Source organism: Epinephelus lanceolatus, chromosome 14, assembly GCF_041903045.1.
Source record: "Epinephelus lanceolatus isolate andai-2023 chromosome 14, ASM4190304v1, whole genome shotgun sequence".
Taxonomy (NCBI): Eukaryota; Metazoa; Chordata; class Actinopteri; order Perciformes; family Serranidae; genus Epinephelus; species Epinephelus lanceolatus.
The window spans coordinates 33,993,485-34,065,573 of NC_135747.1; the positions used below are offsets into that span (position 1 = coordinate 33,993,485).

Here is a 72,089-nt window from a genome sequence, read left to right on the forward strand (position 1 = left end):
TGTTATGTAATCAGCTCTCAGGGACAGACACGGGCCCAGTCCTAAACAAAACGTCCTCACACAGCAGCGGCAAAGCTCCAGGAAAGCGTGCGTCGCCACATATGTTGTATTCTTCAACACATATTGCATGTACAGAATTTTTTCCTTGCATTCCTGCCTCTCAGACGAGCAAGCATGCGCACGAGACGCTCAGCGTTGGCCTTATTTGGATATGGTAATGAGCGGCGCGGGGCGGCCAATGAGGAGCGAGCGTTCGCGCACGTGACGCTGAGAGACCGCTTGGGAGGCGGGGTCAAACGCGGAGCTTAGGTTAAAACCAGTGGACAAGACACAGCGCATTCAGTGTAGGGAGAAGCAGGGACACACTATGAGGGGGAACTTTGTTTCTATGAAACTTAGGAATATTTGCAAAATATTGTAAAAATTATCAAAATCCCTCGTGAATCAATAACCTGCCCCTAGGGTTTGAGGTTTTTAGGTTAGTTCGCCCGGAAAGGGCTTCTACACTCACTATTCTTACACTTTTTTTGAAAGAATGTGTGAGACAGACAGTTAGCCAGCTAGCTAGCTAGCTGAGAGGTGATACAGGCGGCAGGAGAACAAAAGATTTTTTTTGCGTTTTGGCCGGTTGTACTGACACCAAGTCCATGCAGAACGTGTCATTACCATCACAATGCCCGTTTTACTTTTTCTGATAGACACGTCCGCTTCAATGAACCAGCGCACCCATCTGGGCACTACCTATCTGGACATAGCAAAAGGCGCTGTTGAGACTTTTATGAAGGTACTGTAACCACGGGACACATTCATATTGGGAGATCCCGAGCGGGGATTGCGGTTCAGATCATCTTTGTACTGTTGCAAGCTCGCCTGTCACAGCCGATCTCTCGATAACCGTAAATAATTCTCTACTATTTCCACAGCTCAGAGGGAGAGATCCGGCGAGCCGAGGGGACCGGTATATGTTGGTAAATTTTGAAGACGTTCCGTTCGGGATAAAGGTAGAGTTTGTTTTCGGGTCATGTCCAGCTTTACATTGCGCAGATTTGACTGTCCCCCTCCATCGCTCCACCACGTTGTGATCACTACATCAATTGTGTAGAGGAAATCTTCAGGAGGAGCTTTCATACCCCTTTTAAAACATGGCCGACATTTTGTTTCAATGTGAGCAGCAAGGAACTCTGGGTGTTATTTATACAGCGAGGTGATATCTGGGGGAGAGGGAGGAGGAGGTGGAGGAGGAGGTGGTGGTGGTGGTGGTGGTGGAGGGTGACAGACTAGCTTACTTTACTTGTTTAGACCAAATTGCCACTTTAGTCACGGCACACATTGTAATGTGTGATGTGTGTGCCGGTCGCAGCAGCCTGGCACATCTCAGCTGCGGTGCTGTCACATTATTGGCTTGGGCACATAAAGAGGAAGCGACCTATGTATGTGTTTATCACTTTAAAGTCATAATAAAAAAGTTAACCCTTGACTCCTGCAGAAGTTGCCTGGTGCTCACAACAGTGGTGTAGTTATTTAACTTTGTGCTTGTTGCTAACCAAATATGTTTTGTTGTTGGTGTTTTCTTTCAAAGGCTGGATGGAAGGAGAGCCACGCCACCTTCATGACAGAGCTGAGGAACCTCCAAGCAACCGGGCTCACATCTATCGGCCAGTCCTTGAGGACCGCTTTTGATTTACTCAATCTCAATAGATTAGTGACTGGGATAGACAACTATGGACAGGTACGTAGCACTGGAGAGGCAGACAGGAAATCAGCTTGATAATACAAGTGTTATAATGACCTGGTGCAATGTGCCCCCCCTACAGACCTGACCCCTGCTCCCCTTCCCCTATCCCCAGTCTTACAAGCATCAACCACCTGCATACTGTGACCCCACACACTTTCAGTCATGTGCTCATGACACAAACATGACAGCAACAAAGTAAAAACAGGAACTTATTTTTGCACTGCAGTAACCGTTATTGATTACGACATTGATGTGGAGACTCGAGATTGCGCTGCAAACTGCCACTTTGAGAAATCATGGACAGCTTGGTGCTAATATTTTTAGATTTATAGAGATTAAAGTGTAGTCGTGCATGATGTAGTTAAAATCTGAGAATCTCCTACAACACATTTAAAATTCTAAGTTATTTTATAAGGTACACTTTGCTAAAACTAATGCTCTCTAGTACAACAGACCTGCTTTAAATCCCAACTTTATACAGGTTGTAATATTTTAATTTTTTTGGAGCTGCTTAGGGGAGGCGTTACTTAAAGGGGAACACCACCAAAATTGAGAACTCCACTATGTTATTTCCACACCCTGGGAAATATAAATCAATATTTGCTAACACATGCTACTCTCTAAAAAGCCAGAAACCAGAGAAGTTAGTCTCAAACTTGTGATGTCATAGGGTATAAAACGTCTGGAGCTGCTACATAGACGATTAATAGGAACCTGATGTCATGGCAGAGTGTTTTTCCTTTTTTATAGAGTGTCAGACAGGAGGACACTGAGTTTACAGTAACTTCCAGGTAGAAAACCCCTACGATATGTACTTAAAATAAGCCGGCACTGAGCAAACGCTGCCTCAGCTGATTCGTTTTCAGCCACTTAAAAAGAGGCTAGAGAGTCTTCACCCTGATGGAGACTCTCTAGTCGAAACGTGTTGGTCATCCATGTTTTAAAAAAGGATTTTTAACTACAGTCAGAGTGACTTGGATGCCTGCCTATATTATGGACTTTTACACTTAGTGAGCTGGCCAATTGTTATTTTTTATCTCTAAGTGACTCTGTGCCCCATCCTGATTTTTTACAACTAACTACACAGAGCCTTAACTCAGTGCTGCACTCCCTAGTTTTTCTTCATTAAAAAGAGGCCTACCTAAAAAAAAAAATCAGTATCAGTTTAAATAAACGCTGTATTTAGAATATTTTCACCACCTAACCTCGCTGTCACAGTGCTTTCAAATGGAGAACTGACGCTGTTATCTCAAAGCCAGCAGAGTACGGGTGCTGCTGGTCTACAGCTGCCTCGACTGGTTTAAGGTGTAAGGTGATGCAGAGGAAATAATCCAAATATAGTTCACACTTAAATTGATACTTTCTTTAGGTGGCTGAAATATGTTTTACTGCAGCCCTCCTCCACAGCAGTACATTTCTTTGCGTCTGTGTGGGTAGATTTGGTTCATCAGAGAGCTAATAAAGAAGCGTAGTACTTGAAATAAGCACAGCAGAAACATCAGATAGGTCGGACCCTCATGTTTGGTTATATATCTTTATATGTTATAGTTATGGCTGTAAATTTCAACTGTCTTTGAACAGAAAATTCTGCACACTGCTCTTGCTCAGCTTTACAATTTATTGGTGACACTAACGTTTCAGTCCTACGTTTCAGTTCAACGCCGAAACATTAATGTTACTAATAAATTGTAAAGCTGAGCAGTGTGTGGGATTTTCTGTTCAAAGACTTAAGTGATATTTTCCAATGCACCTGCATCTGAGACAGCTGGATGCGTGAATATCTTTTCAAACAAATAATAATAATTATAATAATACGCTGTATTTATAGGCGCCTTTAAGGACACTCAAGGTCACCTCACAGGCAAAGAAAGAGAAAATGACAGCAGATTAAAAAGTCAGTGAGGTAAGGAATAAAGAAACATAAAATAAATAATAAAGTAAAATAACAGAACAAAAAATTAATAATCAGCAAAACAAGTTTTCAGTGAATAAAATGCAGAGTAAATAGTGGATGTGTGTGGCTAGATGGACGGAGTCAAACTGAATAGGCTAGAAAGAGGTGAGTTTTGAGGCGGGATTTGAAAGTAGAGAGAGTTGATGTTGATGAGAGTTGAGGCGCAGGGTGGGGCAGCTGAAGGCTCAGGTGGTCAGGTGGGCTGGCAGGACAGTGAGGTTGATGCAAGAGGAAGACCTGAGAGTGCAGGTGGGGGTGTGCAAGAGTTGGGAGAGGGACAGAGGAGCTTGGTTGTGGATGGCCTTAAAGGTGCGGAGTAAGATCATAAAGTCAGTGCGGTATTTAACTGGGAGCCGATGCAAAGTGATTTCAGGAGTCAGTAAAGATCAGTCGAAAAACTGAGGGCGATGCAGCAGGGGCCGGGGAGTAGTGGCCATTAATCACAGCAGCGTTCACTTCCCGGAAGTCAAATGAAAATTACAACAGAAACACTGGTAAACCAATTTGTCAATTTCACGTATCTCCACAAATAAAATCAAAGTTCTGTTTGTCACATTCCCCTGGGTGCTCTCCGTCTGTGGATTAGCTCCAGCCTTTATACCTGATGACATCACAAATTTGAGTTTCAGCACTCTAGTTTTTGGTTTTGGGAGAGCTGTTCATGTTGACTAGTATTTTTAGAGTATCTAGACCATAGGGATAACATGCATGAAGTTTGAAAATGGGCGTATTTCCCCTTTAAGGGTCGGGTAGGAGCTGCTGTTACACTGTTATCCTGAGAGTCGTTCCTAATATTTAGTCCACCCTCACTGACACAGATGTTGTATTTGGAGCAACTCTCAGCGCCTCTCTGAAGCGTTCTCAACAAAAACCGAACATTACAGCCGTCATAAAGATGTGATTTACTGCTGGGTTGTTGTTGTTTTAGACTGCATAATGTTTTGCTTGGTAGCCCTAAAGAAAATAGGAACTGAGTGTAGTTCCCTGCTCGCCAGAGGACCTTTAAACTTTCCATGGAGTCCACTCTCAAGCTTTTTGGGAGGAGAAAATATTTTTATATTTTATTCTGTCATCTATATCTATCTATGTCATATATGTGAATTATTTGAAGGTATGCTATGCAGGAATTGTTGATTCCTGTTTGCAAATGGTATCTCCAGCGAAAGTGAAAGGCAACCCCAGACTCGCTCTTATTTCAAATGAGCTTTGTCAGTTTGGGGTTTCGCCTCGCTATATTTGCATTTTTTCAGCGCTGTGTTCACAATTTTTGTTGCCTCCTCTTGGATGCATGCTGCTCACCTTTTGGCACCTGGATGCTACCTTTTTATAAAGTGTGACCTCACCTGAGCACTGTGGGCACACACACAGAGGAACATCCTGAACATAGCACGAGAGTGGGTCATAGGTGATGAGTCTGTACGTTGTTTTTTAGTAACATCCTGCATAGCATACCTTTTTAAATATTTGATAAACAAGATCATGAATGTCAGGATATTCAAGAAAAGGCTTCACAAGAAGAAATGTGCTTTAAATTTGACGTCATTGATGTTGTTTTCCATTGTTTTGTACAACTCGGTTTTAATTTGTGAACTTGAAACAAGGCTCTCCTCCAGCTGAACCGCAGAGTTGGTCTGATTCACAGCTGGTAGCCTACGTTCACGTATAATTAATTGGGACTGAATATAGCAAAGAAATATTTCTTGAGCCCACAAAGTCTGGTACTAATTCAATATTACTGGCCCAGCTCCATAAATGCTGCCTAACGTTGACATCACCAGTTTAAATCTCTGTGGTCAAACTTCCAGTTTAGGGAGGCAGCTGCTGAAAGTAGAACTGCATGAGAGAGAGCAAGTATGAAGGATAGAAGCTGTGGTGGTGTTCACAGTTTGAGTGCTGCTCTAATGTCGATGACAAACTCCTTTGATCGTGCCACTTCCCGTGCACCATAACACACAATGACCACAGTGGATCCATCCTGATTTAGTCTCATTAGAAGGCAACAGGAGATGCATCACACCAGCCTGTGAGGTTTTCTTGTCTCCTGTCCAGTCTGTTGAAATGCAGTTTTCTGCCAGAGTAGTCATTATTAATGTAAGCTTAAAAGTCTAGTCCATACCCAGTGTGACTGCTAAGTGAGTCCACACACTGGATGTAGAACCTGGACGTCTGTTTACCACTCTGGAGGTAAGTCAGCAGGAGCAGTCGTAAACGCTTAGCAAGCATTTCCTGAGTAACAAACGACTGATCCGCAACATGCAGGGTAACACATATGACATACATAATGTATGTCAGGCACTCTCAGGGAGTTTGAATGTCAAATGCCAACCAGGCTGGCAGAAGCAATATGGACACAGACACATGTCTGTGACCGCAAACAGCACATGCTGAGGTCAAGGTTACTGTGTCCCGCTTCGCTGACCTCTAAAGACAGGTCGATTTAACAGTATTTATAATTTAATGATGTGTTCTCGACCGGCTTTTCACAACTGGAGGTCAGTTTCAGAAAGAATGGCACGCTGACCTCTTTGACATCATAGCCACTGTTGTAATGAGCAGTAAATATTTTATTTAGCTTATTGTGTCCTTTCAAAAGAAGTGGTGTAATGAACTTTTTAATGGGCTGCAACTGACAATTATTTCATAGATGATTAATCTGTTATTTAAAAAGAATAATTAAAAAATATTAAAATGTAGTTATTATTAAATAAATATATTTAAAAATATAAAATTATTTTATGCTTAATCCCTTATTTATTTATTTAGTTATTTATTTATTTATTTAAATTTAGTCATGATGATATTAAAAATAATGAGAAATGCCTATCACAGTTTCCTATAGCTGGAGCTGCAATGATTAATCAACCAGTTTTCAGCTATTAAATGAACCCCCAACTAATTTGATAACTGCTTATTAACTCTGAGTACATAAATTAAAAAAAAATCTCTGATTCCAGCTTCATAAATGTGAATTTTTTTTTTTTTTTTTTTTACTCCTATGACAAAACAAGACATTAGAGGACGTCATCTTGGGTGCTGGAAAACACTGATCAATATTTTTCACTATTTTCTGACATTTTATAGACAAAACAAGGATGATTAATTAAGAAAATAATCCACAATGAAAGTAATTGTCAGTTGTAACCCCACCCAACATGGCGTCTTCATATTTATAATAATAAAAGCATATTAAAAAGACGACGGATGAAAATAAGAAATAGGCCTAAAAATTAAAAACGTATCACTTAAAGTAAATACAATAAAAAGAATAAAAGCAATAAACACAGTAATACTAATAATAATGAGGATCAAGATGGATTAAAAGTTAATTAAAAAGACCACAAGACACAAAGACGGGCTTTAATAAGTGATTTAAAACCTTTAGATTTAGGCTTCGACTTTGGAACGGCCAGAAGAACCCCACCTGAGGATCCAACGTGCCATGTAGCTTGAGGCTGGACCCAGACGAGCTTTAAAAGTGATCAGTAAAATCTTTAAAAATCAATATTTAACACATAGGCAGCCAGTGCAGAGAAACCAGGATTGGGGTCATGCAATGTCGTCTGCTGCTGTAGTGCTTCTTGTGTCTGACCAACAGTGGAAAACTTGAAGATATTTACTTGACAGTCATCTAAAATTGAGAAAAGCAGCAATCAATTTTTAGTATACTGATTAATAGACTGTTTTGTTACTTGTTTTGTTTCCTTAAAGTGAAGCAGATTGCTTTAAAGGAAGTGGATCAAGTGCGTCTCTGCAGAGAGTTCATTTGTTTATGAGCAGATTATGTTGTTAACTGTTTCAAAGCGAGCGTCACATTCACACTAATAATGATACTCCTGCATGCACTTGTCTTTTTATCAGTGCCCATGTGGTTAAAGCAGCACATGGGGTGCAGATGTTTGTGATAAACCGAATTTCTTCTGAATTTATCTGAAGGGTCTGTGTTGTTTCAAGTTTACGAGCAGAGAGGCTGTAAGGCTGAATCTTCTCAGGTGCAGTCAGAACTCTGAGAGGTTTCATCAGCGCTCTGATGACTACACACACTCACACACACTCTTTGTCTTTATGTTTTTCTGTCTCAATTTACCTCAGCAGCTGCAAATCAAAGCCGAACCAAAGTGATGCAGTGGCTCGTGCTCTGTTGACTTTGTATTCGAAAGGGCCCTGCGTAATGACTCAATATCGTCCACTTTGCTTTCCAATTTAATTCATGAAGAGAAGTCAACTTTGATTTTTCATCTTAAGTGCTCGAGGTGTAAGACGTTCAGTGGGGACGAGAGTTAGAGAGGCAGTGCGGGGGGGAGACAAAGGGGGAGTGAGGCTGTGGGGGAGTTAATATTGCCCTGGAGTGCTTCTCGCTACTGTAACAAAGAGCCCTCCAGGTTGCCAGGCATCTGAGGTGATTCTCCCCAGGGAGATGAAGAGGAGTATGGAGGCAGGGAGGGAGGCAGCCAGCGGGTAATCCTGACACTGATCACAGTTTCATTAAGAGAGCAATGAAAGAGGGAGAGAAAGGGAGGACAGGAACGGAGGAGAGAGGAAGTAATATGATCGGAGATGTTTGGTCGGAAGTAAACACGTCAGCGCCGGTGATGAACGCAACTTTAATGGATCTCCATCAGTCTGGTGTTGTGTTGGCAAACCAGCTGGTCCTGCTGTTTTAAGATGGATGATCTGTCTATGGAGGCAGCTACAGATGATTTGGGCTCCGATTACTGATTATTTTCATTATTGATTAGTGTTTTGATTATTTTCTCATTTAATCATTTGTCTGCAACTTCTTTATTGAATTGAATTGAATTGAATTTATTATTATTTTATTTTATCCCATTTTATTTTATTTTATTTTATCCCATTTTGTTTTGTTTTATTTTGTCCCATTTTATTTTATTTTATTTTGTTTTGTTTTATTTTATTCCATTTTATTTTGTTTTGTTTTGTTTTGTTTTATTTTATTTTGTTTTATTTTATCCCATTTTATTTTATTTTGTTTTGTTTTATCCCATTTTATTTTATTTTATTTTGTTTTATTTTATCCCATTTTATTTTGTTTTGTTTTATTTTATCCCATTTTATTTTATTTTATTTTGTTTTGTTTTATTTTATCCCATTTTGTTTTGTTTTATTTTATCCCATTTTATTTTATTTTATTTTATTTTGTTTTGTTTTATTTTATCCCATTTTATTTTACCCCATTTTGTTTTATTTTATTTTGTTTTGTTTTATTTTATCCCATTTTATTTTATTTTATTTTATTTTATCCCATTTAGTTTTATTTTTATTATGTATTTTTCTATTAAAATAACAAAACAACATATAGCAACACACAGCACGGTACACATATACATATCTGGGAGTCATGTTACCATGGCTAAGCCTCTGTCTGGCAACCAGTTTAGACTTGCCATTAGTATGTTAATGATTCCCCCAAATAAGTACCATAACATATACACAATACATACACACTTCTCCACAAATGATGTTATACATAACACTCACAAACATACACATACACACAAACATAGATTAAATAGGAGCATGTACAGAGGAGGGTGAGAGGGCAAAAGAAACAACAGCATAAAGTTAAGAAAAATAAAATTATAATATTAAAAAGTTAATAATTATATTGATTGCAATAGTAATGAAAGAAAAATCCATATAAACATGTGATAAATAATTCTTCATCAGCATGATAATGTGGTCTTGAGTAGGCTGAATCTGAGCCATCGCGCACAGCGCCAGTGGTTAGGGGCGAAAATGGGTCCTGGATATATCCAGTGTACTATTACATAATTACATTTCCACTTCTGATTCTTATCAAAACAGCAGGTAATTATTTTTTCTGTTGTGTCAACAGATCAGTTTATTGGTCCACCTCAACCAGATATAGATAACCTATCGCTAAGAAACTTGGTCAGTTGGTTGTCTCTCGCTTAAAAATGTTTTCTCCGGATCTTGAACTATTAATTCACATTTTCATTCCCTGCTGTCTTGATTATTCAGGGAGTCTGCAGGTCCTTAAAAAGTCTTAAAATGCTTAAAATTCAATTTTATCAATAGGCCGTAAATGTAAGTAAGTCTTAAATTTTAATTTGGTAGGTCTTAATTACCACAGACATTTAATCTAATTTCATTTATCCATATTTTAATTTGTATATGTCAAAATGAGTCAAGCTCTTCTCATTTCTGATGTTACAGATCTTTAAACATACCACTGAACCCAATACTGCCTTTACTTTATATTTCCACATACCTGTTGGCACAATAGTGATTAACCTAACTCACTCTAATAACTGTATTCCTACATAAAGCCTTCCTCTGCCCAATACCACATGTATACTTTCTTCCTTTATACTTACCTGCAATGCTGGAATAGAAAAAGATGATTTGTCGAAAAATCAGTCTTAAATTGTCCGTGTTGTGAAAGAGGACAGTTACACCAAACAGTGCAGTAAGAAAAACATTGGTGCAGCTAAAAATAATTTTGTTGGATGTCATTTTAAAAGTTTCGTGTCCCCTTGCACGTACACAGGAAAGAGTATTTCGGGCTCTGCTTTGCATCTGCCTCAGTCAAGGTGCTCTAAATCGTTTACAGCTGCTTAAAAATGCAGCTGCCAGGCCGTTAACTAGAACTCACCATCAGTCACACATTACACCTGGTGTTGCATCCCTCTGTGGCCTTCCTGTAAAATTCAGAATAAACTACGTGATCCTGTTGACTACATATGAAGCACTGCATGACCTTGCCATCAGTTACATTTCTGATTCGTTCCTACTTCTCCTATCCTTAAATCTCGGCCTGCTGTCCATCACCTGCTCCAGCTGCAAAACAAAAGGTGATTGTGCATTCGCTGTTTCAGCCCCGACCCTCTGGAATCAAACTCCCTGATCGATCAGATTCACTGAATCTTTGGACAGTTTGAAGCAGCTTCTAAAAACCCGTCTTTATAAGCAAGCCTTTTTTTCTCAAGGTCTTTTTATTGGCATTTGAAGTCACACACGATGCAGTAAATCAAAAATACAGCTGACAAGTTTCTGCTCCAGCAGAGCCCCATCCCTGTTGTACTGTTTAGTAATCAAACTGAATCAACTGCATTAGTAATTACAAGTACAATGTGACAGAAATCGTATATGAGACACAAAAAATAAATAAATACATTAAATTTAAAAATGCAATGGACAAAAAAAAGTAGATAATAATGAGGCATAAGGAAAAACTAACAAAAAATAATTGAAAGCTACAAATAAATAAGTAAATTATATTTGAATTATTTAAATTAAATTATTTAAATTAAATATAGTAAATTATCTTATAGTAAATTATTTAAATTAAATTAATTAAATTATTTAAATTAAATATAGTAAATTATATTAAATATGGATAGTACAAAATGCAACATCAATGGTGTCCATTTTTTCTATACAGGTTAAAAATGGTTGCCATATTGCATGCAATTTCTGAGCACACCCTCTTATAGAATAACTAGTTTTCTTATGCCAAAGCTATCATATTTTTTGCTTAGCGACTAAGATGTATATCTTGTGTACCTACTCCAAATACTGCAGTAGTAGCAGACGGTTTCTCCGGCAACTTTCAAAAAAATGAAAGCGTTTTAAATATTGACTTCCAGAAACTATTTAGTTTTGGACAAAGCCAAAACATGTGTAAAGGTGGCTGGTGCTTGCCTGCATCAGTCACACATAGGGCTGGGCGATATGGACAAATATTCATATCTCAGTATTTTTAGGCTAGATGGCGATACACGATAAATATCTCAGTATTTTCTACGAAATGAGCCACATTTTTGTCACAAGCACTTTTTCCAAAAAACGACTGTGATCAAAATAAAATGCAAAGACAGGGTTTTTTTGCCCTGTTTGAAAATATGCAGCTGCACAACATGTAAATGAAACATTAAATAGAATAAATAGCAGGGCTGTACATTACATTTTTGCAGATAGTGCTGGAGCTACAGAGGTTTAAAGGTTTGCAGCACAGGACACAAAACTAACATGAGTATAAAGGTATCAAGTAGGTCTAAATCCACTGTAGTTTGAAACAATTAAAAAGCTTTGTGGGGGGAGTTAAGACGTAGTTTTCCATCTGTTGGCCTTTCAAATGAATCTAGTGCTGGAAAATGATTTAAATATTCTTATTTATTTAAGCTATTAATCATATTTATGCATAGAGCATCAACAGAGAGGCCGAGGCAGGGGAGGAACGAGAGAGACGTTTTGTCTGCGTTATATGTCGTGTATTTGAAGCGTCTGTGTTGTCGCTGCATTTTTAAAACAGATCTGTCACATGCATCCAGGCGCTGTCTCAATGTCACACATCAGACTACAACTACCAAAAAGATCGGCGATGGTCTATGATCCACCACACACACAAACTAGCAAACAAATACTCACCTGACACGATCAAACAGCTCTGCCTGTGTGCTACTGTGCTAATTTCATTCATCTCACAGACTGATTTAGCGTAGCACGTGCAACATATAAACTGATGTTGCACTGCAGACTAATGAACGGACAGATTGAACAGAGGAGCAGCTCTGTGTCTCTCTCTGTGTTGCTGGAGAACTTGAAAATGAGTAGGGCGGAGAGTGTGGGAGGGAGAGATGCCCACTGGTGTGGCTTTTCGGTAGAACAGCGTTAAGCAACTTGACCCTATATCGATGTAAACGGTGTTGTCTACATCTATATCTTGCTTGAAAATATATCAATATTTCAAACACAGACGTCGTATTGGCCAGCCGTAGTCACACATGGGATCGACACTAGGTTAGAGCTTAGCTAACTTTACTTCTGACCAGACACAGATCAGATCGTCCGTCTCCTGGACTACTGTGTGGACAAAGTGACCGTTTCAATTTTCGTTTTTATAAAAGTTCCCAACTGTACCTTTAACTCTACATGTGATAACACACTGACCTGTCTGACTGTAGTGGACGAGACTACAGGAGCAGAGCTGCCTGCTGCTCTGTATCATCAGTACGGACTGATGTGATGCTCCCAAAATCTAATTTAAATAGCTACATTTGGCTTTTTTTAGCCCCCTTATGACCGACACCTAATTGCATAGCAACAGTAAAAGCTCTGATGTGACACGGATGAAATCATCACTCGTCTGGCAACTAAGCCTCATCGCCGACTCATTCGCATGCTAAGAAAGTGCTCGGTATCATTTCGGGGTTGGGAGAAACAAAATTGCCAGGTTGTCATGGATACCTGGAGCACAGTGGATCTTGGTAGTATCCTGCTCTGTTTACTTTGGGCTGTTTGTGTAACCGGACAGATCCATCATTCAGCAGGAGCCACAGCCTACAGGTAGAGTCCAAACTGAGCGGCTCCACATCCATTAATAATCACAGCGCTGTCGGTACAGGATGGCCTTTGTGAAGCCTCTGTGCGGCTCCGCAGTGAGGTCCAGTCAGTGTGCTGACGGGTTTTTTTCGCTGACAGGACCGCGCTGAGGTTTTTACACTGTTAACTCGCCGAGTTATTCTGTGGCCTCTGTGGAGATCCCACAGGGCTGATGCATAGTGATAAATGCAGTGCTGCTCCAGTTTCATTTTATCAGTGTGTGGAGTGCTGGTGTCATGAAATATTGTGGGGTCTAGCAGAAAAGAGATCCTCAGGTAATGCACTGTGCTGTGGTGGAAGATAGAGCGAACATATACTGCAGATATACTCGTCTCATAGATGTAGTCGCTCTGCTAAAGACTGCACTCTTACTGTTCCCCTTGATGATTCCCCTGAGTTAACGCTCTGCCACTTAACGTAGATCCCCTCTAAGTTATCTATATAATGCCACATTATCTGAGCTCATTTATGCCTCAGTGCTATAAATACACACCTGCTAAATTACGATGTGAATTTGCTCCCGGCTTCTATAAATGCTTTTGTCTCCCCTTTTAGTTTAGTTTGAGAATTAATTGCGAATGTCCTTTTTTTTGTCTCTTTGCAGGGAAGGAACCCCTTTTTCCTCGAGCCCGCCATCATAATCGCCATCACCGACGGCAACAAGTTGACAAGCGGCGGTGGAGTCCAAGACGAGGTCAGCCAACATCAGAAGGGCTCTGTGCTCGGTTGGATGAAAACTCGGGAGCCTGTCTGATCACACGCCAACGTTTCACTTTAACACAAGCATCCATTACCTCATCAAACACCTTCCCTGTTTTCTGTCACTGTGGAGGCTACAGTTAACTCAGTGAACATACGTTGACACCACACAAATGACCTAAGTGGTTACATTGCAGCCTTTATTGATTTCACTCAGTACTGAAACAGTTTCAGAAATAGTTGTTCCCATCAGATACTTAGACACAAAACATGGGGAGATAGGGTTCAGGCTGAAAGTTACTCTTTAGATATCGTCACATTAGAAGAAAGATTGAAATGTAGGTCAATTTTTATTAAGTCACGTCATGATTAAAGTTACAAAAAAAGACATGAACATACAAACAAGCAGACACAGAAAGTAGTATTTATAAATAATTTAAAGCATAATGAAAAGCAGCTGTCAGTGTCGTTACTTTGAGTTACATATTTGCAAAGGAGTGGGAGGAAGTACAAACTTACTAAATCTCACCCCTTCTCCATGAGTCATCCAATAAAATAACACACACAGCTTCTTTATACATATATAAACCTATACCTAAGATTCTCTAAATATACCTTTTTTTTTTATTGCTTTTTAACTTTGTCACACAAACATAACCCATGTATATCTATATAATATTAATTCCCAAATATGTCTTACAGAAACCTATCTTCGTATGTAATATAAATTATCAATCATGCGTGACTTAAAAGTATAAACTAGTCAAAATGTATGGTATATATAATACCAGCTGTCTTTGCCTTACAAAAAAATACATATAAATATTGATATTACATATATATCTTCATCAACTTGTCCTGCTATCTTTTTATATACTTAAATAAGTAAACAAATGAATTATACAAAGTATAAATATGTTATTGTACCAATATATACTTGTGTGTACACCCACATATATTTTAATTGTTGATTAACGTGTTGATTATTGTCTCAATTAATTGTTTGATCTATAAAGTGACAGAAAATTGTGAAGAAAATACCCCTCATGACTTCCCAAAGCCAGAGGTGATGAATTCAAGTGGCTTGCTTTATGTGACCAACAGTCAAAAACCAAAAGGTCTTCAATATTATCTCATAAGAGACTACAAAATCCAGCAAAAAGTCACATTTGCGGTCTTTAAAATGTTGGTAAAAAGTGTCAAAAGTTCCTTCATCATTTTTTAGAGTCCATAGTGATGTTTTAATTTGATTGTTTTGTCAGACCAACAGTCCAAATCCAAACGATCTTCAATTCAATGTCATAAAAGACTAAGAAAACCAGCAAATATTCACATTTGAGGTCTTTAAAATGTTTAAAAATTATAATGAAACTTTTTGCACTCTTTTCTGAGACCAGTGTGATGTTTAAAATTGATTGTTTTTTTTCTGACCAAGAGTCCAAAAGCGAAAGTATCTTCAATTCAGTGTCATTAAAGACCAAGAAAACCAGCAAATATTCACATTTGAGGTCGTAAAAATGTTAGAAAGTAGTGCAAAAATTCCATCATAATTTGTAGAGTCCAGTGTGATGTTTGAAATCGATTGTTTTGTCTGACCAACGTTCCAAAAACCAAAAGATTTTTAATTTAACATCATAAAAGACAAAGAAAATCTGCAAAAATTCACATTTCAGTACCCTTTATGTTAGAAAATAGAGTAAAAAGTTCCATGAATTTTTTTTTTTAGTCCAGTGTGATGTTTAAAATTGATTGTTTTGTTTGACCAACAGTCCAAAAGCCAAAAAATTTGTAATTTAACGTCATAAAAGACTAAGAAAATTTGCAAAAATTCACATTTGAGGTCTTTACAATGTTAGAAAATAGTGTCAAAAGTTCCATCATAACTTTTTAGAGTCCAGCACTATGTGTTAAATCGATTGTTTTGTCTGACCAACAGTCCAAAAACCAAAGATATTCAATTTAACAGTAAGATTTAACAGAAAATCTGAAATTTACATTTGAGATGCTGGAACTGCCTGATGTGCTCCAATTAAATCATTTTAAACTCAAACTAATAACTAAAACTAATAACGACAGCAGAACTACAAATATCAGTAGTCTGTTGCCTTTGAAAAGCCGTGAACACGTTGATTCCTTTGTGGCTTGCTCGTCAGAGTAAATCTGCCTCCCAGTGACTCAGTAACTCGTTCTGCCTTCAATTATTAATTTATTTCTGGCTCTCCATCTGTAAGTTGCCATGTCTGTCATCCAGGTTGACTGTTAGTGCTGCTGCTCCCCGTGAGACGGAGAGGACTTTCAGTTTTGTAGCTTGGAGGTCAAACACATACAATTAAATCGTTGATTCTGCAGCGGCGGTCTAATTTATGGGCTCTGTGATAATTCCAGGTTTGTGCTTGTTCAGACTGGGCACAGAGTGACGTTTGGTGGGCAAGTTTTGACTTTAATTGCAGCTCTCCTGGCAGTTATTTAAAAGTCTGGGCTGCCTGAGGATTGTCTGAAAAGAGAGTTTCTAAGAAATCCTGTGTTTGAGGAGCAGAGATGGAGAGACGCTTGTTACTGTAAGAGGAGCTCAGTTTGTAGAAGGTGTCTGCTTGAACATTAGCATTAATTACGGTTGTTTAACTACCAACCTTAGATGTGCTCTTTTGTTCTTGGTGACAACCCAGACTAGTGGTGGGCAATATGAAGCACATTTTCTGTGACAGTCTGTAACACTGGATGTGGTACATTTACAGCAAGTTCAAGTTTAAAAAAAAAAAAAAAAAGGTCTGTAGATGAGAGCCACATGGGAATATGTGTTTTCGGATAATGCAGTGAATTAAATACCTGATAGATTTGTCATTAACACTCAATCCTCTGTTTCCTTCCTCCACCGTCCAGCTCCATCTGCCTCTGACCACCCCGCTGCCCGGCAGTGAGCTGACCAAGGAGCCCTTCCGCTGGGATCAGCGTCTGTTCGCTCTGGTGCTGCGCATCCCCGGCAACGCTTCGGTGGAGCCCGAGCCCCTGGGTGGCGTCCCGCCTGATGATTCTCCAATCACTCCCATGTGTGAGGTCACTGGAGGTAGGCGGACTGAGTGCAGGCTGGTGTTTGCTTAATGTATAGTGTGTAGTTAAAGGGGCAGTCCACCAATTTTACACACAAAAGAAAATTACTCATCATTAGAATAATATGATGTCTAACATCTGCAGCTGTGGAGGAGTTTTGTCAAGTCCAAGAAATATCTTTGGTTAGACCAGGGGTAGGCAACCTGTGGCTATTTAGACCCTCTCCAGTAAAGTAGCCACCGTGATTAGTACTTGCACTTACTTGTTGGCACAATAATGATTAACCTAACGCACTCTAATCACTAGAATGGGGCGTGAGATGGATCGGTGGTTTGGCAGGTGAAGAAGGAGCTGAGCCAGAAGGCAAAGCTTTCGATTTACTGGTCCATCTACGTCCCAACCCTCACCTATGGTCATGAGCTCTGGGTAGTGACCGAAAGAATGAGATGGCAGATACAAGCGACTGAAATGAGTTCCCTCCGTGGGGTGTCTGGGCTCAGCCTTAGAGATAGGGTGAGGAGCTCGGACATCCGGAGGGAGCTCAGAGTAGAGCCGCTGCTCCTTCGCGTCCAAAGGGGTCAGTTGAGGTGGTTCGGGGATCTGATCAGGATCCTCCTGGTCACCTTAGAGGTGTTCTGGGCACATCCCACTGGTAAGAGGCCTCAGGGCAGACCCAGAACACACTGGAGGGATTACATATCTCATCTAATATGGGAAAGCGTTGCTGGGCAGAGGGACGTCTGGAATACTTTGCTCAACCTGCTGTCTTTGCGACTCGGCTTCAGATAAGTGGTTGAAAAGCAATGGATAGATGGACTCTAATAACTATAGTCCTACATAAAACCTACCTCTGCCCAAAACCACATATATACTACTTACCTTTGTAAGGGACAAAAAAGTAAAGACTACACAGTCATTCTCCACCTCTTCTTCAGGAGTCAGACAGCTGGCTAACAAAGACATGACAGTTTTATTCTTTATTTATGTTCTTGATCATCTGCACACCAGAATATTTTAGTTACTTGTTATTGTTCACAGAGTAACAGCTGATTGTTTGTAAATGGCTGTTATTATGACCTTTATCTGAGAAAAACATTTCTACAGCAGAGCCCGTTGGAACAAGCCGGGACAAGCTCAAAGTATTTATAACATCAGATCAAAATAGCTATTTGTCGAATGCATTCTGCAGCGCAGCGGATGAATCATCTCTATCAATACAAAGAAAGAGGAGAATAATGGGTGTGTTTTCTTGTATTTTTTGTTTTGGAGAGGGAAAAGAACTTGGTGACAGTGAGGAAGCATGCCTTGGCAGCTGTTTCTCAGTCCAGTGGGGGACAGCCCCGAGCTCTGTCTCAGCACTGTCTTGCTCAACATTCAGAGTTACTTGTGTTTACAGGTTTGCCAGTGGGAGCCGAGTACAAACACAGTATGTGCTTGTTTTAACCACTGAGGCGGCCTGCTGGAGCTGTTGTGAAGCGGGTTAGCGCTTTGCTCAAGTGCACTTTAGGAGTCTTTGTTGATTAAAGGAAAACTTTGTCCCCCAAATGACCATTTGTACATCAGTTACTCAGCCTGTCCTACGCTGAATTCTTTAAGAAAACTTTTCTCGCATGCAAACAGTGAACAAAGAATCAAAAAAAAAAGAAAATTAGTGATGAATTAAAGTCATAGTGGTCCGCATTTAATGACAGCAAAACTGTATCAAAACATCAGCTTACAAACTCTTAACACAAACTCATGCAGTATAATCTGGATTTCATTTATCCAGTCAACCGACAGCGCTCTGATGGGGCGCTAAACTAAGGGGCCATACACATGCCGCGTTTTTTGCGCCCTCACATCAGTTGTTTTCACTGTAGACACGCAGCTGGCACGATCAAACACCAGAGCAACACTGCATGCACGCATTCCCGAGCCCATATTTTTCATGGCGCGATGGCTGCACCCTGAGATAACTGAGTCCAACTTTTGGAACGCAGCAGCGTGCAATGTTATGACGAAGAACAACCAATCACAGCCGACAGATATCTTTCCCTTCTTCCATAAATATCAGTCTGTGGTAAATATGGAGAAGAAGGCGTACACACTTATAAACAGTTCCTGGAAGAAGATCAGCTCTGCACTCAGGATTTCAGGTAAATAGGCTATGATACGGTGCTTGTTAAGGTTGCTTAGCAACCTCAGACGCAACCTGCCACAACACTCTTGAAAGCTGGCACAGAAAAGGCACAAGGGTTGCACACAATGCCTGACCTCGCGTTGTACAGGTGGTTGAAGATACCGCATTTGAAAATTTTATATTCTCTCTTTAAAGTAGTTTTACCTGACTGAACACAGGAGCTGCTGGTCTACCACTGCCTCAATCAGTTAGTTACTTTGTGTTATTGTGAGACTTTGGTGAATTTGAAGTCACCCTCTAAAACACCAAAGTCACACAATAACACAAACTAACAAACTGATCCGAGCAGACGTAGACCAGCAGCTCCTGTGTTCAGCGAGGTAAAATCACTCAGCGGAGTCTGACTTTGAAAGGAGCATAGATGAGTTTAATTTTCAGTTGGTTTCCCCGTCGGAAACTTCTGTCTGTTTGGGATGTACCGAGCATACAACTGGATAAATGAGACTTAGATCAGTGGCTCCCAACTAGTGGGTCGCAGGTTCATTCTGAATAGACCACAGTTAACTTGCAAACGTGTCAAGTTTGTAAAAACCACACTTTATTTAAAGCACAGTGAATTTCCGGCACAAAGCTTTTATTTTGAAGTGTAATTCTCTGCCGTAGAGTGAGTTACTAACGGACGCCTACTTGACAGAGACAACAAACTAGCTTGAGGACATGGCGACAGGCAAATATGATGCAAATATTTAACTGTGTAGACCTTGAGCTAATGACTAAGAAGAAATCTGGACCCCGTGGCTGGACCAGTTGGGAACCACTGACTTAGATTATACTGTGAGATAGGGCTGTCCCAAATGCTTTGAAGCCTCTACCATTATCATGGTAGTTGACATCTAAATCAATATGTAAATGCTTCTGGGGGGTTTTTGTTTTTCTTTTTTTACTATGTATGCATTACCCCAAAAATTTTAAATAGCCCATGAAATAAAGAATAGCAGCCTAATCCAACATTATTAAACACTGACATAGGCTATAGTTGTATTTATTTATGCTGTTGTTTCAAAGCTCCAAAAATGGTGTTCGGGACAGCTCTACTTGGTTTGTAACCAGGAAATACACACAGACACCAATGGTTTCAATTCATTAAGAATCTTCTCAACTTTGGATTCTCAGTTGACAGTGGAGGCATGCAAGTTTCTTTACAAACTCAGTGTAACATGGGGGAGGTGGTAATTTGGGTGGTATTCCTTTAAGACCCAAAAGCTCAGATTTTCCCACCTGGTCCAGGATTGGCACCGTCTTTGTCCCACTTACAGGCCTGTCACGATACTTCCAGGCCTATGACTTTGATCCGCTGCCTACCTACCAGTTTTAAAGAACATCCTCTTATAGACGTGGACTTTTATCCCTCCTGTCTCCAGTCCTCACACTGCCCGGCTGTGGAAGCAGCTGGCAGGAGGAACGCACTAGAACGATGCTGATGGCAGGTTATGATTAACACACACATAGAGAGATAGAGCCGAGCTCACCAAAGCCCTGTGTGGCAGTCGGTGGTGCTGAATGCAGAACATGACACAGCTCCATTGTCAGTGACAGTCTACAGTACATGCTGCCTGTCCATTACTGCTGATGGCAGACCTGACACAAAGCCGCGGCCTATTGAAACCAGGGAGTGAATGGGTGCATAACAAGGTCACTGGAGGTGAAGTTGGAGGCAGCAAATGGCCAGAAGGCTGAGTTAGACTAATCGGTTGTAGTTTCGCAAGACTTTCTGTCTGATTCATGGGCTTTACTCATGTGACCTTCACTGCCCTGTGACTGATGCTGTGACAAATAAACGAAGTAGATTCAGAGCTCTGGAGCTACGTTTCATGCAAATGTACCTCTTTGCATGCCGGTGACATCTAGTGAGTGTAAAGGACTGATACGGCCCCATGAAGATGAGCACAGTGTAAAGTGGAGAGCGCTTGTAATCGTACTGTATCTATAGTCTGATACTGTAGTGTTTGAGTTAATCTAAGCATGCTCTATATTTAAATATGTGCTTTTATCCAGCATTATTTAATAGATAGATAAACTTTATTTCGGTGTCACTCCATAACACACATTAAAAATACATGAGGGTACAGAGGGAATATGTTTATAAAATTACAATATTCAATATAATTTACCCCCCTCCCCCTTGACAAAATTAAAAGTGTTGGGGACCACTCAAAAAAGAGTTGTGAGACTACGGAAGGGTATTGCATTCACTTGACAAATAAAAAAATAATCTGTTTTATTGGGTATTTTTTTTCTGTTTTTCTGAGTAATTTTTTTTATTTTTCTGTTTTTCATGGTATTTTTTTCTGTTTTTCGGTGTAATTTTTTTTCTGTTTTTGATGATAATTTTTTCTGTTTTTCATGGTATTTTTTTCTGTTTTTGATGATAATTTTTTTCTGTTTTTCGTGGTAGTTTTTATTTTGTTTTTCGGGGTAATTTTTTCTGTTTTTCAGAGTATTTTTTCCTGAGTTAAGAGAGCAATAGAACAGTTTAATCCAGTTTTACTTTGCTTTGGGTTTGAGACACTGGGAGATACTCTTGTCTTTAAGTCATATAGATGGTGTTATCATTAGTTTGTCGATTTTACGCAGGCACCTTAAGACTTTGGGGTTGTTCAGACGAAAAGCCCATTCAGATCTGCTGGACATTGCAGTGTTTCTCCAGAATCAGTTGGACACATATGGCAAAATACATCCATGGATGCAGGCAGGGTCCAAAATTAACACTAGCCACTAGCCAAATACTAGTAAAATAAGCAAGTGGCCAGTAACCTTGCTTCATTCACCAGCCAAAAAAACAATGGTAATCTACTGAGTGGCTGGTAAAGTTTGAACATTCACTAGCCATTTGGCCAGTGAGTCAAAAAGTTAATTTTGGACACTGGATGCAGGTGTCACTTGCAGGTGCCAGGTGGGAGCTTCTCGCAAGATTTTGAAGTATCTTGTCTCCCTGTTCAGGAAAAAAAAACATCACGAAAAACAGAAAAAAATTACCACTAAATAGAGGGGAAAAAATACTCAGAAAAACAGAAATATTACTCAGAAAAACAGAAAATATTACTCAGAAAAACAGGGAAAAAATACTCAGAAAAAAACAGAAAATATTACTCAGAAAAACAGAAAATATTACTCAGAAAAACAGAAAAAATACCATGAAATACAGGGAAAAAATACTCAGAAAAACAGAAAATATTACTCAGAAAAACAGAAAATATTACTCAGAAAAACAGGGAAAAAAATACTCAGAAAAAAACAGAAAAAATTACTCAGAAAAACAGAAAATATTACTCAGAAAAACAGAAAAAAATACCATGAAATACAGGGAAAAAATACTCAGAAAAACAGAAAATATTACTCAGAAAAACAGAAAATATTACTCAGAAAAACAGAAAAAAAATACTCAGAAAAACAGAAAATATTACTCAGAAAAACAGGGTAAAAAATACTCAGAAAACCAGAAAATATTACTTAGAAAAACAGAAAAAAAAGTACCACAAAAAAACAGAAAAAAATTACCACAAAAAAAAAATTAACAGGAAAAAAAATTACCATGAAATACAGGGAAAAAATTACTCAGAAAAACAGAAAAAATTTCACCAAAAAACAGAAAAATAAATAAATAACTTTGAAAAACAGAAAGAATTACTCAGAAAAACAGGGCTTTTTTTTATTTGTCAAGTGAATGCAATACGCTGCCGTAGTGAGACACCAACTAAAACACCATGAAAAACATTATAAAAAAATGCTTTTATCCAGCATTATTTAATAGTTATTTTAACAGGTGGTTGATACATCCATGGTCAGGTTTGTGCTCTAAAGGTGGCACCTTTTTTTAAAATCTTGTGTTAAGCTTTCAGTCTCAAATCTTTTGTGTCCCCATACAAGAAAAGCGACATTGAAAACATTCTGGTAGTCATATATCTGAGTAATAGAGGTGGATATGTTCACTTATCTTTCTCTGATTTGATTCATTTTGATTCAGTTTTATTCTTCGTTCAAGACAGATGTCAAAGCACTTGTCAGATTTTATCCTTGAAACTTACATTTCTTTTTATTCCACGAGAAAGTAGCCGTCACATTTTTTTCCCCTTGCAAAAATAACCTTCTTCTCGACACTGTGATAATATAATTCCCACAATATTGACATTGTACACATCATGACGCCCTCACTGCACCAAGTAACCACAGTGGACACATACCATTTTATGCAAATGCACATGTATTTATTTAGTTAATGAAGTGATGCAGATGCAAAGATCAATCCGGAAATGTTTTACCCAGAACTGCAAAATGAAAAATGTCATCTAACTTTTTAAAGTTTTAATCCTTCGAATGTTAAAGATATAGTTCAGATCTTTTGAAGTGGGGTTGTATGAGGTACTTATTCATCGTCATATTAAGCCCCGTTTCCACCAAATACTTTCAGTATGGTACCTTTGGAACCAAAAGTAACCCTTCAGACATGGTACCTAGACTCTAGCGTTTCCACTGCAAACCGTACCCTTAAATGTGGGCGGGATTGTTGTCACTCACTGCTCCGTCCAGCACTCACTGTATTTCCTCATCCCTTAAAAACTTTTTACCCAGAACTGCAAAATGAAAATTAATCTGTCAACGTGCCGATCAACATTTACAGTAGGCAACACACTGACTATAGATAAGTACCTCATACAACTCCACTGTAAAAACTCCAAACTATCCTTTAATCTTAGAGTTTTAGTTAAATTTTGTTACTTACAGCTGCACTTATCAGCGCTGTCTATATTAACTATGAGTCAAAGTACATGTAGTTACTCTGACAACATGTTATGATAATGTAGTCGCTCATTCTAACAAATCCACAGATAATTATCATCCGTCTCCCAGTAGTTCCTCTCAGCTCCTTGGAGCCTTCCAGCCTCTCATAGCTCCGTATTTTGTTTTTTACGGCTCATTTACTGTGTGAACAGCCTTAACCCTGCTCCTACAGCAGCAGGTAGCTGTTTCCTGTTAACAAGCTCAGATAAAGCCACTGAACAGGAGTTCAGCACCAGACAGCAGACAAAGGTAGAGACTAGCTGGTAAAGAAAGGAGCGAGAGCCAGATATTGTTCTCAGGTGTTGGTGGAGCTGAAGAGGGAGACAAGATATGAGATTATAAATTAATGAAAATGTTTCTGTAGGTCTGATGGATGTGCTCTAATGACAGTGTTAACACTAGAACAAATTTTACTCTGATGACATGTAAAATATTAGTCTGCCAGCTTGTTTCAGTGCTCCCTATTGTCCCCAAAAATGATCCATGCAGCCTTAAAAGGTAACTTTGGTATTTTTAACCTGAACTTTATTTTCCCATGTTTTTGTGAAAACAGTGCAAAAGACACACACACACATCCCAGCGTCCAAAGGAGTGGGTGCTGGACCAAAGAAGCATCTGGCAAAGCAAAAAAAAAAAGTCTGCACACCAAGTAGCTCCTGTTTAGAAGGATTTTAATGCAGAGTGACGTTTGAGCCACACGGCTCTTCCTCAGATGTCTGATACGTGACAGAAAGTCGCCATCTTAAATACCCTCATGTGACATGCCACACCTGTAGCCCATATTCATAATAAAAATAAATCAAGAATATGTACCTGTGTACCCCAATATGGTACCAAAGCTACTTTTGAGCAATAAATAAGGGCATATACCAGCTTGTACACATTTTATATACATACGTCAAAAAACACATCTTGATATGTTACTGCTGTGACAGACTTTTTTTTTATTGTGTAATCAGAAAAAGCTTGGAAATCTTTATTGCCAAAGCCACCACATTCCATTTAAATAAACAGCAATTGTAGCGTGTATTAAGCCAACATGTTTTCACATCTAACTGGGTGAATTAAAGGTTTTATTTCAACCAAATGGGTAATTGTTGGAACAGTGGAAAGAAAAACAAAGACAGTTTTTATGAGTTTCATTACCTCCGCCAAGGAGGTTATGTTTTGGCTGGCGTTGGTCTGTTTGTCTGTTTGTTTGTCTGCAAAATAACTCAAAAAGTTATGGTTTTTGATGAAATTTTCAGGAAAGGTGGATAATGGGACAAGGAACACATGATAGAATTTTGGTGGTGATTGGTTGAAGCAAAGTGGATAAAATAATAAATAAAATCTATCATCTGTCAGCCTCAGCAGCAATTCCAATTTCTAAAGGCGGTGAAAATAGCGCCATCTGGTAGCCGGAAAGCACGTCTTGTCCTACTTGCTAAATATTGTTGTAATTCTAAAGTTGAAATTAATGTTCTGTGTTGGAAAAAAATAAAGTGAAAAATACAAAAAAACATATTATATTCTGTGTTGGTACAAAATAAAAACGAAATAAATACACCACAGTGTCTCCATGGTGAAGGCATATATAACCTAATAATTATAGTGATGCAAATAACCTAATTGTGATGCAGGCTGCAAAATCTGATGCAGAGGGGGAGGGAATATCACCTACTTGGCGGAGGTCTTTTACAATGATAAAAATACAGTTTCTTTAAATGGCGTCTAGTGGTTTTGGTGATGGTGATTTCGGTTACACAAAAAAAATCTTACTCGTAAGACACTTAACACTTAAGGCCAAAACACACCGTCACCGAACAGCACGCATCAAGAAATACAGCCTTATTATTTTCAATGTACAACCCCACACCAGCGACAGCTAGTGGCATGTTGGTGCTCCTGTATATCTTCACACCACTGTCCTATTTCCAGGCTCGCCGCCCCTGCAATAAATTTATTTACCCCCAGACTCGCTCTCTGCTTGTACATACCAGCTCTTGTAGCAGCTCTCTTTCTCTGCTCCTCTGGCAGCTCGATTTCTCTCCTCACCATAAAGCGATCTCTGTAACTGTCAGTGTCTTGTGTGTAACGAAGCCTGGATGAGAAGAGACTCGTCGTTAAGGTCGAGAAATATCTTGAGCTAAACGACCCACAATCCCGTTATTATACAGACCATGGCCAAAATGATATTGCCTGCTGAGTCATGGCTCTTAAGGTGATGTATCAACTTTTAAGGGTGTCCACGCATCGTTTTAAGCTAATGCAGAAGTGGAGGAAGTACAGATCTTTCAGTAAAAGTAGTAATACGTTTGTGTGGTCGTCTTTTGACGAGCTGCAGCGCAATGCGTCTGCTGTGTGCTAGGGGCCGCAGTTGAATCGAGTCAGTGGGGTCGATGTGTCCTTAGATTTAGGATAACAATCTGAGCCTGTCAGTGGCAAAAACAAGCACTTTAAATGGACGTAAATGGCCTCTTCTGTGGCTGCTCTCTCAATACTGGACCAGTTTCAAAACTGGTTGTTCCCATTAGTCACTTAGACACAAAAAAATGTGAAAACAGTCTCCAAATTTAAAATACCAGGTACCCCTTTAGACTGCCAAAAACAAAACCAGAAAATATTTTAAAGGATTCAGCTTTAATAAGTGGATTCAATACTTTATTCATATTCATTTAAAAACCATTGAACTGTTTAATGTCTTCACATTTTCAGGTCTTTTTATGATGCATGTCTCTGTGTTGCAGGACGTTCCTACAGCGTGTTCTCTCAGCGTATGTTGAATCAGTGTCTGGAGTCCCTGGTGCAGAAAATTCAGAGTGGAGTGGTGATAAACTTTGAGAAGACTGGACCTGACCCACCTCCTTTAGAGGGTAAGAGACACCTCTGTCTGTCTTAATGACATTTTATTCCCGGCTCTATTTCTGAAAAGACCTTTTTGACAACTGCTGCACTGCATCTGTTTGATTAGTGGAGAATCTCTTTTGCTCTCTCTCCCACTCAGTTTTTTTTAATCCTCTCTGAGCTTTTCTTTGCCGTGGCTGCTGGTGGATGTCACTGTTTAAACCCCCACCTTCATATTTAAACTGCCCACACACTGTTATGGTTCATCCAAATCACTCTGTTGTGTTTCGTACCTCACAAACACCTTCTTGTCTTTAACTGCTTACGGCTGTTTTCCCCGTGATGTCAGCTTCCTCTGTTAATGTGTGTGTCTGCTCAGATGCTCCAGCTGAGGCGGTGAAGTCCGGTCCACAGGCCTGGCATTGTTGTCACAAGCTGATCTACGTACGACCCAACCCTAAAACTGGTGTTCCCATTGGTCACTGGCCAATCCCTGAGGCCTTCTGGCCGGACCAGAACTCCCCCACACTGGTAAGGAACTTGTGGAGGAATTAACGACATGAAATCAACCTGGACCATTTATTCCCATGGTTTTTTTTCTAAGTAACTAATGAGAACAACAGATTTCTAAAGTTGTCCACTGTTGAGAAAGAGCACAGCAGTCAGCAGCAATGAAACAAGCTGCAATGTAACCATTCAGGACATTTGTGTTCTGTGAGTTTCAGGACCTGTTTTTGGGTCACAAGGGTCAAGCTGTGCCTTTAAAAACCATCCTTTCTTAGTCGTCTTCTCCAGTGCAGTAGTCATGAAGACGTGCACACAGAAAACAAAAGAGATTCAGACTGTTGTTTGGATTTTCACATTCTTCTGTTTGCATCTTGTGGCTGTACAGACAGTGAAAAAATGTGCAAAAGTGCAAATGTTGCAGTCCACGTTTGACTTTCCTCACTGCATGCATGATGAGTCACCCTGTATGTGGGTTATGCTACAGGTGTCATTACAAACATACCAAAACAACTCTATAGCACTGATGCATTCGCATACACAAGAATGTACAAGTGCACAAGCCGAAATTTGTAAGAATATTCATCAGTATGTGTATGAGAATGTGTCAGGGCTAGTTGTTAGGCTGTGTTTGTAATGACTTAACCTGCTGGCAATTGGCTTCATGTTTGTTCTGTCAAGCCCCAGTGACTGACTAGGTGCACCTGAAGAGTCACCCACATATAGGGTGACTCGTCATGCATGCCTCATCTTGCACGGAGGACAGTCAAACATGGACTGAAATGTTTGCACTACATGCACTTTTGCACATTTTTTTCACTGTCTGTAAAGTACTAAAGGTGCTTTCACATCTGCCCTGTTTGGTTCGGTTCAGTCGAACTCAAGTTTGTTTGCCCCCTATGTGCAGTTATTTGGGCAGGTGTGAACACGGCAATCACACTCAGGTGTGCACCTAAACAACCGGACCGAGACCTTCTTGAAGAGGTGGTCTCAGTCTGGTTACAAACGAACTCTGGTGTGGTTCGTTTGTGGTGAGAACGTGTTCTGACCTCGATCTGAACCAACTGCAGTCACATGACACATTGTTTGGGTTAAACATGAGCATGTTACAGTCCTGGAGGATTATTAATGTGCACCTCCTCCTGTACCGCCTTAATATGCACATTCAGCACATCCAATGCATCAACACATTGTTTTCTAGTTGGAGCCGCGCCTCGTTTTCAAACTGTATGGTTTGACTAAAATGAACAATGACAGCAATATAGTCCACGATGAGCAGTGCTAAAATCAACCTGCGTAGTTGTCCCTCCATTGTGACATTAGAAAGTGTCACATTTATCTTGCAAGTGTACTCTTCTTCAACGTTTGCTTTACTTCCTGGATTTTTCCCACATGGAAATTCTGACCAATCAAGAGCAACTTTCTCACACAAGGCATTTGATCTGGTCCTCTTGTAAATGCTGCTGTGAGAACATGAACCAACTCTAGGCAATTATACAACTTTGGAACAAAATTAGTGCCTGATTCAGACCAAAGGAGACGACTCTAGGTCCGAAAGCAACCCTCAGACACAAATCTTCTATACTTCTAATGTTTTTCAAAGAATGGACACAAGTGTTTTTGTTCCAAAGAAAGTCCATATATAATACAGATGAAACAGTGAGAAAGAGAAAGACATGAAAAGTATGTTTGTTTGTACAGACGCTCAACAAAAAGGTCACACAGTACCTGCAATAACAATGGAGCAAATAGAGAAGTAGAGAAGGTAATAAAACAGAATTACACGGCCCAAATATATTGCACAATATAACAAGGAAAAGTACAGCACAGGAAGCTGAGAGCAGAAGGAACTCAGTGTTTCCATTTCATCAGATTAAGAACAATACAGGATTTCAGTGCCAGTTACTGACAATTTTATATCTGATATATAATCAGGATATGTAATAGGCAATATATTTAATGTGTATATTTCATATTGTTAACAGACACAACAAGCACAACATGTACAGAACAGCTGGTATGTTGTAGTGAAGCTATGTTAAATATCAGCTGGAAGATATTGACAAATCCTGAGCTCAAATGGGAGATCAAATCATATAAACAGTATTTCGTGTCCATTATTATACCTACATGATGATTTTTACAGTGCAGAATGTTAATGTGATGTAGCGTGGACTCTTAACAGTATGTACCTCTCCCTCTGTGACCCACACAGCCCCCCCGCTCAGCCCACCCCCACGTTCGTTTCTCCTGTCTGGACGCTGAGCCCATGGTGATCGACAAGGTGCCCTTCGACAAATACGAGCTGGAGCCGTCGCCTCTCACACAGTACATTTTGGAGAGGAAGTCCCCACACACCTGCTGGCAGGTAAAGCACCATCGCAAACACAACAGTTATTGAGAAAGGACTTCAACATTAAAGCTGAAATCTATAATGTTTTTACACTTTGCATGTGGAGGTTCGATGATAATTTAATTCCATCACACAGCTGGATACTGATATTTGATGTTCCACGGTATTTGTGGTGACTTGATGGAGACTTTAGAGATTTTATCCCTGATTCAAATGAATATTCATCAAAGTAATACTTTGCCGATTTTCAGCCGACACAATATCATCATAACAGTGTAGGTAGTATGTTTCAATGAACTATAGTAAACGTCCCTCCATCTCACCAGTGCCTAGATCTCCCTGCACAGATCTGAGGTGGCTCTGGGGCTGTTGCTCAGACTATAGACTGTACTTCCACATTAAGACACAGAGTATAGAGACGGATTGAGAGAGACCCGACTCTCTGTGTCTCAAACTGAGACCAAACTTCGATCAAACTGTCAAACAAGGCAGCGCTGATCAAATATAAACCGAGATCCTGTCACTGTATTGCCTAATTCTCGCCCCAAATGTTCTTAGAAACATATTTTAGTGTACTGTTTAGCTGTATCAGGAGAGTTTGCAAACAGGAAGTGAGCTCCATACAGTCTCCTGTGTTCTAAAAACGGAGGCTGATCACATGTGAACCAAGATTTGGTATCTGAGTTACCTATTTCCTGCCTAAAATGTCTTCGAAAACATACTTAGCTTACGTAGGCTATGGCTAAATGCCCGACAAAAAATATGAAGAAGCAGCAGGTGTGACAGGTGAAGCTGAAGGTGAGGAGCGAGGCAGAGTCAATTTCAGCGAATAAAACCTGCTGTATCAGGCTCAGTTTTAAAGCTACAGTGAAGACACAGGTATCATATTAAACTAGACGACCTAAGGCATCCATCGGTATTAACCATGTACGGCTATCTTGTTGGAAAGGGGGACAAATAATGCTCCAAATTTACACTAAATTTTGGTCAGGGAAAAAGGAATATTGCCATAATGTAAATAAGTAAACAGGGCTCCGTCTGCGCAGTCTGTCTCAAGGTCAGGTGCTGGTCGGCCACAGGAACATCTCAGATGAAATCATAAACATAAACCACCGCACACTGAACTGAATTACTGTGATTTTTTGGGGGGCACAGGCTGGAGTCGAACCCGGGCCGCTGCGGCAACAGCCTTGTATCCACTAAGCCACCGACGCCCCAAATTACTGTGATTTTATTGAGAGCGAACAACGCATTTCGCCCTTGGCTTCTTCAGGTTCGCTCATGAGCACTCACAGGTGTGCTAAATATACCTGGGTCACGTGACGAATTATCACAGTTATTTCACTTTTTCTTTTTCAGTATTTTTTCTGTCATGTTCTTCAAAAACATTTTTCAAAAGATAATTCACATTTTATCCAAAAACACATGATAAATTTATGCAAATTACATACATAAAAAAAAAATCAAGAATAATATGTGGTTTAAGGTTGTTCACTCTCAATAAAATCACAATCAGTTCAGTGTGCGGTGGTTTGGTTTAGGATTTTACTTGGTGTACATAAATATTTCTGCACACTGAGGTCCCTTAACAGTCTTGGAGCTGCATAAATTGGGTTTGACTGGAAAACTGTGACTTGGCAACCAAATACTCTTACATTATTTCAGTTCTGCACACAATCTGACCAATATTTGATGAAAGTAGCCTCAAGTTTGAATTAATAAATGAAGAAAAATATTAGGTTTACTTGTTCACTCCTGATTTGATCTTACGATTCAATAACCTGCAGTAATTTCCTTTTTATCGAAGTTTGATTTTACTTTTCTGTAATCATTCACTGGAGGGCATTTTCTCAACCCAAGACACACATGTGACTGCCTCTGCTTTTCAGAATAAGAAAACAAGGTCTTAACAGTAGATACAAAGTACACATGGAAATATGGATTATATTTGCAAAAATGTATAGGGGCTCCCTCCCACCACTTTTGAGAATGTTGTCCCCCATCCCTATTTCCTGACGGCTGGCCTGTCATGTGGTACCAATTTCAAAAGTATTTGTGTCCTTCTGCTGCATAGACAGCCCAGATTTATGAGAACACCATTACATTCCAGCAGTCAGATACTTCTTTGCACCGTATAGAGGAAATAACTGAGTGTCTGTGATGTGGTGAATAATGAACGAGTGAGCAAAGGGCTGATTTCTGACACTGCGACTGTGATAAACCGTTCAATAAATGATGCAAACTAAATATCGTGGCACTCACTTTAATGTTAGTGTGCGACTATTTCAGGTTACGCTAACATGCTAATGTTAGCACTACAGCAGCTCAAAGGAGAGCTGGGTTTAAATACGAAGCTGAAGACAGATGAAAGAGGATAAAACATGATTTAGACATCATGATCTTTGCTCTGTTGCCTCCCTCAGGTCAACTTTACATTTTCTGGCCCCTCTAATAAAAACATATTTTCCATTTTTGATATATCCCACATTTTTGCGTCGACTGTAAACTCCGACTTGTTTTTGTCTGCCCTTTTCAAAAGCAGGCGGTTAAAAACTCAAGTGGAAACATTAACTTAACATCACAGTAATAAATGCAGAGCTATCATAAGCTGTGTCCTACTTAGCCAGAGGTTAGTTGAGGTGAAAACATTAGCTTAAAATTCACAGAGGGAGTGTTTAAAGTGCAGTCTTCTCTTTAAAGAGACCGTTTCAGCGTCGGGTGTATAAACACAGCTCAGGCTACACATCCTGTTGGTGCTCACATCCTAGTGAACCTGCGGCTTGTTGAGTCACTTAACAAACTTTCTGCACGTCATGTGTTTGTGTTTGCAGAATGACGACACACATTCATTGTTTTTTTTTTTTTTGTTTTTTTTTTTTTTTGTATCTGTCTGTTTTAGGTGTTTGTGTGTAACAGTGCCAAGTACAGTGACCTGGGCCAACCCTTCGGCTACTTAAAGGCCAGCACGGCTCTAAACTGTGTCAACCTGTTTGTGATGCCCTACAATTACCCAGTGCTTCTGCCACTTCTGGGTAAGACTGATGGATCTGTGTCATGTTTGGTAATCTCACCACATTTTTAGTGCCGCTGTTTTTGCTCCGGTGACATCGCTACTTCCTGGTAACCTGTCATTATTGTTCATTCAACGAGACGTCGAGCCTTAGCGCCTGTATTTGTTCTTGAGATTAGTGTCATGTCATGTTTTGTATGTGTGTGTGTGTGTGTGTGTGTGTGTGTGCGCGTGTGTATTTCCTCCACATTCCTCAGCACCTGTAAATGAACGTGAACATGTGTGCTATTAATAGTAAGAGGATCGTTATCGTTAAGTCATTAAATTCATTCTGATTTTGGACAGGATTTAGGAAATGGAATTAATCCCTGAAATAGCGCAACATAACCTTGAGGCTTTAATATAGAACATGTTGCATATGAACATCATTTTTTCAATCTGTACTTATTTGCTTTGATTGTTTTCTTGCAGACGACTTAATCAAAGTGCACAAGTTCAAGCCCACCATCAAATGGCGGCAGTCCTTTGAGAACTACCTGAAGACCATGCCTCCGTATTATATCGGGGTCAGTGAACTTTATCTCCTTTAGCTCTTTTATAAAATTTGATTGAGAGTCAAGGACCATGAAAGACGCTGCAGTGGTCTTATTGCTTCCTTTCTTTCCACAGTCCCTGAGGAAGGCTCTGAGAATCATGGGAGCACCGAACCTGCTGGCTGACAACATGGAGTACGGCCTGAGCTACAGCGTGGTCTCCTACCTGAAGAAGCTCAGCCAACAGGTGAGAAGTTGGGATGTTGTCGGCCGAGTGAATTGCATTATTTTTCTCCGACTCCAGCTGCTATGAGAGGCATCCTTTCATTTTATAGTTACAGTTTACTAATAAAACTCTCCACAGTATGAACAGTTGTTACATGAGCCTCAAAACCAGACACAACTCAGCCCTGAGCAGAGTGACCGTCCTCTATTGACCAATCAGACTGCAGTGTTCACAGCTCCACCTTTTAGTACCAGATCTGTGTGCTAGGTACCCCAACAGAGGGGGGACCAAACATGGGGACGGTACAGAACGGTTCCATTGGTACCATCCACAACTTTTCACAGTGGAAATGGAAAAAAGTACCATACGCTACTGCTCAGTGGAAATAGGGAGACAAGCTCATATCTGAAAGCACCCTGAATGTAACAGCTTTCAAAATGCACCCAGTCATTTTACTTATTTGCTCACATTTTCAGTCAAAAATCGAGTACGACCGCCTGATCGCCTTGATCGGTAAGAAGCAGCCACCAGAGGCTGGCATCAAGGTGCGTTGGCGAGGCGGAGGCATATCTCTGGCCCAGCGCAGGGACTTCATCCAGCAGCTGCAGAGTCTCTCAGGAGAGGCTCCGACTCTGCCCATGGAGCTCAACCCCAAAGAGTTCCAGGGCTTTCAGCTGGCACTGCTCAACAAGGTAATTTGTCTGAGGATAAACAGCTTTAATAAGCGAGAGTTATTCAGTCAACATTTTCTTTTACTCTTGTCTACTGAGCTACATTTACTGGGGCAGTGGTGATATTCAATGTTCAACTACACTGTGACCTCACTGTTACTCATTCACTTCCTGCTCACACTTTCCCTGCCCTCCTGGCTCTCCACACAACATCCTCCTGAGGTGTTTATTGAGATGTTTTATACAGTTTGTTTGGGTGCTTGAGGGCTTTGGCTTGTGAAAAATGGCCATCTCTCTCCAACTGTATCAGCTGTAAATCCACCCTGTTACAGCCAAAGTTCGACAGTATTTCACCAGAAAACGACTGTCTTTATTGACTTGAAGGAAGGCTGGCTTTAAAGTCGCATTCCTACCATTACAATCCCGTCTGTCTCGTGTCCTCATCAGGGCCTGAAGCCACAGAGCTTTAGGAATCCCTACGACATCCCCCGCAGCCACCTGCTGGACCAGCTCAGCCGAATGAGGAGGAACCTGCTCAACACCAGCGTCTGTACTCTCAGAGGGCAGGACTCAGGTAAGTCACCATGCAAGTGTGGTTCTCACACATTCCTGGAACCACACCTCAAACTGATGTCAGCATTTAAAAAATGTAACCGCTAAGTGAACTGAAGGTCATCAGAAAGAACAATATTCAGCTGGTGTTAAGTTCCAGTGAGGTGAAAACAGATGTTCTGCGGTTTTAATCCAGTGTCTCTACGCTAATTCTTCATGTATCTCTTGTTATATGCCAAATATATGTCAGATAAATCAGTGTAAGAGTATTAGATCATAGGGCTGCACAATTAATTGTATATTAATCACATGATTTTGGCTTCCCACATTTAAATGAACATGATTGACTGCAGTACCGACAATTAAAATACATGCTCTGCTCATAGAAATCTGCGCTGCATATCAAATCAAATGCTTCCTAAACTAACAGCCGATGCATGAAGGCCAAGAAGAGTCACGTTGCTAACATTACCTCACTGGATCCCCGTCCTGTGCTGCGTCAACTCAGACATCTATAACAGATGTTATGAGCTACAGCCCGTCTAAATACCGATACCATTACAGTGGTGCATACGTAACCGTCCAGTTCCCACAGACATGCTGACATAACAAATGCAACTGTACTTGGCCAAAGATATGTAACCAATCAACACTGTTTTCATTTGGTTGCATTTTGTAATGTCATTTTTATTTTTATTAAACCTATATTCAAGATACAAGTTTATTTATTTAGCTTTATTTTGAGATTTATTTTGATATGATTTAACTTGATTAAAGGTATGGTCTACGTTTAGAAATACGATGAGAAAGATTTGAAAAAAGCATTCCCCCCAAACACACACCCCTCCCTCTGTGCTCCATGACCCCTCCCCTCCGAGCTTCCTAACGACACACCCCCTCCCGCACAGCAACATACAGTTACATACAGCATACAGTTATCTGTGTCACAACATCCACAATAAAAACGAAATATTACCTATTCAACAAAAACTCAGCGTCACTTTTCAGGCCCAGATCTTGCCGGAGCTTTCTCCATCGGTCAAAGGATGACCCGATGCTAACTCTGCTTTGAGCCCTCAATTTGTCGCATTTCCTCTTCGTTTCTGCCTTTTCAGAGGCAGACTTACGCTTCCTTTCGGCCTTTGCCGGTGGGGCAAGCAGAGGCCGCTTGCTGCTGTCGCTCTCGTTATTTTCCATATCGAAACTCGTGTAGCTGAATCGCTCAGGGCCTTACAAACTGCTCGTACTTTCAAAGGGGGGTTGGGACGAGGCGGGACGAGGAGCAGAGGAGTGTCAAAATGGAGCGAGGGGATTGGACGGAGGGTAAGAGAGAGAGAGTGCAAATTTGAGCAAGGAGTAACTCCCATGCGGACCGGACGGCTGTGGTTGGTCAATTTCTTTGCAGGCCTGCAGCCGCCAGAGAGAATGGATTTTTTTGGTTCCTTTTGCTCTTCACATTGTGTAGCTAGCACTATTGGGCCATAACCACCATCTAAATTATGTTAATAATAATGATCTTTCTAAACGTAGACCATAGCTTTAACAAAGAAAAGTCTTAGAATTTGTCCTGGTTCCCAGATTGTAATCTGTTTCATATAAATACACATAAATACAAAACAAAGTTTAACCAAACAACAAAACCATACTACAAACTAGGGATGAGCGAATACACTGTTATCTGTATCTGTTCAACCAACTAAATTATCTTTATCTGTGTCTGTATTCTGGACTGGTGGGGTTTAAGCCAGAAGTGGTCAGGACCTAACTGGAAGTTGTTATTTTAAGCCTCACTGGATGAAAATCTCAAAACACAGTGGAAAAACCAAGCAGGGCTTCCAAAGGCAAAATCATAACAAGAAAAAATGAGGGAACCCACTGTGAAGCAAAGAACACACCCTGAGCCATTAAAGGATGTGTTCTGTGCTTCACAGTGGGTTCCCTCATTTTTTCTTGTTATTTTGAGCCTGAAATTGATATGGAAAAATCTCTGAAAACAGCTACCCAAATGAGGATTTTCCTTCCTCATGAGCACAGATATTGACACATTTTATTTGTATGATACGCACAGTCGTAAAGTACATTATCAGTACCGTACCTGGTTTTAATCGAGTAATCAGCTCAACCCTCCTACAGTCTCTAGAAATCCCATTACCAAAAGTGGATGCAACAAATTAATCATTCCTGCTACATTCAGTTTTCGACCCAGGTACACTGAGGCTACTTAGAAGCCACACTATGATTTAAGAGGTTGACAAACTCAGTAACGAAAGTCCCTATGTCTGCTCAGTCGAGCAAATGCAAAGATTTGTTAACTAGCAGGAACGTAGCACAGTGTGGAAGTGTAAGCAATGCTTTGTTTATTTAAATATTTAAGTGCAATAAAAATAATTTTCCTTTTTATAATCAATGACTAATAATGATTTCAATATTGAGCAAAACAATCTTGATTATCATTTTGGCCCTAATCTTCCTGCAGCCCTGACAGAAAGAGATAGGAAAAGATATGTGTGTTTGGATATCAGTGGGCAAAACCTTTGTTTTTATTTCCAAAACAATGAAACAGAGGTCTAATTTCCTCATCTCTCCCTCGTCCTCCTCCTGATTTAACAAGGGAGGTGTGTGTGGAGCCAACAGTCTGTTCCGTCAATATCTCTGTACCTCGTTAAACTCTAAGCCCGTCCACTTTTTAGTGGTCTAATCAAATGCAGATGATTCGATTTAAATCCATCTCGTTCTTGTAACTGTACACCGCTCAAGTTTTCTCTTTCATGTTCCAGTAGAGAAGCTAAAGACGCACTAACTTCTGTCTAACTGAGACTTTAAGAGCGAAACCTGTAAAATTCATGTTGAATCTTCCTGTCTCCTGTCCAGACCAGCTCCACAGCGTGCCAATAGCCCAGATGGGCAACTACCAAGACTTCCTCAAAGCTGCTCCTCAGCCTCTTCGAGACGCCGACCCTGAGCAGCCCAAACGCCTCCACACATTCGGCAACCCCTTCAAACTGGACAAGAAGGTAACATATCAACCCTGATCATCTTTCATGAGCAACACACTGCTGTGTAACAGGTAAACTGACCATCTTCCGCACTCTCTCAGGGCATGATGATCGACGAGGCGGACGAGTTCGTGACCGGCCCTCAGAACAAGGGGAAGAGACCGGGAGACAGCAGCAACATGACGGGCGGAGGGCCCAAGAGACGGCGCTGCATGTCGCCTCTGCTGCGGCTGGGCAGAGCCTACACGCCTCCAGTAACGCCCCCTGCCAGCCCTCGACCCACAGGTATGATTATACACGTCTGTCCAACTCAGATGACAAGTGTTAGAAACAGTTTCACACACTGATCAGTTTTCAGTCCTTGTTTTTGACTGCTTGAAGCCAGTTGTGCTGAAACAATTCTTTTATTCAGTATTAACTGGCATTATTCGAAGTCTGTGATAATTCTGACTGAGCACAAATCTTAAAATACCTGAATAAGCAAACAAACATGGCCGCTGTCAGCTGAAGTGTCGTTCAAAGCTATTCAGTGCAGATGTGATGATTTAGTGCTCAACAAAATAAATCTTGTTAAATCTCCGATCCTGCAGACATGGACATGAGCGACGGAGCACCTGAACCGGACCTGATCATCAACCACCTGAATCAGAACCACTACGGCTCAGACGGGAGCTCGGACTCAGAGGCAGACCATCCCTCAGGGCCTGCCAACCACCAGGAGAACCACACGGCCGCAGACCCCGAGGACCTCCGACACGGGGACGACGACGAGGAGAACGGGCAACCCCGGGCGGGAGAGTTTTCGCCGGGCAGCGAGGAAGGAGTGGAGATGGTGATGATGGACGACCAGACGCCTCGCTACCTGTCACCTGCAGCTCTGAAGAAACACATTCACATGGAGACGACGAAGGTCAACAATGAGCTGAGGACGCTCATCACCAAGGAGATCAGGAAACCTGGCAGACGTATGTAGTCGAACACACACTGAGGGGGGGCTTTTTTTTTAAATTTTACAAAATAAGACTTAATCACAAATAAATAGTTTAAATCTTTAACCCTATGGGCCCGAAGGACGCATTGTGCGTCCAAATTCACACCCGTTCTTCTCTATGGATTTTCTCCGCGACCGTGCGTCATAGCAAGAAGCCACACATATCACGTGAAACAGCAAAATTCTAGCTTTCCGACAAGACCAAGCACTTGTCAGTAGTCCAGTGTTTTCATAGTGAAAAAAAATGATAAAATTACACTAAAATCATGAATAACAGAGCTTTCATACAGCTCTGCACACACATTACTGTTGGATGGATTACTCGCGAACGCAGGCTCGCGCAGAAATGCCACGCATATCACATGAAAGCGCAGGAGCAGAGCTTTCCAGTGATACCACACACATCATTGTGCTGTCATCCCATCATGCTATAAATCCAGATTTATTGTCTACAAAATAAAAACCTGAAGAATTTCTTCAAAATCCATTATACAGATCTTGTTATCAGTCACTTCATATAGTGAGGAATATCGTATCTCACCACGTCTTAGGCTTGCGTGTGTTTCTCCCTGTCTATCCACATTTGTAGTCCGGCTTTCAAGATGCAAATATCTCCATATTGTCCAGTTGACACTCCATCAAACTTTGTATGACAAGACCAGCCACTTCACCTTTGCACACCCAGACAACTCTAGCCTAATTATGCATGCTGACAGGGCCGTAGTCACCATATACAGTACAGGCCAAAAGTTTGGACACACCTTCTCATTCAATGCGTTTTCTTTATTTTCATGACTATTTACATTGTAGATTCTCACTGAAGGCATCAAAACTATGAATGAACACATGTGGAGTTATGTACTTAACAAAAAAAGGTGAAATAACTGAAAACATGTTTTATATTCTAGTTTCTTCAAAATAGCCACCCTTTGCTCTGATTACTGCTTTGCACACTCTTGGCATTCTCTCCATGAGCTTCAAGAGGTAGTCACCTGAAATGGTTTTCCAACAGTCTTGAAGGAGTTCCCAGAGGTGTTTAGCACTTGTTGGCCCCTTTGCCTTCACTCTGCGGTCCAGCTCACCCCAAACCATCTCGATTGGGTTCAGGTCCGGTGACTGTGGAGGCCAGGTCATCTGCCGCAGCACTCCATCACTCTCCTTCTTGGTCAAATAGCCCTTACACAGCCTGGAGGTGTGTTTGGGGTCATTGTCCTGTTGAAAAATAAATGATCGTCCAACTAAACGCAAACCGGATGGGATGGCATGTCACTGCAGGATGCTGTGGTAGCCATGCTGGTTCAGTGTGCCTTCAATTTTGAATAAATCCCCAACAGTGTCACCAGCAAAACACCCCCACACCATCACACCTCCTCCTCCATGCTTCACAGTGGGAACCAGGCATGTGGAATCCATCCGTTCACCTTTTCTGCGTCTCACAAAGACACGGCAGTTGGAACCAAAGATCTCAAATTTGGACTCATCAGACCAAAGCACAGATTTCCACTGGTCTAATGTCCATTCCTTGTGTTTCTTGGCCCAAACAAATCTCTTCTGCTTGTTGCCTCTCCTTAGCAGTGGTTTCCTAGCAGCTATTTGACCATGAAGGCCTGATTCGCGCAGTCTCCTCTTAACAGTTGTTCTAGAGATGGGTCTGCTGCTAGAACTCTGTGTGGCATTCATCTGGTCTCTGATCTGAGCTGCTGTTAACTTGCCATTTCTGAGGCTGGTGACTCGGATGAACTTATCCTCAGAAGCAGAGGTGACTCTTGGTCTTCCTTTCCTGGGTCGGTCCTCATGTGTGCCAGTTTCGTTGTAGCGCTTGATGGTTTTTGCGACTCCACTTGGGGACACATTTAAAGTTTTTGCAATTTTCCGGACTGACTGACCTTCATTTCTTAAAGTAATGATGGCCACTGGTTTTTCTTTAGTTAGCTGATTGGTTCTTGCCATAATATGAATTTTAACAGTTGTCCAATAGGGCTGTCGGCTGTGTATTAACCTGACTTCTGCACAACACAACTGATGGTCCCAACCCCATTGATAAAGCAAGAAATTCCACTAATTAACCCTGATAAGGCACACCTGTGAAGTGGAAACCATTTCAGGTGACTACCTCTTGAAGCTCATGGAGAGAATGCCAAGAGTGTGCAAAGCAGTAATCAGAGCAAAGGGTGGCTATTTTGAAGAAACTAGAATATAAAACATGTTTTCAGTTATTTCACCTTTTTTTGTTAAGTACATAACTCCACATGTGTTCATTCATAGTTTTGATGCCTTCAGTGAGAATCTACAATGTAAATAGTCATGAAAATAAAGAAAACGCATTGAATGAGAAGGTACTGTACATTGAGGGGGACACGTGCCCCCCCCCCCCCAATGCCCAAAATGCCCCCCCAATATATAACTGAAACTGAAAAACAACAACAAACTTTGTTTACTGCAAACCAAGTGGCAAATATTATCTTGGAGGACATCATTGCACTTGGGTGACTATTTTTCTATGATCTTAGATGTAAATATTGCATGTTTCTTTCAGATAAAACACATTTTTAACTTGTGAATGAGTCAATGGAATTTCTTGCAATAATGAAAAAATACTGGCAATCATTTTCCACCTGGCACAAACCACATGTTTTGGACAGCTGTGAAGTGACAGAATGTCCCAGCATCATGGTTCTTATATTGCCAGATTCCAGAGAGCCTCCCCTCTTCATATATGGCAGAATATGTCTTCTTCCAACTTGCTATGGTGAGATACATGTAAAAATGTAAGCATTTTTGATATAAAAATTAATATAAAATACAGGCACATAGAAGAACATGAAATGATGGCAAATCTGGTTAGCCCTGATTGACCTGAAAAAAAGAAGATATAGCATGTGTATGTAGCCTTTATAATGACTGTGATATGAGCTTAGAAGTAAAGGCAGTAAAAATACCCCAAAAACGCCTAGGGCCCATTGGGTTAAATATCTGACGAAAGAATAAGTTGAGAAAACTTTCCTCACAGTTTTTGATGCGACCAAAAAGGCGCTGAGGTTTAACACCAGCCTGACATGTTATTACAGGAACCACTGCGCCTCGAAAACTGTGATTGATTCGAATCATCACTTTTCTCAAAAAGAAAAACTGAGCTGCTGTATTGAATGGCTATCACCAGGTGCCATTGTTATTTTCCTCACACTGTGCTTTTCAGTTTCACAGAAGAAGAAAGACAGAAACAAACTGGCCGATTCTCCCTCAAAGCGTTTTCATCCTATGCCTTTTTCATGGCAATCAAGATTTGACCTCAAACAAAGCTTTTTTTTTTTTTTTTACAAAAGCAGCAAGCTCTGGATTTAATTTGGTCCAAATCAGTGATGTAGTCCACATAATAATTTTTCATCTTTTAGTTGAGGCACATATATTCATGCTTCAAATCATGACAAACACAAGTAACTTGGATGTTTTTCAACCTGGGCTCTATTTTCCCATGTTTTTGTGTCTAAGGGTGCTTTCACACCTGCCCAGTTGGTTCGGTTCAATCAAACTCAAGTTCGTTAGCCCCGGAAGTGCGGTTTGTTTGGGCAGGTGTGAACACAGCAATCACACTCAGGTGAGCACCAAAACAACCAGACTGAGACCTTCTTAAAGAGGTGGTCTCAGTCTGGTTACAAATGAACTCTTGTGTGGTTCGTTTGTAGTGAAGGTGTTCCGACCTGGATGTGAACCAGCTGCAGTCACATGACACATTGTTTGGGTTAAACATGAGCATGTTACAGTCCTGGAGGATTATTAATGTGCACCTCCTCCTGTACTGCCTTAATATGCACATTCAGCACATCCAATGCATCAAAACATTGTTTTCTAGTTGGAGCCGCGCCTCGTTTTCAAACTGTATGGTTTGACTAAAATGAACAATGACAGCAATATAGTCCACGATGAGCAGCGCTAAAATCAACCTGTGTAGCTGTCTCTCCATTGTGACATTAGAAAGTGTCACATTTATCTTGCAAGTGTACTCTTCTTCAACGTTTGCTTTACTTCCTGGATTTTTCCCACATGGAAATTCTGACCAATCAAGAGCAGCTTTCTCACACAAGGCATTTTATCTGGTCTGCTTGTAAATGCTGCCGTGAGAACACGAACCAACTCTAGGCAATTATACAACTCTGTAACAAAATGAGTCCCTGATTCAGACTAAGTGACTAATGGGAAAAACAATATTTGAAACTGGTTCTGTATTGAGAGAGAGGTCTGCAGCCAGCAACAGCATTACAGGCTGCAACATAACCGTTTGCAGCAGGTGTTTGCTTTTGTGACATTAACAAATTTTATCCTTAATTAGATTTAAGACTTAAGCTGTTTTAGTGAGAAAAACACCAACAATCGAGCAATTAATCCTCATTCTCTTGCTCTTTCTCTTTCAGACTATGAGAAGATCTTCCTTCTCCTGAAGCAGATCCAGGGCACTCTGGACACCCGACTCATCTTCCTCCAAAACATCATCAAAGAGGCTGCCAGGTACAGAGTTTAACTCTCCTCTGATGTTTCAGCATTACTGTTACTACCTTGCTGTCTCAAATAAGCCGTAAACAGAACTGATTTGATTTGTAGTTAAGAAACAAATCACCTGTGTTTCACTTAAAGATATTGTATTGCTCAACTGTTTGCTCAGACTTTCCCTTCACGACTGTCTTTAGATGAGGAGCAGTTCTCTGTCAGGCTGTGATTATCAGGAGTGTCTTGTTCCTGAGAAAATATGACTATTAGGCCCTGATCACGCAGAAAGCACTACTAGCACACTAATCTTCCCGAGCAATCAATCTGTTTTTTCCCCAGTAATCAGTATCTAGTTCCTAAAATGTTGAGGCAGAGGGTCCTGTCTGTAGCACTGGTTGAGGGTGAGAGGCTGTCACCAGATAAACAGAGATCTGTGTGGGTACATGAGATCCTATAAAAGAGGGTGGATCATGGGGAGTACCACCAGTTGGTCCAGGAGCTTCTCCTCCATGATGGCTGTCTCCAGGCATATTTTAGGATGACTCAGGGGCAGTTTGACAACCTGCTGTGTATCATCGGGCCGTATAGCTCTGGGTAACCAGCAACCGCTACCACCAGTTTCTACTCCATTGTTTACCAACTGTAAACTTGTTGTCGTGACCACCACAGAAGGCCCGCCTCTCAAATCATCCAATTGGACAATGGGGCAATAAGTGGAGATCTTTTAATTAGCCTGACATCATCACACCAGTTTAAAAATGTGAGTTAGACTGGAATCTCTTGTTCATTTTTGATTTCCAAGGGCCAATATGAAATTTGAAAGACCTACAACTAGTGAGAGCAACAAAATGTGATGTAGCGCTCACTGACAGACAAATATAAACAGACTACAGTGAGCAGATGAGCTGTGACGCTTTAGCGTCAGCGTGTGCGAACAAGTGCTGCCGTTTTGGCCATCAGAATTTGAAAATAATTTGAACATCAGCTGCAGCCATCTCGGTACCTTGGTATCTTGGCACTCCTGTTACTAAGGTAGGTTTATGCTCGCTGCTGTGCCTCCAGTGCAAGATCGTGTGAGCCAACAATGACATCACGTATTTTGCATAAAGCACAAAAGCTCTTAAAGTTGTCAGTCATCGTCTGAAACACGCCTCACAGTAGATTAACGGCTGTAATTGGCCCAAGTCAGCTAGTAATGAGCTTATGATTTTATTGACTGAATTGCTCCAGAAAACAAACCTTAACATTTGTTTTTATCGCTTCAGGTTCAAGAAGCGCGTTCTCATCGAGCAGCTGGAGAACTTCCTGGAAGAAATCCACAACAGATCCAATAACATGAACCACGTGGACACGCTCTGAGACCGGCTCATTCCCAAACTGAACTTAATGATAATAAACCTGACAAACACCCTCATCCTTCTGAGTCCCCCCCTCTTTCCCCTTCCTTACTGGGGCCCCTGCGGAGACGAGATGAGACGAGACAGCACCCAGCTCTCAAACTATCACCTCTTCAGCGGACTCTCAAGGTTATTGATGGTCGCGTTGGTTTGCACACAGTTTAAAGTCAGTGTTGACCCTGGATGATGCGAGCACATTTTTCAGATATCCAAAAGGGGGAGTGAGGAAGCGCACAGGTAAAGTGTTTGTCTATGTTGGACATTTGGCTGTTGTTGTCCTGAAGCATTCCCTTCGATTATTCCCCTCCCAGATTAGATTTTCTTCTTCTTAAAAAGACAACGAAAATCTCTCAAACGAGGAGGCGGAGTAAACGAGAGGAGCGCAGGATGTGTCTTGTGAGGAACAGGTGGCAGCCTGCGCCTGGATGTCATGTTCAGTCGTGTTTAATGTGTGACGATGTGACAAACCGACGGTGTAGGAAGGGTGCAGGTTGAGTTTTGGTAACTCAGGGTCAAACGGGATCCAGTGGAGATGCTCATGAAATACTTCTCTCCCCATTTTTGTTCATTCACTTTCCCCCTTCGTGTTAGTTCTACTTTTTGTTTCGTGGGAGGACGAGAGTCTGTCACTCTGCTTTCACTGTTGAAATTAACTTTCAACACTCCACTAACTGAAGCACTCCAAAGCTGTGCTCTTAAACTTTGCTCAAGTATTAGATTTGATCAACTTGTGGTTTACCTGCCAGACTGATGATTAATATCACTGAGGATAAATGAATTGATAATTTCGCTAAAACCGATCCGTAGTTTTGATGACGTCTGCAAACTGTTAACTGTAAACTGTGGTTTTCTGAGAGATCAACACAAAATCCACTGAAATGATGCGACATCATTGGTTACAAATGTTGAAACACAGGGACGAAAAGCTCAGGAACTAATGCATCATAATCAGCAATAACATCGGAGCTACTTTAACCCCACATTTCTATCTTATTTTACCCTGAAACAGCTGATATGCAACACAAACTGTCGTCTCCTGGAGTGTTGATGAGCCGAGGTCTCGGATGCCAGCTTGTCCCAACATGCTGGTCGCTGCCAAATAACTTAACCCGCCCCTGGAAACTCCTCCCCCCCGCCATGAATCTCAAACCAACTTCTTGTCACTTAACCGTGAATGCACTTGTGTAAATTTGAGAATTTATTTAATGTAATTTAAAAGAAAAACTACATTTTTGTTGCAGTTTTTCCCAGCAATCCTTTATCTTTTTTTTGTCGGGCCTGTTCAATTTTCTCAAATATACACAAAGAATCTGAATTGAGGTCTAGAGGTCAGGAGTTGATTTCTGATTCAGAGGGCAGCCCTCTTCTGTTCCCTCCCTCCTCGGACAGGGACCAAAATCTGCCATACTTGTCTTTGTTTGTGAAGAGGCCGCTACCAAAAGAGTATTTTGAATACACTGTAAAGATGTAAATAACCCTAGAGTACTATTTAAAGAGAATGTTCAGTGGAAAATGGCCTTTTTGTAAGTATTTCCATGAATAAAGTTTCTATTTTACACTGTGAAGGGCCATGTAAATAAAGTGTTCTGTAAAGATGTGACTCTTTGTGTTTTTGTCCACGTTTGTTGGAAGTTTTATGCCTACCATACACTACAAGACTTTTAAAAGACTAAAGTCTGATATCAATGGGTGGATTACTGAATGCACTTACCGGGCACAGGTCCAGGGGCCCAAAATGTCACTGAAATAAAACAACCAGGAAGAGACTTAAAATGACAACAACAGACATGCAGAAGTTTAAATAAAATTACTACAAAATAACTAAAAAAAAGGTGCAATACAACAACAAAGAGACACAGAATGACCTTAAAGAGACACAAAACAACCCAAAAAAGACAGTGACCTTAATGAGCCACAAAATGATCATAAAGAGACACAAAATGATTTCATAGACACAGAACAACCAAAAAAGACACAAAATGACCTAAAAGACACAAATCAACCAAAAAAGACAAGAACATTACCTTGAAGAGACACAAAATTACTTTGAGAAGATACAAAAGAACCAGAAATACACAGAATGAGCTCAAAGAGACACAAAACCACCAAACTAGACACAAAACGAAACAAAAAAGACACTAAATTTCCTTGGAGAGATGAAAAATAAACCAAAAGAGACACTTAATTACCTTGAAGAGATGCAAAACGACAAAAAGACACAAAATGACTTCAAAAAGATACAAAACAACCAAAAGAGATGCAAAACAAAACAAAAAAAGACACTAAATTACCTTGAAGAGATGCTAAACAACAAAAAAGACACTAAATTACCTTGAGGAGTCACAAAACAACCAAAAAAAGACACTAAATTTCCTTGGAGAGATGCAAAACTAACCAAAAAAGACACTAAATTACCTCAAAGAGACACAAAACTAACCAAAAAAGACACTAAATTACCTTAAGGAGTCACAAAACAACCAAAAAAAGACACTAAATTTCCTTGGAGAGGTGCAAAACTAACCAAAAAAGACACTAAATTTCCCTGGAGAGATGCAAAACTAACCAAAAAAGACACTAAATTACCTTGGAGAGATGCAAAACTAACCAAAAAAGACACTAAATTTCCTTGGAGAGATGCAAAACGACCAAAAACAAAAAATAAGTACACTGAAGACACACACACACAAAAAAAGACCCATTTCTATATCTGTACCCAGGGGCCCATTCGCCCATGCTGACACTCACATCTGAAGACAAGGTGAGTTTTCAGTCACACTACAAGAGTTTGCACATAAGACTGGGGATCTTGCAGGGTCACTATTTGCAAGACTAAATAACAGATTCCTTTTAAGATTATTTTCCACCTCAGCTACCAGCCTGCATTTGTTAGCCGCACCATTTTAGTGGGAGGAGACTCAGAATGAGAGCCGAACTGTCAAAAATTAAGATTTCTAACTAAAATAAGTTGGTGGATCAGATACACACCAAATAAACACAGACTCTGGTTCGCTCCAGAACTCCACCCGTTTCTCCTCCTTTTCCACAGAATAGCCTCCTTAATTGGAAATTTGTCTGTGACAGTGAAATCACTTAAAGTCGTTAAAAATTCCCATTAATGGAAGAAAGGACCAAAACACACTGAGCGTAAAAACATGTATTAAAATTTTATTTACAGACATGTACAAAAATATTGTCCCTCTTCCTGAAGTGTCCGTGGACCCTCCCGTTGGTCCACAAATAAATACCAGTAGTGAAATAAGGGGGTCGGGGGAGAAGTGTGTGTGGGTGTGTGTGTGTGTGTGAGAGAGGTGTTTGGGTATCTTAGGGTGCTTGGTCCACTGGGTTCATCACTCGGCCCATGAACAAGATGGATCCTGGAATGGAGAACACAGTAAAGATAAGTTTCAGTTTCTTCTTTGCTTTAAAGGATCATACCACTGTTTTTGTGAGTTTAAAATACTAAAAGACACAGTGTGAAGATTTCTTGTTCGTTGAAAATTTTGAGTGAAAATTGGTGCACTCTGTTGCATTCAGCTCGATCATTGAACTGTTCCTGTGGTGGTGTGTTTTTTTAAACTAACACCAGGGGTCGCCAAATCTAAAATATTCAAATCCTGCATGTTGGGCCTTTAACTGCAAATCATTCAGTCTGAGGGTGCTTTCAGACCTAGAGTTGTCTTGCTTTGGTCCGAATCAGGGACTAATTTGTTACAAAGATATATAATTGCCTAGAGTTGGTTCATGCTCTCACAGCGGCATTTACAAGCGGACCAGATAAATTGCTTTGGGCTAGAAATCTGCTCTTAATTGATTAAGATTTCCATGTAGGAAAAATCCATTTCCTAAAAAGGCTGACCAATGTCTAGTTTAGAGCCTATCCCAGCTGTGAGAGGCAGGGTTCACCCTGGACAGGTCACCAGACTATCACAGGGCTGACACATTAGAGACAGACAACCATTCACACTCACATTCACACCTACGGACAATTTAGAGTCACCAATTAACCTGCATGTCTTTGGACTGTGGGAGGAAGCTGGAGTACCTGGAGGAAACCCACACTGACACGGGGAGAACATGCAGACTCTGCACAGAAGGGCTCCCCCACCCTGGGTTCAAACCAGGAACCTTAAAAGTAACTCAATCTCAGTCTAATCACTGGCAGTATGCAATACTCCTGTATGCAACCCTGTTGGTAGGAGCTCCACCCTCTGGGAGTTGTAGTTTTCTTAATACTGGATTGGTTGTAGAGTCAAAACATGGAGACTACTGGCATGTTCCTTTAAGCAGCACAGCTGGACTGGAGTTGGAAAAGTATGTGTAATGTATGTTAAAGAAAAATACCTGTGTTAATCTGTCGTAGAAGAAATAAGAACGGCCGGTCCGCCTTGAAAACAGGAGCACGGGATCGTTTGAGGAGCACCATCGCTGCAAGGTTAACAAAACACTGGTTTATTATCCAATAATCTTTTATTCTATTAAAATAAATGATTGCAGGCAGGCACAATTAACATGACATATCTGTATAATTTCATTATTCTGCAGAGCAGCTCTCACCTGTAGCAGCAGTTGCTTTTGTCCCATCTTCTGTGACTTCTATTCTCACTTCATGGAAAGCATCTGACACGTAAAGACTCTCCTCCACTGCAGGAGGAAACAAACTGTGAGCTGCTAGCAGAGCCACAGGCATCAGTGTGCCACCTGCAGCTTATGGTACGCTACACTGTTTGTGATCCGCTTCTCCTAACAAGTTGTTGTACTGACCTGATATTCCAGTGAAATCAGCTGCCGTCGGGTTGAAGGCGTCGCTAATGCCCATGGCGGGAAGCACTGACCTCAGGTTGAACTTGTTCTGCATTCTGAACCTGTGAACACCAGACACAACAATGTTTGTACATCATCTCAAAGATGTTGAGTCTTAGAATCATCTTGAAACAAAATGCATGATCTTGACCTGGGTAGGAATATGTCCATCTTGATTCTGCGCAGGCCGGTGTCCCAGGAAGCCAGTTGGCGAGCGGTGAGCTGGGACTCGAGGGAGGACAGCGGCGTCTTCCTCTCACTGGGCAGGACCACCTGCAGGCTGAGGGAGCGGCCCAGGTACGGCAGCCCCAACACAGTGTAACGCTGATCTGATGCTGTCCTGAACTGACCTACAAGGGAGGGCGACAAGTTCAGGTGTGCAACCTCTGACTTTTTCCATTGATTTAATTCGACTAAGTATAATTCAGTCTGTAAGATGTCAAAAACAGTGTTATCAGTGACTTCAAGGGTAGCTTTGTATTTTCCAACCTGGACACTATGTTTACATTTTTGCATTGAAGTGACTGGGAACAAATAAAATTGGTCTAATATTGAGCAAGAGCACTGCATCTAACAGCCGTGACAACATTATGGAAAGGATCCCTACAGAGATAGACCTCATTGTTAAAGAGTAAGATCTTTTTTTATCCAGAAACATCCCAGAAGTTACTTTTGTCAAACCCACGAGACTCCATTTAAATAGTAATTTTATCACTGTGAAACACACTTCATCCAGAATCACCTCCAAATCTGAGGCCATGGTTCTCCGGTGGATTGGCCCCTCTTGGTTGGGAGAGACTTAGTGCCTCAAGCGGGGAAATTCAACCATCTCATGGTCTTGTTCAGGAGTGAGGGTAGAATGGAATGCGATATGGATCGGCGGTTTGGTGTGACCTCTGCAGTGATGTGGGTGCTGCGCCGGACCGTCGTGGTGAAGAGGGAGCTGAGCCGGAAGGCAAAGCTTTCGATTTACTGGTCCATCTACATCCCAACCCTCATCTATGCTCATGAGCTCTGGGTAGTGACCGAAAGAATGAGATCGCGTATACAAGCGTCTGAAATGAGTTTCCTCCGTGGGGTGGCTTGGCTCAGCCTTAGAGATAGGGTGAGGAGCTCGGACATCTGGAGGGAGCTCGGAGTAGAGCTGCTGCTTCTGCGTATAGAAAGATCAGTTGAGGTGGTTCGGGCATCTGATCAGGATCCTCCTGGGCACCCTGTTAGAGGCTGGAGGGATTGCATATCTCATCTGGCCTGGGAATGCCTCAGGTATCCCAGGAGGAACTGGAAAGTGTTTCTGGGGAGAGGGACGTCTGGGGTGCTCTGCTTGGCCTGCTGGCCCCATGACCCGGCTTTGGATAAATGAATGAAAATGGATGGATGGATTTCATTCAGAGTGGAAACCAACTCAGGTTTGGTTAAAATAAACCCTTCATTTACCCAGTTAGATGTGAAAACATGCTGGCTCTATACACAATATGTGTGTAATGACTGTTTATTCAAACTGGTTGGTTCGCTGATAGTGATTTTGGGGCTGTTTCTAGTGAAATGAAAGGATCTACTCTTTAACAAAAAGGTCTGTCTCTGTAGGGATCCTTTCCATAGTGTTGTCAGATGCTTAGAATCAGTCTGAGCCTGTCAGTGGCAAAAACAGGCACTATTTGTGGACGTACACTGATGGTGCGAACATGTCCCGAGTGGTTACATTGCAGCCCGTCTTCCTCACTACTGAACCTCTTTCAAAAATGGTTGTTCCCATGAGTCACTTAAACAGGAAAATAAGGTCCAGGGTGAAACATACCGAAGTTACACCTTGAAGTGAAGTTTTGAGGTTGCTTATTTTACCTGATCAATAGCTAAAAAAACAAAGATGGGATATTTGGAATGAGATGAAACTTAAAGAAACCAGCAACAGTATGAGTTATATATAACTATATAGTGGGCAGTTACTTTTCAGTATGATGGGTTTGTTACAACAGCTGTGTTGATGGGAAAATGAATTGTTTTTTTAGAGTGAAAGGAAGGATGGATGATGGATGATGGATGGCATCTCTTACCAAAGCTGACCTCTGTAGCCTGATACATCATGGGCACCTTAACCACACTCCCATCAGACAGCATGAAGGGCAGGTTCTGGGTGTTGGTGAACAGGAACTGTTTCTGCCAGACGCCCCTGAAGGCCACGGTGTTGACCAGCGCCATCTGCAGCCGGTGGCCCCACCACAGGGCCTCTGCCTGGGCCTCGCCCGAGCCCGACAGCTCCCCGCTGCTGCTTCCTGCCTGGAGTGGCCATGACTCATCTGGGAGGTAACAAGGGAGGGGCAGAGGTTAATGTGAAGGTATGTTATCTGCAGCTGAGCTCTTTGCAGTGTCTGGACTGTTGGCTAATGTGGTCTGATGTAACGGACAGAGGCATTTGTAAATACATCCAGTGAAGGTTTGGTGGGATGGAGGAAGCACTGACTGTAAAGTGTCATTAGAGAAAACTGTAACTGACACCATGACGTTGCGGTTGTGAGTATACATTAAAAACATTACTCAAAAACCTTTGACACTGGTTCACAACGTGGAAGTCGACATCCTCCAGTCGTTCAGTTTGTAATAAAAGCACCAAATTTGGGCATTGCAGATTGGCATTCTGCTGACCATGGCGGCAAAATCCAATATGGCCGCCACCTAAAACAGTTTTGGCTATAACTTTTGAACCAGATGTGCTACACATGCAAACTTGGTGTCTATATTATGGTTTTTAGCCACAAGAAACACATGGAATGGTTATTTTTATGATTGGATGCATCAGGACATCTAATTTGCATATTTCCACGATGGCAGCAACATAAAATATATATATTTTTTAACTCTTACGGAAAACTTGGAGTCTATTTCACATTTTTAAGCATTAGAAACACATTGAAACACTCAGATTTATGATTTATTTTTAAATCATATTATATTTTATTTATGCTCTCTAATTTGCATATTACCAATATGTCCCAAAAATTTAACTTACACACCCATTTTCGCCCAGATTGAGTTGTAATGTTTCCATGTTGAGATTTCATAAACATAGCCAGCCAATCAGGACATGCCTACCCGAATATGTGCGAATATATATTATCAAGGCTCTGACTGTTTTAAGGAGCTGTCCTGCTCACCGTGGTTGTTCCCCACTCGCTCCAGCTGCCCGCGGGTGTGGTTGGGCTGGCTGAAATTGGCTCGGACCACGCTGGTGTAGGCCCAGGCTGCTGCGTGTTGTGTGAAGTCAGTCAGGAGCTGGACGCCGCTCTGTATGAATAACGTGCAGGTCTGCTGCAGCTGCATCCCCTGGCTGGTGTTGCTCGTGTCGCTGTGTGAATGCAGCAGGAAGTCTTGTACCTGGGCATCTGGAGGACACAGAGGACAGGTCAGACATGATGGTGCGTTACGAGATGCAGGAAGCTGATGAAAAGCAGATTCAGCATCTATGTCTCTTCTACTCTGCTACACATCTGATCTTAAGCTCTGTCAGAGACGTATAATTCACACCACTTTCAAAAAACAGGTGGAAAATGGCTCATAAACGTCTCTACAACACAAGAATCATCACTGAAATGCATTCAGCTCAACAGCCTCTGGCTTGTTTCATTAGCAACTTAACTGAGTTTGCACCATGTCCCCGCAGGACTGTGCACAAACAAATGCTCATTTGACTTCATTTGGGCTTTGCTTAACACAAATTCCATCAAGTCTGCTGAGCGGCACAAACCACAGGGATCTTATCATCTGATAAACTCCAGACAGTCTCGGATAAAATGATCCAAATTGAAGTCAAACACAGATTCTCTCATGACGGCAGCATTTCATTAGTGCACAGCATTTATTAAAACGCAGTAAATCGTAGGTGCCTCCTCTCAGTCTTGTGATTTGTTTTCTTTTATTTAATTTTTGGTGTTGCTCTTGTTGTTGGATGTTGTCTTTTTTTACAGGAATACACTGATTTGTTATCAGGGTTCAAACACATGTTCCCTTTTTAAAGTTCCATACTTCTCCAGACTCAGATTTCGAGACTTCTTGGTAGATTTTTTAGACCATATTTGACATCTGAGTACAAAGATCTACATGTTTATGTTATATAATCTCTATTATATTCGGGATTGTGAAGCCAGCCCTCAGAAAACTTGCATTTACCTGAAGTGGCCCTTCAGTTCACACTCCCTGACAGAGCATTGGACAATGTTCCACTGTCAGACATCTCTTCCTACAGAGGGAGTAAGCTAACCGGTTCTACCTATATTCTTATTATGTGCCCTAATCTACGCCCCAACCCTCACCCATTGTCATAAGCTCTGGGTAGTGACTGAAAGAATGAGATTGCGGACACAAGCTGCTGAAATAAGTTTCCTCCGTGGGTGTCTGGGCTCAGCCTTAGAGATAGGGTGAGGAGCTCGGACATCTGGAGGGAGCTTGGAGTAGAGCCGCTGCTCCTGTGTGCCGAAAGGGGTCAGTTGAGGTGGCTCGGGCATCTGATCATGATCCTCCTGGGCGCCTCCTGTTAGAGGTGTTCCAGGCACGTCCAACTAGTAGGAGGCCCCGGGGCAGACCCAGAACATGCTGGAGGGATTATATATCTCATCTGGCCTGGGAACGCCTCAGGGTCCCCCAGGAGAAGCTGGAAAGCGTTGCTGAGGAAAGGGATGTCTGGAATACTTTGCTCAGCCTGCTGCCTCTGCGACCCGGCTTTGGATAAGCAGTTGAAAATGGTTGGATGGATGGATGGATGGATAATTGACAAAAGAACTGATAATTTATGTAACTTATACGTTCAGCCCGACTTTATCCTCATGTTTTAGCTCAGGTTAGTTTAGAATCATGTCAGACCTTCTTTTGGCGCTGATGGAAATAATCTTTAGATCACAGCTGAGGTATTCGGCTAAATTAAAGCCCAGTATCATCAGTTTCCATCCCTGACTGACGTGTGAGATCACATCATGGAGGTAAAAGAAACAGCAGCTCCAGCTCTCATTTTGTTTGTAATTAAACACAGTGACCCCTCGACCCCGGGGCCGAGCTGCAGGAGTGGTTAATGAGATTAGAGTTGGTGTGGAGGCAGGTATTATGGCTCCAGACACCACTGTGCTCTGCAGGGCCAGCAGCAGCAGCAGCACTGCTCCACACCACCTGGTACCAACAGCACTGAGAGCCACCGACAACCTCTCCAACCTCACTCCCACAGCATGAGGAGCAGCTAATATCAAAAACCCGAGATGACTCCTACCCTTCACGCTGTATCCGAGCGTTCCCTCCAGCTGAGCCAGCGTGTTGCCCCTGGCGCCGAGCTGCAGCAGCCCCAGAGACAAGGAGACGCTCGCTGGTGACACGATCAGGTTGGAGTTGTTCTCTGTCTTGGTGAGCGTCTGGTAGAGGCTGACAGCGAACCTGGTGTGCAGCTCTGCCATGCTGTCCTGAAGGCTGCCGTTACAGTGGCTTCGCTCCACCAACCAGAGGCACATGAAGAGTGAAGCCAGCGGCAGGCGACACATGTCCTCAGTGCTGCAGGAGGGGGAAGTGTCCACAGGCTGCAACGGGTGGCCCAAAAAACTAAATCCTGTGAGATCAAGAGAGAGAAATTAAATAACCTACTGAGGTCAGTGAGGTCAACCAGCAGGCAGAGACTCAACAGTGGGTTCAGTAGCAACACTGTGATGATGATATTTTTTTACCAAAATCTGAGAAAGTTCTCAACTTATACTGCATGTGCGCTGATTTACAACCACTTTGTCTCATATAATGCATAAATACTGAACACAATTTGTTGCATTACATCTCACTGTCATTACTCTGTAAGCACATAGGCGTAGCTTTCAGGTGGGAAGCAGGGGACACCTCACCTCAGTATTTGGACCATTCATTTGACCACCCAAATAAAAAAGGAAAGTAGCAGAGGACTTTTAATTTGTCAAAATTTAACACATTTACTGCATAAATTGATGCAGAAAAGCCACAAATTGGTGCATATGCATTCACAAGAATGCAGGAAATTAAGTGTTTGACACTCCAAATTTTCTGGCAGAGGACCCCAAAGCCCCTGTTTCATGTCTGTCCCCCTCCCCAAATGTTAAAACAAAACTTACACCTTTGCATATGTTGGCTTGCGTGCATTAATCGTAATGTGTCAACCTGAAGTCATAAAAAATGGGCGCTTGGTCAGTGACTTCTGCCGTCAGGGTTGGAGGGAGACGCAGCAGGACAAGAACGCAAGTTATGGTGGTGAAAGTCCAAGTGGGGCAGCTGGGAGAGGTGGTGGATGGGTCCAACAAATGTTGACTTTTACTCGGGAGAGCGGTGTTCACATCCCTTAAGATTATAAAGCTAAACCCTGTTCTTTTTTCCTAAACCTAACCACGTAAATTTTTTGTTGAACAAGAAAAAAATGTCAATGCATGTTGTTGTACTGATGTAGTGCGTTTGTTTTGAAATAAACTGCATGTAAACGTTAAATTTCCTGTGAAGACGGATGTGTATTTTGAAAGAAGACAATGCATGTAACAGGCTGAAGTTGACACTACATCCCAGAACTTCAACAACCAACGCTCCCAGGGTACCACGCGTCTTAGGTGGAAAGTCCATGACCAAATGTTGATATGTGTTGGAGTAAGAATGTGTTGGATACATCATTCATAACTCCCAGTTTGCAAATACAGAGACACTGTGGCTCTACAGCATATTCATCTGATGTAAACTTTGAGATGAGTGAGCTCGAATGAATTGAATTTCTTAAATTGCAAAATAAAGTTTAGTTGACATATTAAAACTAAAAGTCTCACAAGTTTTTATTTTTTATATTAAGCAACAGCAGAGGTGGACAAGTCACACTTAAGACATAAAAGACATCACAAAATATATAACAGGCAAAAAAAAATGATAAAGTGAATTTAATTATTTAATATTTAATTTAATTTAATTTAAATTAAATCCATTCAAAAACATTATTTTTTTTTAAATGTATTTATTTTATTTATTTTTTTCTTGGGGGTCTTCAAGTTCAAGTGGTTCAACTGGAATTACAAAAAATATAAATAAATAAAAAAATAAATAAATAAATTAGCTTCACTTTGACCGGCTGCAGCATTAAACTGTTGCTTGCCCGTTAATGCATGATATTACGATAATAATACAATTTACACATCATAGTAATTATAGTAATTTAGCACTCTGCATAGGTCTATAGGCACATTTTATTTCTACTAGAGCACTTTTACATTGTTGCACTGCTACTTGTAGCCTACTGACAACATAAAATGTAGAAATATAAATATAAGTAGCCTACTGAAATGTTTTTGTCCCCTTAGATAAAATATCACTGATGATTTTCCGCTGATGTCTCAGCTCAGGTGAGATGATGACAGGTGCGGGTCCTACCTGCGGACAGGTGAGGGACAGGTGAGGTAGTATCCTGTAACTCCAGCTGTTCTCTCAGACTGCCTCCAACCATTCAGCCTCTGCAGGGGAGCTTGTGTCCTATCTGTCTGTCCCCGGCTCTCAGTCACTGTCTCGGTCCTGTCTGTCCCTCGGCTGGCTGGCTGGCTGTCTGTGGTTCTCTGGTCCGGTCCTCCGGTCGTGTCTCACTGAGGCAGTCTGTAGTCATAAGACCGTGTTTAAAGGGGAACGCTCCGCGCCGGGTTGGCGGTCTCCGTCGGCGATGTCCGTACCACTCGTCCGGGATTCCTGCCGCTCCGGGGCTATAAGGAGCCAGGCGGAGGGAGGCATGTCACTGACCAGCAAATCCCAAACCAGGCAGAGGGAAGGAGAGGGGGAAAAAACACAAACAAAAAAACATCCACACACGCGCACAACAGGACACAGGCACGCGTGCATAAAAGTTTTCTGACATTAATAATTGTTGGCAGCTAGTGTGGACAGTTTGGGGACTGTTGGTACAGTAGGAAATGTTCCCATGAACATTTTCAGTTCATTCTGTGGATCATTTATTCACTTCCACTGATTTTACAAAGATATTTTCAATGTTTTATTTAAATGCTGTGAGCACTATCCGCTCATAAATCCTGGATTTAAAAATAGCCTAATTGAATTAATGATAGCAGGCTAATTCCTGTCCATGTGTAATAATGGTTCATCTAGGTAACTTATTGCAGGCTGCAAGAACATCTGCACATATTACTGTGAACAGTTTTCGGGATTATTTCTTCAGTAGAAAAATTCTACACACAAATAAAAAATTGTAATTATGCAACAGTAGGGAGTTATGTAGGATTTATACTTCTGCTCAAAATCAAGGCCGTACCCTATATTGCAGCCTGACGTGCACCTCCCCAGAAATGTAACTATACTTCATGGCGACGCAGAGACCATGAAACCATTTCCCTCAGTGGAAACAAAGCTTTTATTTACTTTAATTTCACAGATAAGAAACAATAAATTGTGAAGACAATAAAGCCTCCACAAAAATAGCATTTTAAGTCTTGTGTGTGATTTATCCTGGCTTCATATGAGCACAGGAGATCTCTGCTCGTCACTAGGCTAATTTATACAATGTAAAATGCCATAGGCTTGTGTTAATAACTTTAGCATGTTGTCTTAGTTTGGAAAATGTCTTTAGTATAAGACAGTTGTTTTGTCTGGGAACTTTGTGAGCTATAATGGAGCTGAATGTTGTAACGTTACCTTTGTTAAATGTTGCTGTTGTCCCTGTGTCCCTGTCATGTGAGTAGAGGAAAAGTCCGCTAGCTGCTAGGCTAAATTATACAATGTAAAATGCCATATGCTTGTGCTAATAACATTAGCATGTTGTATTTGTGGGGGAAATATGTCCAGATAAAGACAAGTGCTTTGTCTGTGAATGCTGCAAGTTATAGTGAAGCTGATTTGTGTACTTGTGTTTGAAATTGTCACCGCTGCAGCACGGTGCGTCATGTGACGCATATCAAGTGCCACCCCTAGCACACACTTGAAATGTCACAGTGCAGCTCATCAACAGATGACCATGTTAAGTTGTCACTACTTTTACTGAAAGATCTGTACTTCCTCCACCTCTGCATTAGCCTAAAATCATGTGTGGATACAACCTAATTAAACTAAATTTCTCACCTGAACTGCCGAATCTCCAGAGCTATGACTCGCCAGGCAATATTTTTTTGGCCATTGTCTTCATAAGACAGGATTGTGGGTCATGCACATTGGTTATTACCTCAGCCAAGGAGGTTATGTTTTCACCGGCATTGGTCTTTGTCTGGTTGTCTGCAAAATAACTCAAAATGTTATGAACGGATTTTGATGGAATTTTCAGGAAAGGTGGATAATGGGACAAGGAACAGATGACAAAATTTTGGTGGTGATCAGTTGAAGCAAAGTGGATAAAATAATAAAATAGCACTAAATAGCACTGTGTATTCACCGAGTTTTAGAATAGACTCATTCCATGACCAGATGTGCGCCACCGGTTTGCAGTGGCGAGTAAGCCTACTTGGGCTCGTCAGGAATACGTAAAGTCTATCGTCTGACTGAATGGGGGTTTTCCTGACTCAGTGACACGGTATGTACAAGACGCTGCTGTTGATTAAAACTGCCTCCCAACTTGATGTCTTGGTCATTGTGTCAAACGTTAGCGGTTAGTGAAAGTTAACTAAACGTTAGCGATTACATTGAAGACATCTTCAGCTGGTTCTAGAGCCAGCACATTTTTAAACAGCCATAAATGGCAACGTTGCCTATTTCTTTCCTGCTGTTACAAAAGGTAGCATAACGTTAGCGACTGACAAACGTTAGCGGTTAGCGAAAGTTAGCTAAATGTTAGCGATTACCTACCGGGGGGGGGGGTATCACCTACTTAGCTGAGGTCTGCACTCTCTGAGTGCTTTTCTAGTTTAGTAATATTAACTGTAAGATAAGATACCAAAGTACATCAGTATGTGATTCCTTAACTCTTCATATTGACATAATTTTCAACAAGCCAACAGCATCAAGAAATTTAGTTCTGACTTTTGGTGTTGGTGTGACACCCCAAGATTTTCCAGTGGCCCCATTTTGCTGCCCAGAAAAATTTCTGGGGTCACCACTGCTATCACTGTAGGACATCACATTTAGCTGAGATAATTTTAGGGCAAAAGTTTGGGTCCTTTTAAGATGTTGGGAAAAAAATGAAAAGGAGTTATTTTCAGGGTTACACACACACACACAGACGAAGACATCCTTTTTGTAATACACGTCATTATGCCTTTTGTCTGCGATGATCAAAAGACATTCCTGCTCTGAGTGTTCCACTGCTGCATCAGCATTTCTAATTGGCATCAGTCTGAGGAATGAGGACTCACTCATCATGGACTTGTCTCTGCTCCATGTAATGAACAACAGTATCTCAGCCATCAGGAAGCATTTTGTCAGTGGGATGTACAGACATGAGCTGCAGCATGAAAACAGGCATTTAGACAATTTGATTTTAGTAGAATTATAAAAAAAGATTATACAGTAATCAACAAAATTTAGGATAACATTTTGTCACAAACTGACACCTGAAATAAAATATCTAATCAGTGGATGGCTTTACCTAAATAAAAAGCTTTTTAAAAAATATGTTCATTGGGATTTGTTACTTTAGAAACAAGTCGACAGTCACGCTAACACAATAGCAAGACCTACTAAAAGTAAAAAGAAAAAGTATGTGATCCGGAACGCACCCAGTGTTTACCATGTTCACCATCTTGGTTTAGCGTGTTAGCATGCTAACATTTGCTAATTAGCAAAAGAAAAAAAACAGCTGAGGCTCATGGGATTGTTGTTAGTGTCACATGTATGTAATGATAAACCAAAGTACTGGACTAAATAAAAGTTTGACCTGCAACCAAATCCTCAGAACAAAATGTTGACACTGAACGTTTCTCCATACGTTACATTTACATGTTATTGTGTAGTGGAAATGACAACACTGTGGTCAACACCCGGTCAGGTTTAGGCCCCAAAATTACGTGGTTATGATAAGGAAAAGACTGTAAATGGTATAACTCTGATCACTACGAGTCACATTCACCCATTCACACACACATTCATACACTGGTGGCCGAGGCTACCATACAAGGTGCCACCTGCTACTCTGTTTTTAACACACTTACACATCGATGGAACAGCCATTGGGAGCAATTTGGGGTTCAGTATCTTGCTCAAGGATACTTCAACATGCACTCTCGCTGATCTTCCAATTAGTGGATGACCTGCTCTATCTTTTGAGCCACAGCCACCTCAAAAGATTCAGCAGGGACAGACTCGATAAAAAACTTTTCATGCCTCAAAAGTTGCTGGAAAAACAGCAACAGGTTGCTACAAAACACCGACGTTTGGTGCCTAAAAACCGCCAGAAAAAAAGCAGAAACTTGATAAATCATGACCGGATCTGTTGTTTGTTAGTCTCAAACAGTGGTCTGCAGTGGTTACACCATCCACCTTCTCCTCCACCTCCCAAACACACTTGAGGAACTTTAATGTGATGCATAGAAAACATGCAAATGAAACGTATTTGTGGTTTGAATAAACAATGCCAACATTTTCCTCAGAGTGAAAATAAGCAGCACCAGTAACAATCTACTATAGGAAAAACTGCTGCTCCTCCATCTGTTCATTCTTTAAATGTAATTACATTTTAAAGCAGTTACACAGATAAAGCTTTATAGAGTGTGCCACAGGATCAGCCATTATCTGCTCTTTACACCTCCTTTAATGTAATTACTTTGCAGTGAGAGAGGGCAGAGTATATTAGGAACTTTTAACTCACTTTTAGGTAAAGAAGGACAGATTGCTTATATATCCTATCTTTATCTTTTTATTGTCACTGGCTGCATGTACACCCATGTGAATGTATATGAAGACAAGAAAATGGAGAATCATTTGAATCAATCTGCTGTGGAGCAATCTCCCCTCAGCTGTCCCTCCTAATTGGGGACACGACAGTCAGCGAAATAAATTGTGAGCATTTTTTCCCATGAAGGAGAGAACATGATTGGTAGCCATCAGGTATTTGGCTGCTTTGTCTAACAGGGGATTCCGGCCATTACTGGCCTTGACTAATTAGTGGAGCCATGGCTTGGCTTCATTAAACGGCACATTCTTTAAAACCCAACGCGCCGACTCTGGGCACAGGAATTTGGATTTTCAAGGACCGGGATGGAGGAGATGCGATGTCACGGGAACTGACCAGAGACAATTGTTTGAAAAGATGCCACCACAAACAGCAGCTTTCATCTTGGCGGCTGTGAGGCCTTCAGAGGAAGAGTATGATAGAGGTTCATACTTGTGAAGTAGAAATAATGATTTGTGCTCTCTGTGTCTGATCCCTGGACCGACTGCAAAGCGAGCTGCCGCTGCTCAGAGGGGTTGAGATGGAGGGTAGCAGTGTCACACTGCAGTGTGGAGTAGAGCTCAGGACGCCTCTGCACACTAAAGATAATCATTCTTCACTTATCTGTGTAGGTAATTATGTGCACCTGGCACTGTTTCATCGCAGCATGCTAATATTAACCACACAGTCATTCTCACTGCTTCTTGAGCTGCCAGTTCACCCCTGGTTTGGTCAGCTGCCACTCGGTTACAGCCAGGCCAAGCTGAAGTGGCGATCTGGCATGCCAACCAGTTTGTACCAGGCTGCTCAGCCAAATAGCACAGGACAGAGCTGATCTACCCTTCTGGGGTCAAAGTCAAGTCTCAAGTCTCTGAAAGTAGGCTAAACGGAAAGTCAAGAGGAAAGTCCATTTAGTTCTAATGTTGCAAATGCTGGCGTGCTACGATGCTAATCTGAGAAGATGGTAAATATTACCTGCTGAACACCACCATGTTTCCTCGTTGCCATGCTAGTGTTAGCATTTAGCTCAAGCCCCACTGTGTCTAAGCCTCACAGAGCTGCTAGTATCTTGTTAATTGAATTTTGACCAGTATAACTTGAATGTTTCTGCTTTCAAGTCTCAAGTCTTTGTTTTATGACCCATGTCGTCAAATACAACAGCTTGGTCAGCAGCTCTCAGTGTGTAATGCTGATCAACAAGGCACCCTTTAGCATCTATATGAGATGCACTGACATTTTGTCAAAAGCACCCTGAGGTATTGTTTTTTTAGGTGTTTACACTGAATTTGTTGCATTTTAATCAATGCAAAAAGGTCAGTCCCAAAATACGGGTCTGCCAACAACTTATTGTTTAGACTCCATGAGGGTGGCATGAGGTCCCAACATCCTCTAGAGGGACCTGTGCTCACAGCCCAGCACCGTGCAGCTCAATAGGCATTCACCAGAATTGGCAGGACCGCCACTGGCACCCCGTTCTCTTCACAATTGAGAGCAGGTTCACACTGAGCACATGTGATAGGTGTGAAAGAGTCTAGAGACACCGTGTTGAATGTTATGCTGCCTGTAACATCATCCAGCATGACCGGTTTGGCGGTGGGTCACTGATGTTCTGGGGAGGCATATCCTTGGAGGGTCGCACAGATCTCCATGTCATAGCCAACAGTACCCTGACTGCTGTTAGGTACTGAGATGAAATCCTCAGAGTGACTGTCAAACCTTACGCTGGTGCAGTGGGCCCTGGGTTCCTCCTGGTGCAGCGGGCCCTGGATTCTTCCTATGGGACGTTATGTATTGGTGCATCTGACGCCACCAAGGAGCGTCACTGATGCCTGATCCAGGTCTGGAAGGAGATCCCCCAGGACACCCTTCATCGACTCACATTATGAGCTGTTGGAGCCTGTGATTTCAATTTTTTACTTTGATTTTCAATGTGATTTTGAATCAGGGCCCTCAGTGGGTTGATGATTTTGGTTTCCACTGACTGTTGTGACACCATATCCAACTTCTTTAGGCAGTGGCCAGGTGCATTCAGTAGGAACAGATCATTGTTATCCAATGAAGGAAAAAAAGTTGCTGAAATCAAGTGTTTCGTTGCCTTGATGGTGATGCACATACACTGAGAATGGATTATTCATAAAATTTGCGCTCTAGTCAACATCCTCAACGTGTTTTCAGAGCACTGTAATCAGAGCACAACACCTTTGCAAATATATTGTTGCAGAAGTGTTCTTTGAAATTAGAAACATCCTTTTGGGAACATTATGAGTGGATGCATTTTGCTAACTGAGATAAATGAATCAGTAACTCCTGTAGCTCTGTATATGGTTTGCAGATGTTTCAATAGTTTCAAGATTAACCATCATTCACTGGTAAATTTAGACATTTTAGACACATCTCACGGCAGAAAGTGGATATTTCAGAAATACATGTCAGTAAAATGTCCTTAACAACAGTACTCATACCTCACGTGTGCACGTGGATGTCAGTCTGTTTCCAGGAGCTTATCATGACTCCATGGGAGTTTTTCTTTCCACAACGAAATATGTTCATTGATGAGTGTCTGTGTGACTCTGCGATGCCTCCGCCTTTCTCCACACGGCAGCAACTTAATCCCTAACGCACGGAGACTGTCCCCAGGCTCTCCATTCAGACCGCTCACCCCAGTCCCCTCTCCACCACCTGACCTTTGACCTTGCTGGGAAATGATAATGAACGGAGGAGGAGGAGGAGGGATTTACAGAGTAGAATAACTGCAAACCAGAGGAACTCTCTATGGTTTGTTTTCTGTGTTTTAACAATGCTGTACAGATGGTGTGGTTAGCTTTAGGCACAAAAACCACTTGGTTATGATAAGGAAAAGATCATATTTTGGCTTGAAACACCCATGTTTGGGGACACAAAAGTGCTGGAAAAGCAGGGACAGGTCAGTAAAAAACACCCAGGTTCAGTGGCTGAAACGCTGCTGGGAAATGCCACAATGTGTTGATGAAAAACGGCCCGGTTTGGTGGCTTAAACACCACTGAGAAACATCACAATGTGTCAATGAAAAAAATTCTCAGGTTCGATGGCTCAAACACCACTGGGAAACCCTGCAATATGGTGGTCAAAAACACCCAGGTTCAGTGGCTGACATGCAGCTGGATATTGCCACGATTTGTCGATGAAAAACACCCAAGTTTGGTGGCTTAAACACTGCGGGGAAAGGCCACAATGTTGCAGTAAAACAACCCAGGTTCAGTGGCTCTGATACTGCTGGGAAACAACAAGATGTGTCAGTGAAAAATGTCCAGGTTTGGTGCCACAAACACTGCTGGGAAACGCTGCAATGGTTCAGTGGCTCAAACGCTGCTGGAAAATGCCATGTTGTGTCGATGAAAAAGGCCCAAGTTTGGTGGCTCAAAACACCTCTGGGAAACGTCACAATATGTCTGCTAGGAAATGCCATGATGTGTTGATAAAAAAAAACAAACAAACAAACAAAAAAAAAAACGCCCAGGTTCAGTGGCTCTAACACTGCTGGGAATGCTGTGATGTGTTGGATAAAATACACTCAAGTTCAGTGGCTCAGACACCACTGGGAAACGCCACAATGTGTAGATAAAAAAGCCCAGGTTCGGTGGCTCAAATGCTGCTGGGAAACGCCGTGATGTGTTGATGAAAAATGCCCATGTTCAGTGGCTTTAATGCTGCTGGGGAAACACTGCAATATGGCGGTTAAAAACACCCAAGTTTTGTGACTGAAACGGTGTCAGGAAATGCTGCGTTATGTCGGTGAAAAATGCTCAAGTTCAGCAGCTAATGCCACAATGTATTACGTAAAATAGCCAGGTACGGTGCCACAAACGCCAGTTGAACTGTTGCGAAGGGTTACCAAAAAACCACAAGTGTTGTTGTTTGCTGGTCTTGAACAGTCGTCTGCAGCTTGGTAGTCATCTTGCCTGGGTATCACAACCATTTACTGTCCCCTCCGCCTCCTGATGACAAAATCAGCTGATATACTACACCACTTTAAAATTTCTGATGTGTTACGTGTCTGCCTTTGCAGAAATGTACAATATGAACATTTTCTGTCTGGCAACTGGGTTGCTTTGCTGATAAAGTGAGTGCCTGATGAGGTCTATGTGACTGAAATGTTGAATTTATAATCACTGGAGCTAATTAACAGCTTGTGGGTTATTTTTCTAAAAAAAAAAAAAAAGACAACAGAGGCGATAGTTGTTTCTTTTTCAATTATCACAAAGTCGCCTCATGTTATTCTGAGCTACAGCGATGGAATAAGAGTACAAACGCTTAAACATGGTCAGGGTTCACTTCTGGAATTTAAAAAAAAAAAGTAATGACTCAGTTTTTCCAGTGAGCTGATCAGTCAGTCGTCAGGTTGTTGTCAGGTTCTGATCTGCGGTCTCATCTATGAAACAATGTGTAGGATCCAAACTAAAAATGGCGTGCGCCAAAACATACGACAGTTTCTACAATCAGGCTTCCTCCTTACCATCTGCGTCGCCTATTTCCCGTCTTCAAAATGTTTGATAGCGTGGGTCAAAGTTTCTCCCATCAAGTCTGTTTTTATAGATCACAGCTTTTCCATGGGAAGTGGCGTACGCCTTTTTATAGGCCTCATTTTGTGCGTGCACAATGTTGACCTCTGATCCTTAATTGTGCAGCATCATAGGTTATCATGATGAGCCAGCTTCATGATACTTGGAAACCTTAGTTAAGCCTAAATATAGCTGGCTAACCCACTTTTCTTCTTCTTCTACTTCCTCTTCTTCTTCTGCTGTTCAACCTCCTCTTCATTCTGGTTGTTCTTCTTCTTCCTCTGGGGCCTGTACCACTGAGCAAGAAGAAGAAGAAGAAGAAGGAGGAGGAGAAGGAGGAGGAGGAGAACAACCCTAACAAAGATAAACAACAGAAGGAGCATAAAAGAAGAAGAAAAAGAAGAAACAAAGATTAGCTAAAAAGCACACTACTGTCAAAGTAGCACAACATTGCAGTAGAAGTACATCAGCAGGCTCCTGTATTAAATAAAGTTGCATACATGAATAATGGAGTAGAGCTCAGTGCTGAGCAGAGATGCCCCGAGCGCTGTTCGCCTGTGATTGACTGACTCATTCTGCTTCACCTCCAGTGCCCTACTTCCCCTCAGGCTCCTGGGCCTGTGGGCAGCTGAGGCGGGGAGGGATTAGAGGGGACGCTGGTGTGCGGGGCCGGGCCAGGCTGCAACAACGCCAGCAGCGCTGTGAGCCGGTGTCGCCAGAGCGATCTGCCAGGTACGCCACGGCGGATTAAAGCCACTAGTGCTGGCACTGTGAGAGGGGCGACGTGAGGGGACGTGTCCCACGTAGCCTTCACCTCAAGCAGCAGCATGGCTGTGGAGAACCATGGGAAAAATGTTCTGTGGGTGTTGAGAGTCAAGATAGCAGCTTTAAAAACACATGGAGAAATACTCTCATGTGTTCTCTGCTGCAACAAAGAGGAAAAAACAGCCAGAACAAAGATCAGGTTGGGTCTGACAGTGTGTCAGTTAAACTAGATGCTTTTAAAGATCATGTTTGTGAATTGTTTGAGTACTTGTAGTTGTAGTGACCTTTACAACCTGTCTCTGTTGCACTATAGCACCACCTGCTGCCTTCTGGCACTCAAGTGAAATGCAGTCTTTTGCATTCAAGGTTCAGTTATAATATGAGCAATACATTGGTGTTATATAGGCTAGCGCTTTTCTGGATACTCAAATACAAGAACAAGAACGACAAAGAAAAAACAAGAATGAATTAATCATTGTTCATCATAATCATTATTTCCCTAAATAGGAAGGGAAACAACGCAGAGAGGGAGAATCAGAACACAGTTTTTGTAGAGGTTGTGGGCAGTTTTGAAGAGGTGTGATTTGGGGAGCCTGGTCTCACTCCGAAGTCGTAGAAATCCAGCGCTTGGGCAGTGACTTGCTGCATCAGAAACCAACAAAGAAGGCGTCCTTTAACGTCGGCATGATACACAGCTGGTTGCTGTTATAGTTTAATGGCGCCTGGCAGCATCAGGGGGAAAGGTGGTGGGACAAGGATGAAAGTTAAGGCAGCGAAAGTCCAACTGCGGCATGCGGGAGTGGTGGTGGATGGATCCAACAAACACTGACTTTCACCCAAGAGAGTGGTGTTAGCATCCCGTGGCATTATAAAGCCAAAACCTGTTCTAAACCCAACGACGTGTTGTACTGACATAGTGCTTTTATTTTGAAAGAGACCATTTGAAAGAGTTCATTTCCTGTTGAAACAGAAGTGTAATTTGAAAGAAGACAATGCATGTAACAGGCAGAACTTGACACGGTGTCCCAGAACATCAACAACCAACACACCCAGGGTACCTTGCATGTTGTATGTAGATGTGAAAAGTCAATGACCAAACGTCGATATGTGACGAGGTCGGAGTGAGAATGTGTTGGTGTTGAGGTATTTCTTTAAGGTCAAGAGTGAGGGGAGTCTCTGATGTATTTAAGGAGTGAGTTCCAGAGGGTGGGAGCAGCAATGGAGAAGGCTCTGTCCCCCCAGGTGTGATGGGAGGACAGGTAGGGGGGAGCCAGGTTGTAAAAGTTTTTTGGGGCGATGATGAGGAGTTTGAAGTGGATACGCTGGGGGATGAGGAGCCAGTTGAGGTTATGAAGGACGGAGGTTTTTTTTTTTTTTTTTTGCCGTTTTTTGTTTGTATGTTTGCTTGTTTGTTTTCGGTTTGTTTTTTTAGTTTGCTTTTTGTGCTGTCGCGCCTGTTTTGTCAGTTTTTATCTATCTTGTACGTACAGATATAGTTTAATACATACATGTTGTGTTGTTGCTGTTATTGTTGTATTTTTACATTTTTGCCAAACATTTTATAAATGCAATGATCCTGTAAATGTTTTTCTACTCGAAAATCCAATAAACAAAAAATATGAAACATTACACACGTCACATGATCAACAGGAACAGGAAGTGGCATCACTGGAGTCTACTGAAGGCCAAGGAAAACCAAAGGTAAGTTCACTCTCTTTATTTTCTGTACCGATCATATTGTAACAATGACAGAGAATGTCAGTTTCAAAGTGTACTCCTATCGTTTTATTTATTTCTCAGATGTTATTAGGTATTATGGATGTTTAAAGGTAGTTTTGGTGAACCACCTGAAAGTGAGTGTTCTCATGCTGTTAACAGTGATGTCATGTGGCTCAGTCCTGTTACATATGAACCATCTTCCACTGAGAAATTTACTGAAAATGAAATAAATAAATAAATAAATAATAGAAAATGGCCCGAGCTTGACCATTATATACTATATACTTTAAATAGGTAAACATGTGTGAACTGATCAGAATGTACATAGAATGTACAATGAAGCTGCTAATTAATGTTTCTGTTGTTGTTTCGAGTTAGCCAGTAATCATATAGACAGTGGTCCCCTGGGCACAGACATGCAGAAGGCCTCACCACTTCTTCTACACAGGTGCAAGAAACACAGACTTTATAGCTGTGTGGCTGCTTTTTGCTTTTTTCATCTGTTTTTGTAGTTTGTTTTTTGTGTCTGTGGTTGTTATGCTCCTTTTTTGTAGTAATTTTGAGTCTCTTTGTAGCTGGTTTCTGTCTCTCTGAAGTCATGTTGTGCCTCTGTGTGGTCATTTTGAATCTTTTTGAAGTTGCCCTGCATCTCTTTGTTGTCAGTTTCATGTCTTTTGTTTTTTTGCACCTTTTTGGAGTCATTCTGAGTCTCTTTGATGTAATTTTGTGTCTGTTTGTAGCTGCTTTTGTCTCTTTGGGGTCATTTTGTGTCTATTGACAGTTGCTTTGTGTCTCTTTGGAGTCATTTTGAATCTTTTTGAAGTTGCCTTGCATTTTTTTTGTCGTCATTTTCATGTCTCTCGTTGTTTTGCCCCTTTTACTGGTCATTGTGAGTCATTTTGCATCTTTGCAGCTGTTCTGGATCATTCTGTAGTCGTTTTATATCTCTTTGTGGTAACTTTGAGTCTCTTCATGGTCTGTTCATGTTAATTTGAATGACATTTCACAGGTGAAGGCCAGTGGGGCTCCTTGAACTGTGGGGCCCTGGGCCTTACGGACTGATTTTTCTATCAAACAGTCTTCGGTTGTGACAGATACAAGTTACTTTTTGAAGAATTAAAGGTATGAATTTAAAGTTACAAAACCTCGTGAGGGACCTCTGGATCTCTATGAATTGATCTGTTTCCCATCCTTCCTCATGTGTAACCTTTGCACTGTGGAAGCAATACATTACACCACTCTCTGTGGTGATTGGTTGACGATGACATCACCTCTGCAGGGCTGCATGGAGGCTTCGCCATGACAACTGCTGTGCATTATTATTGGATTCCCCTCCTCGGGCTGTGTGGAGACAGCAAATTGAATCTGTAGTCTGAGAGTTCAACACAAGAGGGCAGCATTGTATGATAGAGATTCCATTAATGTTTACAGTAATGTTTTTTTTTCATTTCTGCTTTATTTTATGTTATTGCTTTATATTTAAAGACTTATTTCATACACTTATTCCTTATAATTCTCTATCCTTTACCTTGGAGCAACTGTAATGAATCAGTAAAAATATTTCTGATTCTGATTAATCTGGATATCTTGTACCATTGTTCCCCAAAATTATTTTTATTATTATTATAAGTGCATTTCATTTCTGCTAAGTTACCGAAAAGCTCACCTGCTCTCATCATAAGCTTCTCTAGTGTGATACCAATCATCGCCAGCAGATGGCAGCATCTATTCTGAATTATAACGTACAGTGACAGAGAGACTGGGAGGCTTGTTTAAAGTCATGCATGTGTCTGTGTTGTTGTGTTTAGAGATGCAACAGTGTCAAAGTCTAAGGAAATGTTGGATTTAAACTTTCGTTGTATCCTGAGCAAAATGTAATGATTCCAGGCTGATCGTAGACATCAGTGAGATAACAAACATCTTTGATAACCGCTAAGCAGTGGCGGCCCCAGCACGTTTGGTGCCCTAGGCGAGCCTCTCCTGAGCCTCCCCTTATTCAAGTGTCTTACCAAAAGCCACGTTTTACAAGAACTTTACAATTTACCTTCAACCAATACTTATTTTGACTGAATAGAGTTTAAATGGTTCACAGTTCAAATCAATGCACCCTCTATGAGCTGTTCCTTAAGGCCACCGGCTGCTAAGACAAAACCATAACTAGCTCTCTGTCTGCTGATTTCATTGTCTTTCTCTCCACATGCACTCCTCTTCATCCTCTTCAGAGAGCTTTTGTCATTTTGACATGATAAAGATACAGCGCGTTTCAGGTAAGATAATTCCGCATATCTCCCTCAGAGAGCAGGCTAAGTGTAAGGAGCAGTGGAAGGGGCCGGGGGAGTCCTCTCTATTATTTAGTAGGCTTTGCTATAGCGCCCTTAGCATTCGCCTGTACTGCCCATGCCACAGGCCGGCACTGCCGCTAAATATTGTGGTACAGGGACTTTTGGAAAAAGGTTGCTTTTGCTCTCATGTCTAGGGATATCAACAGTATGGCCGCTATTTTACACTCGGAGCAAAGTGGCGCACAGTGTAACACAACTGACATTGCTAATTTCAGATTGACACGGTTGTCATTTTCACAGCCAGCACCCACGCTGTGTAACTTGCACTCATCTGTGCGCCAACTGGCATGTAGGTCTTAAAATGAGGTGTGGTCAGGCACATTGTTTGTGTATTGCTACTCTGACCAATAAAAAAACGTGGTCTAAAGTCAATGGCTCAGTATTTTCCTGCTGTTTAAAAGGCCCATTATTCAGATAAGATGCGTGAGCTGCGGTCACATAGGATTCAAAATATATGTGCTCAGCTTGTTACACACACAGGGACACATGGATGGATTGTGGGTGAAATAATACATCGTTATTGAGGAAAGTATTAATTGCATTCTGTAAAATCTGAACATAGCAGAGAACGGCACAGAGCTGCTGTACGACTCTTCATTGAGAGAGACGGCATGCACATTTATGCACAAGGAGCAGCATAACTTCATTGATTATTTCAGAGGCTAAAAGTTTAGTTCTGTTTCCTCTGTCAAATTTAAGCTTTGCTGCTTAAATGTCCTACAGTTTTTGCTGCAGTGACATTTAGGGCTGCAACGATTAGTTGACTAATCGATGACTAATCGACTATTAAAATAATCGGTGACTATTTTAGTAGTCGACTAATCGGTTTGAGTCGTTTTTCATAGAAAAAAGTACCCCAAAATACTCTTATTGCAGCTTGTTACGCTCAGATATTGGCAGCTTTACACACTCTCCAATGACAGTGAACTAAAACCCTTTGGCGTGAGTACAAAACAAGACATTTGATGACATAATTTTGGGGTTTGGGAGAGACAGACCGACATTTTTCAACATTTTAACACATTTTTTGATAAAATGATTAGTTGACTAATCAAAGAAATAATTGACAGATTAGTCGACAATGAAAATAATCGTTAGTTGCAGCCCTAGTGACATTACTCCTCTCTTCTTCAATTTGCTGAATCCACCATTGTTGGATTGTCCGAATACTTACTTACTTTGTGCCTAGATGATATGCCATATAACTGGCAGAGGTGAACATGCCATGCATTTTAGTCCAGTGGTTCCCAACTGGTTCAGCCACGGAGTCCAAAATTCTCCTTAGTCTTTAGTTGAAGTTCTACACATTTTAATATATATTCAGTGTCATACTTGTGTTTAGCCATGTCGTCGAGCTCATTTGCTGTCTCTGTCAAACAGCTGCTCATTAGTCACTCACTCTACAGCAGGAAACAGCACTTAAAAATAAAAGCTCTGTGCCGGAAATTCACTGTCCTTCAAAATAACACGTTTTTTACAAATTTGACACATTTGCAAGTCACTTGCGGTCCACTCAGGATGGACAAGCGACCCACTTTTGGACCACCACTAGTTGGGAACCACTGCTTTAAACCATACCCTATAGATCATTAAAGCTAAGTTGAAGGCCTCAGTAAGCTTTAAACCAGCTGTTTCTCAGGTCATTGAACAGTGCCCGAAACCGACTAACAGTTGCTGTAATGTTCTGAAACCAACAACCCAACACCCGACTTTGCACAATCTTATTTGTATGATGTGCAACGGTATTACAATATTTTGACACTTGGGCAGAAGCCCTTTTGCGTTGTATTTTGATGCTGGGGATTGGC

The 72,089-nt window shown here is 41.4% G+C and overlaps 2 protein-coding genes across 2 annotated transcripts; one reads left to right on the forward strand and one right to left on the reverse strand.

The window, feature by feature from the left end:
• The first annotated feature begins 340 nt into the window (after positions 1–340).
• ints6 (integrator complex subunit 6) lies at positions 341–44,857 on the forward strand. The gene is made up of 18 exons (XM_033617946.2): positions 341–784; positions 924–1,001; positions 1,580–1,729; positions 13,657–13,746; positions 16,632–16,815; positions 26,487–26,612; positions 26,963–27,114; positions 29,303–29,455; positions 32,340–32,472; positions 32,922–33,016; positions 33,120–33,230; positions 33,686–33,901; positions 34,328–34,454; positions 37,304–37,446; positions 37,530–37,713; positions 38,019–38,393; positions 42,829–42,922; positions 44,167–44,857. Exons 1-18 carry the CDS (start codon positions 674–676, stop codon positions 44,258–44,260), a joined length of 2,616 nt encoding a protein of 871 aa, XP_033473837.1. The 5' UTR covers positions 341–673; the 3' UTR covers positions 44,261–44,857.
• Positions 44,858–47,443: 2,586 nt separating this feature from the next.
• On the reverse strand, positions 47,444–56,798 carry serpine3 (serpin peptidase inhibitor, clade E (nexin, plasminogen activator inhibitor type 1), member 3). The gene is made up of 9 exons (XM_033618228.2): positions 56,494–56,798; positions 54,350–54,679; positions 52,251–52,478; positions 51,153–51,395; positions 49,250–49,448; positions 49,060–49,160; positions 48,853–48,939; positions 48,640–48,723; positions 47,444–47,672 (listed from the first exon to the last, which is right to left on the reverse strand). Exons 1-9 carry the CDS (start codon positions 56,564–56,566, stop codon positions 47,620–47,622), a joined length of 1,398 nt encoding a protein of 465 aa, XP_033474119.2. The 5' UTR covers positions 56,567–56,798; the 3' UTR covers positions 47,444–47,619.
• Between the last annotated feature and the right edge of the window lie 15,291 nt (positions 56,799–72,089).

Coding starts and splice junctions, on each gene's coding strand:
- serpine3 (XM_033618228.2), bottom strand. CDS start 56,566: ATGGTTGGAGGCAGTCTGAGAGAACAGCTGGAGTTACAGGATACTACC. Junction 54,680..56,493: donor TGTCCCTCACCTGTCCGCAG/GTAGGACCCGCA, acceptor TTGATCTCACAG/GATTTAGTTTTTTGGGCCAC. Junction 49,449..51,152: donor GGCTACAGAGGTCAGCTTTG/GTAAGAGATGCC, acceptor CCTCCCTTGTAG/GTCAGTTCAGGACAGCATCA.
- ints6 (XM_033617946.2), top strand. CDS start 674: ATGCCCGTTTTACTTTTTCTGATAGACACGTCCGCTTCAATGAACCAG. Junction 29,456..32,339: donor CCCCACACACCTGCTGGCAG/GTAAAGCACCAT, acceptor TGTCTGTTTTAG/GTGTTTGTGTGTAACAGTGC. Junction 32,473..32,921: donor AGTGCTTCTGCCACTTCTGG/GTAAGACTGATG, acceptor GTTTTCTTGCAG/ACGACTTAATCAAAGTGCAC.